General features: G+C 52.4%; 7 protein-coding genes across 10 annotated transcripts in view; 6 read left to right on the top strand and 1 right to left on the bottom strand.

Moving 5' to 3' along the window:
• EVX2 (even-skipped homeobox 2) overlaps window positions 1-7248 on the bottom strand; it is an 8785-nt gene extending 1537 nt beyond the window's left edge. Inside the window, exons 1-4 of one of the 2 annotated variants that reach the window (XM_088794006.1) lie at window positions 6127-7248; window positions 4311-5176; window positions 3120-3391; window positions 1-1833 (exon numbers count right to left, since the gene is read on the bottom strand). The exon at window positions 1-1833 is cut by the window's left edge and continues 1537 nt beyond it. In XM_088794006.1, the coding sequence (XP_088650132.1) occupies window positions 1114-1833; window positions 3120-3391; window positions 4311-4737 (1419 nt within the window). In that variant the 5' untranslated portion in view covers window positions 4738-5176; window positions 6127-7248 and the 3' untranslated portion in view covers window positions 1-1113. Of the gene's footprint in view, window positions 1834-3119; window positions 3392-4310; window positions 5349-6126 lie in introns of both variants that reach the window. The other variant, XM_019739284.3, reaches the window with a different exon arrangement.
• A 6210-nt stretch (window positions 7249-13458) lies between these two features.
• HOXD13 (homeobox D13) lies at window positions 13459-17391 on the top strand. Its single transcript, XM_019739282.3, has 2 exons — window positions 13459-14371; window positions 15125-17391. The coding sequence occupies exons 1-2, from the start codon at window positions 13594-13596 to the stop codon at window positions 15373-15375; spliced, it is 1029 nt and encodes a 342-aa protein (XP_019594841.1). The 5' UTR covers window positions 13459-13593; the 3' UTR covers window positions 15376-17391.
• Window positions 17392-18579: 1188 nt separating this feature from the next.
• On the top strand, window positions 18580-25326 carry HOXD12 (homeobox D12). Its single transcript, XM_019739283.3, has 2 exons — window positions 18580-21075; window positions 21222-25326. Exons 1-2 carry the CDS (start codon window positions 20502-20504, stop codon window positions 21458-21460), a joined length of 813 nt encoding a protein of 270 aa, XP_019594842.1. The 5' UTR covers window positions 18580-20501; the 3' UTR covers window positions 21461-25326.
• Window positions 25327-26154: 828 nt separating this feature from the next.
• On the top strand, window positions 26155-29821 carry HOXD11 (homeobox D11). Its single transcript, XM_088794117.1, has 2 exons — window positions 26155-28840; window positions 29586-29821. Exons 1-2 carry the CDS (start codon window positions 28060-28062, stop codon window positions 29819-29821), a joined length of 1017 nt encoding a protein of 338 aa, XP_088650243.1. The 5' UTR covers window positions 26155-28059.
• Window positions 29822-29903: 82 nt separating this feature from the next.
• HOXD9 (homeobox D9) lies at window positions 29904-45747 on the top strand. Of its 2 annotated transcripts, none has more exons than XM_088794116.1 (3): window positions 29904-30041; window positions 42614-44418; window positions 44766-45747. In XM_088794116.1, exons 2-3 carry the CDS (start codon window positions 43611-43613, stop codon window positions 45005-45007), a joined length of 1050 nt encoding a protein of 349 aa, XP_088650242.1. In that variant the 5' UTR covers window positions 29904-30041; window positions 42614-43610; the 3' UTR covers window positions 45008-45747. The 2 variants fall into 2 exon arrangements, with proteins under 2 accessions (XP_088650242.1, XP_088650241.1); XM_088794115.1 differs by lacking the exon at window positions 29904-30041 and adding an exon at window positions 40799-42517.
• HOXD10 (homeobox D10) lies at window positions 29924-40652 on the top strand. The gene is made up of 3 exons (XM_019739272.3): window positions 29924-30041; window positions 33189-38341; window positions 39684-40652. Exons 2-3 carry the CDS (start codon window positions 37387-37389, stop codon window positions 39959-39961), a joined length of 1233 nt encoding a protein of 410 aa, XP_019594831.1. The 5' UTR covers window positions 29924-30041; window positions 33189-37386; the 3' UTR covers window positions 39962-40652.
• Window positions 45748-50162: 4415 nt separating the features above from the next.
• HOXD8 (homeobox D8) lies at window positions 50163-53676 on the top strand. 2 transcript variants are annotated; one of them, XM_074338331.2, is made up of 2 exons: window positions 50163-51868; window positions 52230-53676. In XM_074338331.2, the coding sequence occupies exons 1-2, from the start codon at window positions 51286-51288 to the stop codon at window positions 52520-52522; spliced, it is 876 nt and encodes a 291-aa protein (XP_074194432.1). In that variant the 5' UTR covers window positions 50163-51285; the 3' UTR covers window positions 52523-53676. The 2 variants fall into 2 exon arrangements, with proteins under 2 accessions (XP_074194432.1, XP_019594830.2); XM_019739271.3 differs by having other exon boundaries at window positions 50173-51868; window positions 52227-53676.
• Window positions 53677-56159: the final 2483 nt, after the last annotated feature.

Genomic DNA, 56159 nt, shown 5'->3' on the forward strand with positions numbered 1-56159 from the left:
CATTTTACCAGAGGAATAGGAAAGCGAGGAGGGAAAGAAGTGAGGAGAAGAGAGTTCGAACCCAGAAAGTGTCTAAGGAAATGCTACAGGATAATAGCAGGTATCTAGAGATTCAAGTATTTCCCAGATGGAGTGGAACCCGGTAGTTGAAACACTGAACTGAAAACGCTTCCGCAAATACTCCAACGATCTGTTCATCTTGCCCTCCCCTTCCCTTCGTTTCCCTTTCCTTTCCTGGCCAGCTTGTGGCAACCTCATTAGCCATAACATTTTGCATAAAATATACAAGACGCCTCCATCCCAAACCAAAAATCGAGAACGGTGGTGGGCCAAGAGAGAGGAGGCGAGACGACTACGCAGTCCCACCTCCGCTTTGTCCTTCCCAGGGAAGGCGGCCACAGACCCACTGGCCTCGCTCCCGCACGCAGTAAACAATCTCAGAAACACACCCGCAGCTGCCCGCGCTCTCCATCCGCCCTCTTGGCCTTCTCCTCAGACCTCCATTCTTCCGCTCTCCTCGGACAGGGCCCCTAACAAGCTCAGGCTGAGAGAAAAATTGCCACCTCCCCTCACCCTCGTTTAAAGAAAAAAGGTGGAAGAAAAGGAGCAGCATCAGGAAGCTCAGGGGTGACTTTCCCTCCCGCACAAAGCACTAGCCCTTCTCTTTGTTGTGGATCTCGGTTGCTTCTGGCCACGTGGTTCAGACGAGTAACCCGGCCCTGAGGGCTTACAGCCAGGGCCCCAGACTCCAAAAGAGTGATTTGGGGGCGAGAGGGTTGTCTTCAGAGAGACTAAGAGCTCAGGACAGAGGCAGGAAGCAGGGCCTGGGCGGCGGGAAACATACTTAGAGAAAGGGAGGCGGGTGGGTAGCAAATACAAAAATAGAAATAATTTGGGGGGACGTCCGCCGGGCTTTCGCGACAGCTTTCTCCCGCCCCCCAATGCCGGCAGGTTCCCTTCGGCCTCTCGCGCCCGGGGCGCCCCCTGGCGGCAGCTTTAGCAGCGGGCAGCGCGCAGAGGGCACGTGGGCACACAAAGGGCGCGAGGGGCGCTCCGGGGACTCCCCGGCACACTCCGAACGGTGGGCACGGCCCCCTGGCGGTGGCGACGTAGTTATCTGGTGAGCGGCGCCTCGTCCCTCTGATCAGGCGGGCTCACGGCGGTCTTGCTAAGCACAGCGGCTGAGTAGGGCAGGAAGCCGCTCTCTGAGCGCGGCGCCGCGGCGCTACAGCCGAAGTCTGAGCCCCCGGCGGACCCCGCGCCGCCGCCACCACCCCCGCCGCCCCCACCGCCCCCGCGAGACCCCAGGGCGGCAGCGGCTGCTGCTGCGGCGGCTGCCGCAGATTGACTGCTGTGACAACTGAGGCACGAGCAGGGCGCGGAGCCGCCGCTGGGGGGCGCCCCGGCGGCCGCGGCGGAAGAGGCCGCAGCCGCCGCAGCTGCTGCAGCCGCGGCGGCCGAGGCCGCGCTGTTAAGCCCTGCGGCGGCCGCAGGCGTCTGGTAGAGGCCGGGGTGTCGGAAGCTGCACAGTAGCTCCGGCCGCGAGTAAGGGTGCGAGAGGGCGCGGAAGGTGTCCAGAGGACGGATGGAAGTGGCGAAGGGCGAAGAGGCCGCGGCCGCTGCTCCGGAGGCCGCAGCGGCCGCGGCCGCAGCAGTGACGCCCACGTGCGGGTAGTAGTGCAGGGGCACGTGCGAGTGGAAGGGGTAGGGCAGGCTTCCGGTGGCGGCCGCGTGCGTCATCATGTAGGTGTAGAAGCTGGGGTCTGCCGGGTGCGGCCACGACATGGCCAGGCGCTGCCGTTTGTCCTTCATGCGCCGGTTCTGGAACCACACCTGCGGGAAGAGCCGCGCGGGTGCCCGAGTTAGGAAGGGCCAAGAGGCCCTAGCCCGCGCCCCGAGCCTCCAGGTCCCTCCCGGACCTCTGGAAGACCTGGCCTACTCCCCTCTGAGCGGGCCCAACTCCCATTCCCCTCTGCTCTCCCAGCTGGCACAGTGTGGGCACACCCTTCTCATCGAAGAGAGACTTCTCCCTTGTGTCCGACTGCTGCGGCCGCTCGGGCTTGTGCTCCCTTACTTTTTGCAGCGTTTTTTCGTCCCAACCCCACCTTTCCCCTCCTTCCCGCCACCCACCGGTATCCGGCCTTGCTGAGTACCGGTTTCTCAATCCCAGGATTTGCACAGGGATTCTAGGCCGCCTTTGAAGAGAGGCTGCGGCGGCAGCTTTTATAAACGGTCACCGCGCTAGGTGTTGCTTCTCTGAGCTGCAAGGACCTGCTCCGAGGAACACGGGTCCGATTTTGATATCGAAGGGATGATTTTGTTGGAATCATTGGCCTCAAATGAGAGGCGGAAGTTACATCCTCTTAAATTGGGTAGGGGACATTTCTACTCCTCTCAACCCAGTATCTAATGAAGACATCATTCGTCACAACTCTAAATTAAAGAAAGCCTGAACAAACCGAAGGGAGACTTCCACACCCTTCCCCTATCCTATGTAGTTTCCTCTTTTCTTTTTCTAGAGTGTCGGATTCTCGGTAAAGTGTTCACCAAGTCGCCCAACGTCCCATCTCTCCCTCCCGGACGTATAATAAAATTAATTGCCTAAAAATATATAAATAAGGATAATTTCGCTGCGTCCCCCCCCCCCGAGGTTGCCCTTTACCCGTTGCCCGGGAGTAAAATGGTTAGGAAACTACTATCAGCCCAATCGATTTTAAAAATACAGTATCCTTTTCTTCGTGTTGTAACGATTTATGTGAAAATAAATCTCCAAGATCAAGAGCAAACGAAAAGTTTCACGTCTGGTTCGTACCAGAGGAACAAAGACGAGCTGGCTCTGCCGCCAAGGGGAAAATGGGGCCTTGGATATGGGTTAGGGGCACCTGGGCACAGGCTAGTGTTTGCTGCATTGGCTCCACCATTCCGGGACCTTCCCAGGTCAGCGAGGCCGGCCAACTCTTCGGATTTGGCAGCTGAGAAATAAATATGCCAATTCCTTCGGTGTCTCTCCCCTGCGGGTTTTCAGGCCCCAGCTAAATCTAGCCACCCAGAAAGGAGAAACAAAAATCAACCCAGACACCCCTAGGGAGGCTAGAACAGGCGCGCGCTGGAATCGATACCTTGATGGTGGTTTCGGGCAGGTTGAGCGCAGCCGCCAGCTCGCACCGGCGGGGCCGCGATACATAGTTCTCCCGGTAGAACTCCTTCTCCAGGCGCGCTATCTGTTCGCGGGTGAACGCGGTACGGTAGCGCCGCACCTGATCGGCGCCAGAGCCGGAGCCGCCCAGCGCCGCGCCCCCGCCGCCGCTGCCGCCGCCTCCATGCAGGCTGCCGAGGCCAGAGCCGGAAGCAGACGTCGTGGTGCCAGCGGCTGAACCGCTCTCCGCGTACCCTGGCAAACAAACGGCCGACAGCGCATGAGTCACTGTAGGGCCGAGATCCCCGCTCTGGAGCTGCGCGCGGATGGGGGAAGCCGGGCGAGGAAGACGAGGCATTGCCTGAATTGATGGGGTCTGTCATGCTTACAAATTGCTGCCGTTAATGAAATCAATAAAGTTTGGAGAGCACTTCATAAGCAAATAATAGAAACTCAATTAGGGTGGTTTTTAAAAAATAATAATTGTAAAATTTCAATTCTGGAGGAGAATTGACCAAGGGAAAATGCCTACATCTAGGCACAGTTTGGGAAGTGCTGGGTTTGCCATGGTCTGGAGCCCACAGAGCAGCTCGCTTTCTGTACGGCCTCTAACCTTTCTTTGACAGTCTTTTGGGTTTGTTTAAAATTTTAAGATTCGAAAGTCAGCAACTGCTCAAACCGGAACCACTAGGGAGTGGACTCTACTTTTCAACTTTCTCCCGCTGACCCAAGCAGGTCTCCCAAAGGCACCGGGAGAGGCTCCCTCCGACTTACTCAGAGTGACCCCTCCACTCGGCCTTGGGGGCTCAGAGGCAGCGGAGTTTAGAGCAGCTGCCTAGGGCACTCTTCCCCTAGCGCGACTCAGCGGCTGGCTAGAGGCCGGTCGGCTCGCACCGGCTTTTAGAGCTGCTCGCAGAAACATTTTCTCGGACTCAGAAGCGAGGGGCAGGCCGGCGGGCGGGCCTGGAGCCCCAGGCCTGCGCCTTTCTGGGAAACTCAAAGATCAGAGCTAGAGAGCACAGTCCCCCGCATGCTTCCTGCCCCTCCTGAGCCAGCTCCTTACAACTTGCTGGCGGAGGGTGGGAGAGGGGCAAAAGCACCAGGAACGGCCGGCAGCGGCCTCAGAGGAACAGGGAGGAGGGACTGGAGAGCGCGGCGCGGGCGGCTCCGTTACCTTTGCCATTGTTTTCCTTGAGCGGCGCGGCGCCGAGGCCGCCGGGGGAACGCAGCGCCGAGCAGCCCACCTCCACGTCGCTGCTCATGTCCGCCTCTGGGGCCGCCTCTGAATAATGACCCGGCTTTTTGCGTCCCTCCGCCGCAGAAGCGATTTCGGAGGAGACGGTGCTTTCGCTGCCCGAGTGCTGCAGGTTGAACAAAGTGTCTATTTCGAATTTGCCCTTGGCTGGGAGGTCTCCAAGAGCGCTGTGCAGGGGGGCGGACGGCAGGCGCGGGCTGAGGCGAGCCGGGTGCTGCGAATTTTCCAGGGCCTCGAGTACAGCATTGCCAGCCGAGTCGGACAAATTGGAGAACCTCTTGCCGGCGGTGGGGCTGTGCAGCCCTCTCTCCATCAGAATCATCTCTTTTCTTATTCTTTCCATCATCTCAGCTTTCTAAAAAATGTCACAGTGGCCAGGCTGTCCCGTCCTAATGATGGGCTGCGCCTAGGGCTAATTCTCATTCAGCCCCAGCGAGCGCCTCTAAATATTATTATCTCTTTTGGAGGGAGGCGGAAAAATTGTGGGATGCCAGAGCGAGGGAATGACTGGTCAAAATGACCCATACATCCTTCCGAGCCCGAGATGTCATTCATCAAAAAGTAGCACTCGCTCGTCATTAAGGTACGAATGACGCCGTTCGAATAATCATTTATTGTAACAGGTTTATAAGCAAATAAATACACGCTCCTGTCAGTGGGTAATGAAGGCGGCTTCGGAGCAGACAAATAGATCCAGGTAGGAGGCGAGAAGAGACAAGAAGTGAGGAGGAAGGCTCCGATCCTTTGCCCGCTCAGAGCCGGTTCTGCTCGCCCGGGGGTTTGGCCTCGGGGGTGAAATTGACAGTCTGATTAATAGAGCGCTCCGCGGCACATTTCCCCCTTCATTTAGGGGCATCATTACGCTCTCAGTTTGCTGGGTTGCCCCTTAGGTCCTAATCATACAGCGCCTTCCTCATTTTTCCTCGGACACAGATACGTGTTAAATAATAGATAATGCTTTGATTTTCCAGAGTAGATCGTCGGGAAGGTTTAAAAAAAAAAAAAAAAAAAAAAAACATTTACAAGCGGGAGGGGGGAGAGGGGGGACAAGGGGGAGGATGTAGGAAGAGTTGCGTAAGGAGAAGACCTTGCGCTCCTGTCTAGATTACTTATCTTTTGAATTTCAGAACCAAGCGTGTATTTTATTTAACAAATAGGACGCCGATTTCTCTCTCTCCCCCACTTCTTCGCCTCAGCCTGGCTGTTCCCACCTCGGGGGGAGGGGGGGAGAGAGAGAGAGAGAGAGAGAGAGAGAGAGAGAGATCTCGTAGACTTTTGAAAGCAGTTTACTACTACGTGGCTGGGGAGGTGTGTTAGGCCCGCGCCTCCAAACGGAAATCATTAGGTCCTCCCTGATTTTTTAACACCGTTTGCAGAGTAAGTTCTGAACTTGAAGTCCCGGGTTTTTTACTTTTATAATCTTGCTGATGGATAGCCTTCTCGCCTACGCATTTTCCCTGGGGGAAATGAACTCTGCTGGACGATTTCATAGCAGAATTCGACAGCTAACTTTAAACACAGACGCGATTTACAGCACCATATGGGCCGCCCCAAATCCACTTTGTACCTTGCCAGCTTTCCCCCTCCCTCATCGAATCAAATTCTTTGTGGTAAAGTTGCCGGATTTCGAGGTCAAACGGGGCAAAGAAGAGAGCCTCCTTCCCCTACCATCCCGCTGCGCTCCCTTCCCCACTCAGCTCTTCTCTCCCTCCCTTCGCCCACCTCAGCCCCTTACCTGTGTCCCCGGGTATTCCCCGCGCTGAGTCCAGACGCGGAGAGTCTCGGACCAGCCTTGCTGGTGCTGCTCACGGCCTGAGCTTGGCGGCTGAGCCTCTTGGCGATAACTTTGATGGTCATAATAACGCCGGTGGCAACCATTTTAACGAAGATCAATCTTTATTGAAGGCCGTTGCACGTTTCCTCCCGCGTTTGAGCCCCACCCTGCCCTGACCCCCCAATGTACTGTGCAGGTCCGCAGGCCAGCAGCCCAAGGGGAGAGATCCGCGGCTACCAGTGGGGACAAAAGAAGATTGGAAAACGGACACGGAGGGCGGCCTGCGAGCCTCCGAAGCGGCCGAGAGACCCTGGCAATCTGGACGCTGAGCGCGGGTCCTGCATCCCCGCCTCAGCAGCACCAACCCATACCCCAACCCAGGCCCCCCCTTTCCTCCCTGCCGCCACACCCAGCACATCGGGGTGTGTTAGGGGCAAACTCCAGATCTATTTGTCCATCTCTCTGTTGGCGCTTTCCTTTTAACCTTGGACCCGTTGGGGGCGCGTCAGGAATGTAAGGGGAGGCGAGGTGTGAAGTATATTTATATACATTTATATACATAGTCAATGCCAAAAGTTTCTCTCCTTTTCCCCTCGGCGCCAACTTATTTCAACAACGCGAGCTTTGCTTAGAAAATCAATTCCACCGCTGTAAGGTAATAAATGGAATTCTCCCCCAAGGTGAGAAATGAAAAGCTGGATAGGCACGCAGTGGCTGGGGAGGTGAGGAGCGGGAACGCGAAGAGGGCTTTGGGAACCAGGCGGAGGACTGGATACGATGTACACCTCCGCCTCTGCCCCACAGGCTACCCAACTCCGAGCACTACGAGCCCTTATCACGCCGGCTTTCCTGCCATTCACGAGGTCAGAGCTCAGCCTCGCTGTGGATGCCCCCACCTCTCCCTCCCTGCTCCAGAGCCCAGGAACCCAGCTCCACCACCCTTGGCAGGCCGCGCCCATCCGAGGAGAGTCGCTGTCCCAGGAACCTGGAAAGGGACCCCTCTCCCAGTTCCACCTGCTTTGGGGGCTGAATGGGATATCTCGGTCCAGGCTCGGGTCAGGGGGTGAGGGCTGGGGGTGGCCAGGCCCCGGCGGGGGGGTGGGTTTGGGCGGAGGCGCGACCTGGGCGGAAGTCGCGGATGCCTTTATTGCTGTCGTTTGGCGCCCCCGTCTGTTTTCCTCACGGTTTCGGCGGCTCTGAGCCGCCTTCAATCGCGAAAGCGGCCGCTGGACTCTGCGGTGCGGATGGCGACCCTTTCTTCCTTCATCCAGCCAGTGAGTCTCCCACTTCCTATCTTTCTCTGGGACCCCGCACCTCTGGTCCCAAAGCCTGCGCCAAACCGTACCTCATTCTGTTGAAAAGGGAAAACACTATTTCTCGGCGACACCTTCATTCATTAGTGGTTTTGAAAACTATTTTGCACCTTTTAAATAACAGTGATATTTTGTATTCTAGAATGTTTATTATGAGAAGTACCTTCGAGACCCTGTCGGGGAAACTACTCACAGTAGAAGGCACCTAATATTTTTCGCTACACTACATTTAGCAATGTTTCATGGGAGGCAGTGAAGAGTCCATTACAATATTAAATGCCCCTTAATTTATTTAGACTCCACACCTACTAGTAGTTGTAATATTGGTTAACTTACATATTTATTCTGAAATTACAGGTGCGTTTTACATATAGTATCAAGTCTAAAGCTCACAGCAACTCTAGAAATCAATTGTATTACCCCTTTCTCAGAGATGAGAAACCTTCCACACAGAGAGGTGGGAGGATTTGCTCCCGATTTAAACTTATCTCTGATAATATCCAAATTATAAAGTATTTAAAAGTTTGGGGCAACATTTTTGCTTGGTTTTATGATTTTACATATGTCTTCTTTTTAAGTTCAGGCCTACCTCAAAGACATTGAGCCTGTGCAGGGTAGTGAGATTAACACAGTTTTGTTGGTGTTTATTAATGAAATGCCCAAACCGTGCCCCTCTCCTAGAAAGTCGACGCTGAGACTGGGATCAGGCCTGTCAAATGTCCCCGTTTTTTAGACATAGCTTTTGGGTCATCAAGGCCTCTTACCCACTACGAAGGTACAGGACAATAAAACAGGTCAAGTGTCCACTCCATATGGTTTGACAGGAATTTTTAAGATACATGGGGGGCGGGTGAGAGTTAGGGAAGCATTTTCTCCAAATGGACTGAAAAGCACTTTTTGCTCAAAAAAGAGGAATCACATGAAAGAGGCCTAATTTTCTTGTTGTTGTTAGGCCTTCAGACTAAATATTTGTTTCTTGAGCAGCAGCGGGTCCTCCACTTTAGGCTTTCCACTGAAGGTAATAAAAATGTGTCCCGCTGCCAAAGGGGAGGGGCGCCGAGTCCACCGAGGACTGGCTCCCATTTTCCCGCAGAAGGCTCAGGAACAAGGGGGAACAAAACCTTGCGGGCCCGCTTTGGGACGCAAGCTCGCTGAATGACTGGGGCCTCTGAGTGTGGTGGCGCCGCTGGACAGCTAGAGCCTGGTTCTCTGACACCCAGGAACATTTTCTTTTGGCTAAGTGCGGTCCCCACCGTTTGGAAGTTTCGGTTTATAAGGGAAGACGCTGGTTTGGGGACTACAGGCCGGACTCTGTACTGGCAGCTTTTTGCTGCCATCCCTGGCAGGCCAGCCTGGAGCTCTCCTGTCTCTCCCGGGTCCTCTGGCTGCTTCTATTTCTCCTCTCCCTTCCCTCTACAATCCCGCGCCCCTTGAGGGACGGCTATGGATGGAGGGTCAGGGGTAATTTCTCCCTGAACTCTGGGGCAACCCAGACATGCCATACCGTTTGCCGGAAGCTCCTGCACCCTGAGACGCGACAGGAAAACTTGCAGGGACATCTAGTGCCAGGCCTGGGGAACTGCGCGCCGCCGATCCGGGAAGCAAAGCCTGACCACTTGTCCCTTCCCCTCCTTCCCTGCGCCCCTCTGATCCTCCACCCCCGCCCGCCCCTTAGTGGTTAGGCATTTCCCTAACCTTCATTCCTTTGCCCTGTAGGTAACCACACGTGGATTCTCCATAGAGACAGCGGGCTGTGGAGAGAGAGAGAGAGAGAGAGAGAGAGAGAGAGAGAGAGAGAGAGAGAGAGAGAGAGAGATCCCTTCATCCTAAAGGGCAGAGTGAGCACTTTCTGGACCTCAGTTAATAATGACATTGCTAGACAAGTGTATTCCCAGGGTAATCCCACACCTTGAGACGTTGGTCAAAACAGCAGAAAATTGCGTGTCCCAGCTTTTGTTTTGCGAAGAAAGCAACAAGTCTCGGGATCCCCAGGCTCTGGGTCCACCCTCCAGCGCCCCCATTTGCAGTGAGATTAGTGCTTCTCTGAGAAAGAAGACTTTCACTGTGTATAATTCCTGCCAGGACTGGAGGAGTTCTCTCCATCCCAAACAAGGGCCAGCTGCCCTGTGGGAAGCAAACCTAGTTTCACCAAATAATGCTTAAGGTATGGAGAGTGTTTTGTTGTTGTTGTTGTTGTTGTTGCAAACAAATTTACATTTAATAAAGCTTAGTTGCATTGTTAAATCCAAATGGAATAAATCTCAGACATAGAAAGTGCTCAACTCAGGATTCCACTGTTTGGCTTTTGCTTGAGACCACTTTATTCACCTTAGGTTTTTTCGTTTGTTTGTTTTTTTAAATCCTTTTGATATTTCCAGCCTGAGTGAAACTGAGTATTGTCTGCAGAGGAAAGATTAGTTCCAAAGTTGGCAGGACACAGACTTGGTTCAGAACACTGTCCAGCCAGATCCACTGAATTTAAGTCTTTACTTTGGAATTAAGACTATTTCTACACTGATTTTTTTTCGCTTCTTGCAAGATAATTAGGAGGGTGTACTGTACTTCTTGGTGTGGCCATCAAGAATGACACTTTCAAAGGAGTCCCCAGGACTCCACTCTGATAGGACCTGGCAATTGTTGTCCTAGCCCTAATGGTCACCGATTATGTGGTAATTGAGCTCACTGCTGTCTTGGCAAGCAGAGAAACTTGTGTTTTTCAATAAACCTAAATTGCAGCCTGCATCTGCCCATTCCCCAACCCATGATAGAGACGTGCTCCGAAAGATCATCTACAAGGAAGAAAAGAGAATGTGACATTCAGGGCATCACCGATTCCCAAAAAGGGCGTTTATGGAGGAAAAGGAAGGAGGGGAGCAAGTAATGGGAGAAGAGAGCAGAGTTGATTTGCCTCTCCTTCTGGCAGAGTGGGGCTTTGGACAAAGAAGGGCCATCCTGAGTTTCTCACCAAAATCAGAAAAGGTGGCAAAACTAGTTTCACAGAATAACATATCAGTGTTTGGAGACATTTATGCTTTCAAAAGATTTTCATTTAACAAAGACTATTTCTGTTGTTAAAGCCTCAACCTAACACACCCACACACACACAGGTATCAGTCTGTGCTCCTGGACAGTTTAAGAAAATTATTCCTAATAAGTTGAAACCTGAAATCATCTCGGACACAGGATACACAAGCTAAATGAAATGTTTCTGCAAATTCAGCCTCAAAATTCCTCCCCTAACTACCTCTCTTGTAAACTATGTGTCTTATTAGTTCATAAAAAGAGCAGCCCTGACTTTGCCTGGTACTCAACCACAGCTCTATAATCCAATAACAGCAGCTGCCCTGGGGTGCTGGGTTTAGGGGCCCTCATAAGGTCCAGTCAGAGCCTCTTTCCTAAGGGGTATCCCCTCCCCCAAGGCCAGGACCTGGAAGGCTATACTCAAAGGTTCCGGGCAGGATAGCAAGAGGCAATGCTCCTCCTTATTGTTCAAAGCCTCCCGGGTGTCTGAACACCACTGAGGTTGGGCAGACAAACCCCAAGTCCTATGAGAGAGTCCCACAGGGCAACTGGAAGCAAGACCACCACTGAGAAATGTCTTTCAAACAGAGCATTAATTCAGACTTTCCTCCCAGTCCTGCAGAACGTAATGTGTTGCATGGATAATTAAGTCAAAACGGCTGTCTGAAAACAGCAAAACTTGACAAGTTCCTCCTTCCTATCTTAATTTCATTTTTTTAAAGCATATAATTAGTCAGTCATTAAAAGGTATTTCTCAAGTAGAAAATCGCACAGAAGTCCCAGGGCACAAAATCACAGGGATATGTAGTTTTAAGAGACTGAACATTCGTTGGTTCCAATGATGCCTTAGAAATATTTCAACGAATTTTTTTTGAGGTCACAGAAAAGAATTTAGAAGTATCTTCATGTTTTCCCTCTCTGAGAAAAAGGGAGACAAAGGAAAAATAAGAGCATTTCAGAGAAGCAGCATCCCATGATTGGTTTGGCACTAAAAGTGTTAGGTAAAGAGAACCCAACCATACTCTTCTAAAAAGTCAGTAACTCTATCACCTGGCCCTGGCTGGCATTTTTTTTTTAATGCCGATGCAGCTTCCATTGCTAACTTTTGCCTTCTCTCAAGTAGCCAAAATTGTTCCCATCAGCAAATGTCTATTCTCTATGATTTTCTGCGAAGGCTTGGGCTCCTCCTGTCTCAAATTTGATCATGAACATGTCTAGGACTTCAAAAAGGTCAAACAAATTCTCCTGCTTTTTCCTTTCCAGCACCCCTCTCATAACTTTCCCTTTATTTGAGCCTTTTATGGTTACTGGGTTTTGCATGTCAACACTCCCGACACCAGCAGCCCACCCTGCAATGCCAGGCCAGGCCCAGGAGGGCCTCCCAGCTCTTTTTCTCTACCCCATCCAGATCCTGTCTTGGGCCCAGAAACAGTGTGGCTAGGTGACCAGCTGGCCTCACCAATCACAGGCACAGGAAAGGGATTTTCTTGGAGATAGGCCCGGCCTGGGGTGTTGATGCTACAGAAATGGGTTCACTCTGAGGGTTCCAGCACCCACCCCAGAACCCTCAGCTAATGGAAGGTAATGTCACTCCCAAAGTGGAGCCTCAGATTCACTGCAGGACTCACACCGGCTCCTCATTGATGGCTGAGATGGAGGATAGTAGACTGGGGCTCTGTGACTGAGGAATGGAACGGAGGGATGAAGAGGGGTCAGGGCTGGGATCCTGACACCCTGGCGGGGTTGTCGGGAGCCGGCTCTACCCTCTCTAAGTCAGACCCCGTTGCTCTGGGCTGCTCCTATCACATGTCCCAACTTTGCTTGGGAAAAAACAAAACAAAACAAAAACGCCCTCTTAATTTGTCCCTTTCAGTTCTCTGAAGTTGGCAGCTTGGAAAAGAAAGCGAAACAAAGGTCCCTGGGAAAGTGAAGTTTTCAATTAATTGGTGTGAATAACGGGCGGGGTGGGTAGTGGCTGCAAAATGCAAGAGGCCCGTCGGCTGCAGGCGAGGCGCAGAAGTTTTGCGGCGGGCAGCGGAATGGCTTTCACCCGGCGCCCCCAATTGGGTCTTTCTGCGCGCGCGGGGAGGCTGCGTCAGGCCTGGGGAGCCCAGCATGGGAGACGACTCCCGGCTGGCCTGAGTGTAAAGACGAATAGCGTGGACCAGGCATCGAGTCGTTTTTGCTGAGGAAGATCGTCAGGTTCTTGCGCCGAGGCCCGTTCTTTTCATCTACTTGACTTATTTGTAAGTCTCTGTGCCTGGCCCAAGGGCGCTTCTTGGGCATTTTCCCGGCGGACAACGTGTGTATGAGGGTCTGCTCCAATTGGTCTTAATTCGGAGGATCCCCTGGAATAACATGCGTGAAAGCCTTTGCCCCGTAGCAAAGACTGGAAAATTAGCTCCCTCGGGTTTGAGGTCTAGATCAGCTAATCGGAGAGATTAAGCAACAAAATCAAAAATCGGTCTGTTTTCACATCATTCTGACCATCTTTGTCGTTCGCCTCATTTAATTGTGCAGTTTGGGGAGCCAAGGAGAGGTGGCAAAAACAGCCTTGGCGGAGACAAGGCGCAGGCCTCCGCGCCCGCCTCAGTCACAAACAGGGCCTAGGATGGTTGGTCGCGCAATCAGCTCGTGGGGGTGGCTGCAGCGCAAACGCCAGGGTCCCCGGGAGGGCGGGAAGGGGCGGTGGGCTGCACAAGGGATTGGGGAGGGCTGGGGGCCGGGGTGGGTGGGTGGGTCCAGCGGGGCCGGGGCCAGGAGCCAGGCTCTCCCGCGCCCCCACCCCCACGTGTCCTCGCGCAGCCAATGGCACAGCCCCGAGAGGGAGTCCTCGGGGAGGGAGGCGGCCCCCCGACCGGCCCAGGCCCCCTCCCAACCTGAACTTCGTTTTTATAAACGTCCCGCGATGAGCTAACCTGTTGGAGGGCGGGCGGGCGGGCGGGAGGCGGGAGGCTCGCAGAGGGAGAGAGGGCGAGAGGAAGAGGGCGGGAGCGCGAGAACGAGAGAGAAAGGAGAAGAGGGAGGAGGCGCGCTGCGCCATGGTGTCCTGCGCGGGGCCAGGGCCAGGGCCAGGGCCGGGCCAGGCCGGGCCATGAGCCGCGCCGGGAGCTGGGACATGGACGGGCTTCGGGCGGACGGCGGGGCCGCCGGAGCGGCCCCAGCCTCCTCCTCCTCCTCCTCCTCTGTGGCGGCGGCGGCGCCGGGCCAGTGTCGCGGCTTCCTCTCGGCGCCAGTGTTCGCCGGGACACACTCCGGGCGTGCGGCGGCGGCGGCGGCGGCCGCGGCGGCGGCCGCGGCGGCAGCTGCTTCTGGCTTCGCGTACCCGGGGACTTCTGAGCGCGCGGGCTCCGCCTCGTCGTCGTCATCTTCGGCTGTGGTCTCAGCGCGCCCGGAAGCTCCCTCCGCCAAAGAGTGCCCTGCGCCGGGCGCGGCCGCTGCAGCGCCCCCGGGTGCCCCAGCTCTGGGATACGGCTACCACTTCGGCAACGGCTACTATAGCTGCCGCATGTCGCACGGCGTGGGCTTACAGCAAAATGCTCTTAAGTCCTCGCCGCACGCCTCGCTGGGAGGCTTTCCGGTGGAGAAGTACATGGACGTGTCGGGCCTGGCAAGCAGCAGCGTACCGGCCAACGAGGTGCCCGCGAGAGCCAAGGAAGTGTCCTTCTACCAAGGCTACACGAGCCCCTACCAGCACGTGCCAGGCTATATAGACATGGTGTCTACGTTCGGCTCCGGGGAGCCTCGGCACGAGGCATACATCTCCATGGAGGGCTACCAGTCCTGGACGCTGGCCAACGGGTGGAACAGCCAGGTGTACTGCGCCAAGGACCAGCCACAGGGCTCCCACTTTTGGAAATCATCCTTTCCAGGTAGGGACATTAGAAAGAAAGGGGAGGACAGGAGGGAGGGAAGGAAAGAAAAGAAAGGACTTGGAGTATACGCCCCTACTTGAGAGTGGGTGCCTGTCCTCCTTGCCCAACCAGGGTTAAATTAACTCAGTGCAACAGTCCCTCCAGTTAGTGTGAAATCTGTAACTTCCTCCTTTGATTTAAACTGCCCCTCTCACAACCCTTTTCTTCCCGTGTCCGGGCACAGGCCTGTTTTTCTCCTAAAGTTAAGGGTCTTTGGGTGCTTTTTGCTCACGCCTTGGCCCCTCCTCCCCAAAGAAGTGTCACAGAGTTGGGCCTTACTCTTCAAGCACTTGAATGCCCCAGGGTGACCCCTAAAGATCACAAGCTCTAAACACAGAAACGCAAGAAATCAAAGCTTGAACAAACAGTCTGGATTTTATTTTTAAAGTCTGTGTGTGTTTGTATGTGCGCAGCCGGTATTTGCAGAAATTGTCCTTATGAGCGTCCCCAGTACCAAGGCCGTAAAATCACAGACTTTTTAAGATGCGGGTTTGAGAAACCATGATGCTCCATCAAATAGGCCTTCACTTTGAAGTGTAAATAATCTTTCTTTAATAACGTGTAAATAATACGTCTGTGTAAATAATAATAAAATGTAAACAGCCTGGCTTTCTTTAGTCCCTGTAGCCCCTCCAAACGTACACACACAGTCTCCAGCTGGGTTTTCCAGATATTCTTGTCTAATTTTTCCCATGCTGTTTTTTATACCAGGGGATGTGGCTCTAAATCAGCCAGACATGTGTGTCTACCGTCGGGGGAGGAAGAAGAGGGTGCCCTACACCAAACTGCAGCTCAAAGAACTGGAGAACGAGTATGCCATTAACAAGTTCATTAACAAGGACAAGAGGCGGCGGATCTCGGCTGCCACGAACCTATCCGAAAGACAAGTGACCATTTGGTTTCAGAACCGAAGAGTGAAAGACAAGAAAATCGTCTCCAAGCTCAAAGATACTGTCTCCTGATGTGGGCCAGATTGGCTACAGAAAGTTTAAATGCTTTCCGTTGTCTCCAAAAGACCTTTGGAAAGACTTGAATATGTATTTAATTCCCCCCACCCCCCTGCCAGTGATGGCAAATTTTGTGAATTGTTTTTCTCTCTTCCCCTTATCTGGCTCTAAAACTTTGTGCTGCCCAACCTGACTTTGTAATTCTGTTTCTTACTTGTTTATTATTGATTTTGTTCTTTTCTAGGTTTATTTTTTTGACGTTTTTAATGTTCTGTTTCTCCCTCCAGGCCAGTATAAAGGACTTGAAGTATTTTTGAATATTCCTCCCCCCCAAATGAAATTTCAGAAGTGCCATTCTGATTTTAGGGTTTTATTTTTTTAAATCACTTTATATGCCTATTTTCAGCACTGATTATCTTCATAATCTATTAGGGCAGAACGATTTGCAGTCATTCATATCCTGTGATTCTGTAATTGAATCATTAGCTCTCAGCAGTCGCCCTGAGGCAAGTGGAAACAGTTCTGGGCAGGCAGTGCTCTAGGGTCACTGCGAATGTCTAGAAACAGGAGGCTGGAGGTACCGTGATGGCTTTAAAAGCAGCTACCTTATTAAATAGGGTTTGTTTCGATATTGGAACGAAGATCTTTCCGACTTCGGGTCTTTCACTTGCTGTTGTAGTTGTATGTGTTTAATACATCTTGTAGATTTGTGCTTTTATAATCTTTAATTTGAAAATAATGTGTCCCCATGGTTGCCTTAATTTCCCCAGCTCTAGATGCAAATATTTAAATGGCTGCAATTGTCAGAGGTATCCGTGGATGGTATAAATGCACCCTCCTTCCTTGGCCTCGGGTCTGGGTCTGTAGGACTAGAATAGAGGCCATTTCCTCAGTCCCTGAAAAAGGCTGAATCAATGTGGCCATTGGTGGGAACTTTTATCCAGAACCCAGTGAAGAACTTGACTGTCTGAACAAATGTATTGGGTCTCTCTCAGAGCTTTAAAACATCTAACAAACGTGAACATTATGGAGTTCTGAGGCCCAAGAAGAAAAAAACAATGTTTCTGAAAGTGGCGATAACTACTTTTAAAGTGCTGCATATTTATACAACTGAGAGATTATTTTTGTAAATGAAATGTCTGTGAGCTGGGATACATGGGCAGTGCTTCAGGCATTTAAATCACTTTTTACTCCTAGGGAGATGCAAATAAACAGAACTCTCATTTCTTCTGAGTCTTTATACATTTGTTTTCTGTTCCAAGCTTGTGTTGCCTCTAGAAACTGTTCTTATTTATTATAAAACCTTGTAATCTTGTAACTATGATGTTTTCTATAGATGAAGAAAACATCAGTTCTGGTCTCTGAAACCTTCAGGCTCTCCACTTCCATCATCACCCTTTTCCCGTGGCTTTAACATAAGTAGTGATATCTTTAAATGACGATATAATTTGTGGTGTCTAAAATGATTTTTTTTAACCAGACCACGTCAAAAACATGCCCAATAAAATTGAACTTCTCTTTCAATATTATGAATTTATTCAGACAGTTTTATTTTTTAAATCAGTATGTATGAGCATGGATATAACAAAACGTGCTCACTTGCAGGTTTTCTTCCTAGAAAGGCCGTTATAAATATCTACTCTAGGAAGGTCTTGAAATTAGACATACCCATATTTGGCAATCGAAAAAGAAACATTTCAGCTTATGCCTTATTGCCTTCTCAGGGCAGCCAGCACACAACAGATGAAGACCGAAGCCATGATTATACACCCTAAACCTATAGACGCAACTTTTAGGCACCACGAAATTTCTTTCAGAGGCCTTTTTGCCTCTCAGGGAAATGGCAGCTGAGTGATGCGGTGCCTCGTCGTTGTTAGCACCAAGGCACAATTTAGTGGTTGCTAACTTTTTGGTATGTAAGTTAAATACAGATGTTTAGAACCTCACACAATACATAAACTCTTCTGGCGGGAGGACTTCTTTATGGATCTGCCAGGAAAAAAAAAAAAACAACGCAGAGATCCCAGGTTCGGAGCCAGTTTCGTTTTCTCTGGCCGGACTTGATTTCTTTCCTATCTTGCAACTGATTGCGGGACGGCCAACTTCGTTTTGAGAGGGGGTGGGAGGGAGGGAGGGAGGGAGGGAGGGAGAGAGAGAGAGAGAGAGAGAGAGAGAGAGAGAGAGAGAGAGAAGAAAATGACCACGATTCAACGTGTGGAGAAGAAAGAACCCATGAAAATGGGGCCACACTGTCCTGGACCTTTCACTTCGGGAAGAATTACTAACATTTTCTCTGTTTTTTTTCACACGATGTGTTTTCATCCGAAACGGGCTTGTTTTCCTTTCTTCTCCACCGTCGTTTTCCCTTCTTTTTTGTAACTTCCAGACTCTAGGGCCGCACTCCATTTTCCGGGTCCTTTTCTCAGGTTTCCTATCGTGAATGGGGGGATTGCCCCGAGGTTTTCCTTTCATCTGTAGTTTGCCCGTCAGTTTCCCTTCGCCTAAGAGAAATCGGAGGTTTGCTGAAGATTAAAACTGCGTTCAAACACTCTCCAGTGGAATTTGAATTGAGAGCTAAATCACTAACAGATGAAGACTTTGTTATTTATATGCATTCCTTTTATATTCCGAATTGAGGAGGGAGACGAGGAGCCGGTCGTTGGCCTAAGCGCTGGAAGGGAGGCCTCCGAGAAACCTCGAGGTGAAGGGAGCTTCGGGGAGAAGCCGTTCTTCCGGGTGCACAATGAGAGGCCGCAAGGAAAGCGCCTCCGAAACCCGGCAGGTTTCGAGAGCCGCTGGTGAAGAATCAAGGCCCGCGCGTCTGCGAGTGATTCAAGAGGCAAAGGAGGCTTTGGAGCCTAGGTACACACCGCCACACAAAGGAGCGGCCGCGACGCTTCCCCGTGTCTGGCAGCCTGCCCAGTCCTTCTGGCTCTGCTGTCCCGGCCAGCCTTGCCGCCAGGATCTCGGGTTTTCCAAGACGCTTGGCCGCGCCTGGCAGCGGGCCGTGACCGCACCGGCTGGCGACTCCAGGCTGGCTGTGCCGCCCTTCACTGTTGATCTTGACCGTGCGGCTGCGCCTCGCCAGGCGTGGAGCTCGCTCGCCATCTCCTGGGCACTTGGCGGCATTGGCAGATCTCGCTATTTAGCTCCGCGGCCACATCCTCCTTTCACAATCTCCAGTTCACCAGTCGAGCCTCCTGCCCCCTCCTCCCTTGCCTCCCTCCCTCCCTGTCCCCAGCTCCCACCTCCAGTCATACAACTTTGCCTGCTGAGACCTCGGAAATCATAAACCCAGGAGATGAGGTGGGCGGCTGGGTATCATTCTCAGTCAAGAGAAATGAAGGGAGTCTAGTTGTTCTAGTCTTTTCTGTCTCACTTAGTTCCTTTATATCTTTAGTCCCGAGAGACAAACTACAGCTGTGCGGCTACCTAAGAGCCCGGAGTACACTTGGAAATACCGGAGAATTTGCTGTATATTGAGACGGGAGGAGAGGAGACGGCGGGGACCCCGGGAGCTAGAGCTTTTGGGTCTGGGGAGGCTGTAGCTCCTTAAAAACAGGGCAAGTTTCCAAAAATAAGAGCCTGGGTCCCCTAAGTTCCTAGGAACTGAGGCTGCAGCTTGTGTCTACCTCGCCTCCACCCATGAAAAGGACGGAGAGTGGATTGCGCCTCTATGCCTGAGCTTCTAAGGAAACTGACAGAGCCCTGAGAAGCCCCCGACTTGCCCACCTCCACTCCCTACCCCGCCCTAGAGCTGGAGGAAGAGGCCGTTGCGTTCCCCAGAGCCGCCCAATTGGTAGCCATAACTCACACAATAAAGTCGCAGCGCGGTGGTCAGCCTTGCCCTCCGGCGGCGCCTGTGTGGTCTCGGTGCCGGAGCTGGCGGTCTAACCAATTCCAGCTTGGCTCGGGATTGCAAAGAGGGCTGCAGGCTGGGGAGGGCTCCAGTCACGGGGTCGCTGGGGGTCTTAGGACCGGAGGCAAGAGAGGAGGACCCTTAGTCCTCTGGCCAGACTAGACCAGAGGGCCTGCGGCGGGGGCTGCCACATTGCTCCCGGCGACTGAGCACTGCCCCGCCCACCTCCCTGTTCTCCAGACCCCGGAATCTGCCAGCCGCCCGCGCCCCTGGAGGCGCTGAGCAGAGGAATGCTGATAGCGGTCTCCTTCGGTGTACCCCGCTGTTCCCGACCGGAGGCTCTGGCTCTTCTCTCCTTCCACACCAGGACGGGAGAGCTCGTCCTGCTCTGCCCGTCACAGAATGGATAAACACCTTGGAGTTCTGGTTTGCAGTATGTAGTCGCCAAGTGACTCCTAGCGATAAAAGGAATATAGCCTTTGGCCATGATTGGTCCATCAAACTGCCGGGTCCCGGGCTTCCCTGGACCTGGATGGCGACTTCCGCAGGAGCAGAGGACTTGGCCATGAAGAAGCCCACCAGGAGTGGTGTGAAGCTTCGTTCCTGTGCGCCAAACTTGGGTAGAGTTTGTGATGCGCTTCTCAATCAGTAAGCCTCTTGGACTAGGTGTGCCTGCAGCCTGGGACCCAGGGCTCAGGCAGCGCGTGGTTCTTCGCTGCCAGATCACGCGTGAAGAGTCCTCTCCAGAGAGACAGGACGGGAAGGGACGGGGTAGGAATAGCATTGCTCAGGTCTAGGGGCAGAGCTGGTGGCCTTATCAGACCACGAGATGTCCGGACAAGCGAAGAGTCACTCGATACTGGAAAAGGCCTCAGCTGCAACTTAAAGCAGGTAGAAGTAAGCTTGGCCCAGGTAGCCAGCGGAAAACGGGAGTGCAAAGCCAATCAAGACCAAGAAGGGTCCCAAGGGACACTGGGGTAAAGGCACCCTATGCTTGATGGCCTCAGCTCCTGCCGCTGGCCCCGGAAATTCGCAGAGGCTTCACCTTCGCTCAACATGCCTTGGCTGTGCCTGGCAGCCTTGTCCGTCGCCATCGAATATTTCGGGTGTTATCATAATACGCTGAAGGGGGGGAAAACGGGTCGGGGGATGTAGGCGGTGCTGAAATGGCCGGCTTTGAAGAACCTGCAGGCAAAGTTTCGTCCAATCGTCTGAGCCTGTCCTCTTATTCCCGGTTGTAACTAAATACTGCTGCGAGCGCAGCCGAAGCCCTTTGTTGGAGATGTGTGAGCGCAGTCTCTACAGAGCGGGCTATGTGGGCTCGCTCCTGAATCTGCAGTCGCCTGACTCCTTCTACTTCTCCAACCTGCGGCCGAATGGAGGCCAGTTGGCCGCGCTTCCCCCTATCTCATACCCGCGCGGCGCACTTCCCTGGGCTACCACGCCCGCCTCCTGCGCCCCAGCGCAGCCTGCGGGTGCCACCACCTTCGGCAGCTTCTCGCAGACCTACCTGGCTGGCTCCGGGCCTCTTGGCCTGCAGCCCCTGGGCGCCAAGGACCGACCTGAAGAGCAGGCCAAGTTTTATACACCCGACGCGGCCGCTGGGCCTGAGGAGCGTGGCCGCGCGCGGCCGCCCTTTGCCCCCGAATCTAGCCTGGCCCCTGGGGCTGCTGGTCTCAAAGTGGCCAAGTACGACTACGCGGGTGTGGGCCGTGCCGCGCCAGGCTCTACGGCCTTGCTCGAGGGGACCCCCTGCGCCGCCGGCTTCAAGGATGACGCCAAGGGCCCGCTCAACTTGAACATGACAGTGCAGGCAGCGGGCGTCGCTTCTTGCCTGCGACCTTCGCTGCCCGACGGTAAACGGTGGCCATGCTCCCCGGGCCAGTCTGGGCCGGAATGGGAGGTGGGGTGCAGGGGAGAGTGTGTAGGGGGAGGGAGCCTCCGGGGGCGGACAGGCAACAGGGAGCGGGCTGGGCTGACTTGGGTTGGGGCTGTGTTGCAGGCCTGCCGTGGGGGGCGGCCCCAGGGAGGGCTCGCAAGAAGCGGAAACCCTACACCAAGCAGCAGATTGCGGAGCTGGAGAACGAATTCCTCCTTAACGAATTCATCAACCGGCAGAAGCGCAAGGAATTGTCCAACAGGCTGAACCTCAGCGACCAGCAGGTCAAAATCTGGTTCCAGAACCGGCGTATGAAGAAGAAGCGTGTGGTGCTGCGGGAGCAGGCGCTGGCTCTATACTAGCCCCGGGCCTGGCCGTGGCCACGCCTGCCTTTTTGAGCCGAAGCCTGACGTGGAGGAAGAGCTGGGACTGGGGTTTTTCCTTCCGCTCCTCTTTCGCTGGTCCTAGGTACCCTCCCTCTCATTCTGCATGCAGCCCCAGAAGCCAGCAGGAGATTTGGAGACCTGGACAGTTTGGCCTCCACGTTTTCCCCTTTCCCGGAGGAGCTTGGGAAGTTGCAGCACAATCTTGGCCCTGAGGCTTCCCATGTGGGGCCGTGGGGTGACCTGTCTTAGCTATTGGCTGAGGCATTTACACCCGCGGCTCATTCTAGCTCCCTTTTACTTGGATTTCTGCTTTCACCTGGTTAGTCTCCTTTTCCCTTTCTCCCTAACCTTGTCTGCTTTAAGCAGGCATCTAGCTAGAGCTCAGAGTGGAATTGGATTAAGGAAGACCCCCCAGGGCAGAGTGGAAAGGGCTGCGGGCACAATTGTGTGTCTTTGCAGCCAAAGCCCCTTGTGGCAAAGCTAGAATCTCAATTCTGGATGAAGGAAAGGGCGCCGCCAACACCCGCCTCCTTTCTGCTCTGGCTGCTTCAGGAGGACAAAAGCTGCCCTAGACCTTCAGACTTTGGGAGGGCGGGACAGGGTGGCTGGACAAACTCGGAGACACCTCGGAGTTCAGGCTGGACTGGCCCTTGCAGCTGGGCAGAATGGACTGGATACTTCTTTCTCATGGACGGCACAAGGAAAGCTGGGGCTGCAAGGCAAACTGCAATCCCCAGCCAAGACTGGTAAAATTCCCCTACTTCTCTCACCTCCTCACATATGCCTAGGCCAGAGCCCTGCACTCTGTAATTGGACCCCCAGAGCTGAACTCTGGTGAGGAGCTGCTAGTCTGCTTTGAGTCTGGGCTGCACTAAAAGGAGGGGAAAATGTCCAGGGGCAGGAGAAGAGAGTGAGCAAGGAGAGAGGGAGTGTGTCCTACATTCTGACTGTAAATATGGCTTTCCTGTTGAGGTGGGTAAAGGTGTCGATATGTGTCTTTCTTTCTTGAATTACAGTAATGGGCCACCACAGGGCGAGGTGAAAGCTCCTCCACTAGTCAGGGGGCGAGGAAGGAGGCCCCTCAGATCCTCAGCCCTTCATCACTGCTCTTGAGGAAGTAGAGGGGAAGTTCCCCTCTTCGCCACCTGTCAACTCCACTAGGGCCCAGCCATTCTGCCATTTCTGAGGCCATCTCTGGCCTGCCCCAGCGGAGCTTGTGAGGCCCTGCGCCCTGCTAGGCTTGCTTTGTGGGTTTCCTGAATTCCAGATGGAGTTGTTCTAGGTGTGCTGGACTGTCCTACGTTAACCTCAGTGAACCTGAGGGCCCGCCTAAACTCCTACCATCCCTGCTTCTTTTTTCCCTCCTTTTGAGAAGTAGCGCCCCCAACTCCTAGCAAGATGCACGACAGCCAAAGAGTTGAAGATTCCTTCCCAAAGTCCAATGATTTGTTTTCAGTGGAGGACCAAGCACTAGATCTAGAGTGGGCACCTCACAGGGAGCCCTGAGTCTCAACCCACCTGACCTCAGTTATGTTTAGATTAATTACATTTTCTCTGCTATCTAATAGTTGTCATGCATGTTTTGTTTTGAGTTTGTTATAAAAAAAAAAACAATAGCTTGTATATATCAGACACATAGAAATGTTTTGAGTGGAAATAAATATCCAGGTCCCACCCAAGCTGTCAAGGGATTGATGTTGATTTCTCAAAATTTTTCAGATTCCCTCCTAATGGTTTTCAGGCCACGAAATTCTTCTTTTTTTTTTTTTTTCCTTTCCTGGTTGCGATTTTGCTGTGGGCATTGACTTGACTATTCATTAAATGAGAAAATGGCTCCCAAGTCAGTACGGAAATGGTATATAAAAGCCTAGGAACAAAATGTGTATGAAATATCCAAAGAGGGGAATCATGGACAGATTTGAGTGTGTCTCACACACTAAGCAAACCGTCATCTTGTTGCAGGCTGAGGCTTCTGTGTTTTGTCTAAATTCTCAAACTCGGAAGCTTGCTGTTATCAAGAGGCTGCCAAGATATGAGGTTCCTCAGATTTCAATACAAAAAAATATCTCCCTGCCATGTTTTTGTCAAGCTTCTCTCTAAAAGGCTATGCCCTGTGGAAAACCTCCATACAGGCACCTCTGCCTGGAGCCCAGCAGATTTCCTTGGTAAATGTGGCCTCTGCACCCCCTAGGCCTTCAGAGCCTCTAGCTCAGGCGCAGAATGCTCGAGCCTGCTCAATATTCACGATCCTCTTGCAAACCCCAGCTCCAGGTAGCTGGGAGATGGAAAATAGAGAATTGTTAAATTTTAGCAAGTAGGACAATTAACAAAATCGCCAAATCTCTAATACTGAGTATTCAAATGGTTCCAACTCCCTTCCCTGAAGCGAATTTGATGTGTACTTTAAAAATATATTTTAAACAGCTCCTTAAAAAAAACTACAACGGGGAGTGTGTGTGTGTGTGTGTGTGTGTGTGTGTGTGTGTGTGTGTGTGTGTAGGAACCAAGAGGTTTCAGAAGCCCTCTCTTTAGAAATGTATCCCCACCTTCTGGGGCTCAGGGAGGCAGTGGCACTCGGAGCTGGTTCTCAACACATCTGAACAAAGGCAGAGGCCATACTCAGACCTCAAGTTGGGAGGATTGGGTAAAGGACCAGGAAACCAGACTTAGACCCAGGCCCTAAGACAACACATGGAAGCCGTTTCTTTCAAATATATACCATTAAATCATCGTGTTATTTCTCTTTAGCCTGGGATGCGGGGTGGGAGGAGATATTCTTGGAGACCGTTCCTCAAAGAGATTGAAACTATTCTAAGTGTAAAATCTTGTCTGTGGATTGGGGATTTGGCAATGTTTTTTAAGTCTATTCTTTTTACTGATCCACGCAAATACAAAGGCGGCGGTGTCCTCTCTCCCTTCCTAGCAGAGGTTCCAGCAGGGATTTGGAACCACGACGAAATTCATAAGAAACAAACACTGGAGAAAAAAATGATGCTGAAATCTGAGTGCTCAACATTCTCTCGCACAAAGACAAATTCGTCCTCGGAAATGCTGTAGTCCTTGCAGGCCTCTTGACCAAGAAAAAATGTTTTTAAACGAGAAAAAAAAAAACGGCTTCGTCTGGCATTCAATCGGCTGCGAGCTCAGAGGGCCTACGGGGGACGCTTTTAAGGCCTGGGGGCTCTCCCCAAGGAAGGCAGGCTGGGGAGGCTTCCGGGAGGCTGGCGGGTGGAGAAGAAATCCAGAACCTTTGTAAATATTCATGTGTGTGTGGGGGGGTGCCCCTTCACCCCGCCTCCGACAGCTGCATCCACCACCAACCTTACTGAGCGTTTTTTTTTGGGGGGGGGGGGAGGCACGGCCCCTGTCCGATCGTCCTTGGACAAAGGTGATCTCCCCACATTTGTTCTCCAGTCCGTAAGGAGCCCGTTCCGAAGGCTCTGCAGAAAGGGACTGGCTCTTGGTGTTTTCCCCGCGTTTGTCCTCTTCTTTCGTTTCCTAAAAGAGCATAAATAATTAAAGTTTGGCAGGGAGGAAAAGCTTTCTTGCAGAACTGTAGTGGCAATAAATGAAATGACTCAGAATCCCTTCCCCAGTCAGCTTTTACGAGAGCTGCCAGACAGTGTCTGTGCACGTTCTCCAGATACCAGGGGCGGCCTGACAAAGTTAAGGTCAAGTTAGTGTCTTATCTTGGGTGGCTCAAAATTACCGCATCGCGTCTCGGCGCTGCGCGGAAAGCTACCACTCGCGGAGCTGCTGGCTGTGCCGGGAGGGTCCGGTGCGTTCCCTGCGCTTCGAATGGGGCCGCGCAGGCAAGGACAAGGCCACAGCGCCGAGGTCTTCACGGTAGGTTCTCGAGCGGGACGTGCGGGTCGGGAGTCTGGTTTTCCTTGGGTTTCGGTGACGATCGACGAGGGAGCTGGAGCCAAAGGGTGAGGCGGGCCGAGCCCAGAACGAAAGCTCTGGCGTGGGTGTGGGGGCCGGGGGCCGTGCAAATGTGCGGAGAGGGGCCAGCCAGCCGGTTCCTCTATGCACCCGCGCGCCGCTGCGGTTGGCGCACCCTCCCCCGCCAAAGCGCGGCTCCAGCCGGAGCCGCCGTCGCCATGTCGTTGAACTTGAATGGTTCGTCCTCCCCACTTCCCTCTAAGGCGGTCAGCAGGCTCTCCTTTAGGGGTAGTGGGCTGCCTGCGCCCCACCCGGTGCAAAGAGAGGTGCAAGAATTTTGCATACCCCCAGACAATAAAGACCCGGCTGGGGGGCCCGCCGCCGCTGCGCTGGGTCCTGAGCCACTGCAGGGCCAGCGTGCAGTGTCCGGGGAGCCATTTTAGGAGAGAGATCAGGGGTGTCGACTGCGAGCCCGGAAGGGAGAGGCTTGGGCCGGGGATGGAGATAGGGAGGCAGATAACTGTGCTGGCGGCCTGGGCTGAGGAGAAGGGGCGGGGGGCGGGGGGCGGAGGGTGGGCGGGCGAGCTGGAATCTGGATGAGGGTGCCAGCAGCGAGAAGGGTGCACACAAGGATGGGCAGTTCTGGGAGGGCGGGGAGGCTCCTTGCCCTCCTGTCGCCACCGACCTGTTTGCGCAGTATTCTGAGGGAAGCAGAGGTAGGAGGGAGGCGGAGGAGGGTGAGTGGGAGGGAGAATGGGAGGGAGGAGAAAAAGAGGAAGGGGGAGAATTCGGCCAGAAAATAGATATGAGCTCCGATCACCCGCCTTTCCTCTGTCGACATGGTGGGCAGATCTCGCCGCACCCGCACTGCGGCGACCGGGTCCTGGGAGGGAACCAGCTTCACAGCCTGCGCCGCCTGCCCTGGGCTTAAGGGCTAAGGCCCAAGACCCAGTGTTCCTGATTACTTGGGCAGAGGAATCCTGGGGAGAGGGGCAACTTCCTGCCCTGGATGCTGTGATTTGGATTTGGGGAGCTTCTTTCTGAGAGACTTGTTTTACCTTTGGAAAGCCTTGGGTTTCCCTGAATCCGGAGCCCAGGCCTTGCCTGGACCCCCAGGCTAGGAAAGAGGGACGCAGCAGCCACCGAGGAGAGTGAGGCCTGGGGCGAGTGGATGGGGCGGGGGTCCTCAGGGCTAAGTGGTACAGAGTTGGTTTGAGCAAGGAGGCAGGAGCTGATGAGACCCCCCTCCCCAGAGCCAAAGGACCTGGGTAGGGGGTGGCGCAGTGACCCTGACGGCCCGAGAGTACGGCAGGGGACTAGGGGAGATGCGGCGGATGCGTAGGCCTTGGCGGGGCTCCGACGCAGGGAAGGGGCTGAATGTGAGGCGGGCTGGTTCCAGTCCAGGCCAGAAAGCAGAGAGGGTGAGGAGGACAGAGGCGCCGGTGGTTTATGTCTGATTTTTGAGGGGGGGGGGCGGGGGACAGAAGCTGGGCACCCTGAGAACAGAACTCCAGATCCTTTTGTTCATCAGACCTCCCAGCTTCTAGAGGGTCCCAGGGTATCTTGGACGGCTGCATTCCCTTTTTGCTTTAGCACTGGGAGAGAAAAAAAGCAGAGAGGCGACAAGGAGGGAGATAGAGACTGTGACACACAGCTAAGGGAAAGGAGGAGAGAGTATCAGGGGACAGAGAGACGGAAGAAAGGAGACAGGAAACTAAGAGGAAGGAAGAAGCAAAGAGGAAACAAGAGGGGGGAGTGAGAGAAAAGAGTACAGGAGAGAAAGAAGTGAGAAGACTGCAGGGAGACGAAGGAAGGTGAAAGACAGGAACAGAGAGAGAGGAGGACGACAGGGCCGAGTGGGAACCAAGGCCCAGGCCCGGGTGAGCTGTTGGTAGGATTTTGGCGTGGGTTTCTTGAGGCTGGCACTCGAGCTCCTGGGGTCAGGAGTGAAGAGAGCCAAGTTACTCCGCGGTTAACGCGCCTGGCAGAGAACTATGTAAATCAGGGCTCTTTGCGCCCCCAGAGCGGCGCAATCACGCCCCTTGAACAAGAAGCAACAAGCTCCTGGCGGGCTTGCTGCAGAGGGTGGCGGCGTCGCGGGGGAGGGAGCGGCTGCAGGAAGGGGTGTGGGGAATGGGAACCTCACACCCTCACACCTAGTCCCTTGTGCCCAGGGCTGGGGCTCCCCCTCCGCTCTCCACTCCTTTCCCTTCCCCCTTCCTCCCCCTTCTTCCCCCTCCCTCCTCCTCCCCGCCGGCCTGGGTCCGCGTACTTAAAGCGGCGCGGGCGGGCGGGCGCGGGCGGGCGGCCCAGCCGGGCGGTGGCAGATGCACCCAGCAGTGGCAGCCGCCGGCGGCGCACAGGTGACCGGCCTGCAGAGCAGTCTGGTCAGTGGGCGCACAGGGAGAGCTGGCTGGAGAGGAGGCCGAGCCGCCCCCAGCGCGCGCGTCTCGGCGCCAGAAGCCGTCCCGGGGTGTGTTGGCGAGCGTTGATATAGATATAAGGACATTTCTCTCCATGGCGTCACGTGACATAATTACCACCAGAATCAATCAAGATGAATTGCACGTCAGCGCCCGGTGGGGATTTTTGCTTAGTTGATCCTGGCCCAAGCCTCTTGTGCAATCGATGGCTCAGGTTGGCGGCGCGGGGAGCGGCCAGGGGCTCGCAGGCGCGCACGCCCCGGAGCCATGAACGACTTTGACGAGTGCGGCCCGAGCGCAGCCAGCATGTACCTGCCCGGCTGCGCCTACTATGTGGCCCCGTCGGACTTCGCGAGCAAGCCGTCGTTCCTGTCGCAACCGTCGTCCTGCCAGATGACTTTCCCCTACTCTTCCAACCTGGCGCCGCACGTCCAGCCCGTGCGTGAAGTGGCCTTCCGCGATTACGGCCTGGAGCGCGCCAAGTGGCCGTACCGTGGTGGTGGAGGCGGCGGAGCTGGGGGCGGTGGCGGCGGGGGCGGCCCGGGCGGGGGCGGCGGCGGCAACGCAGGGGGCTACGCTCCCTACTACGCGGCGGCGGCAGCGGCAGCGGCGGCGGCAGCGGCGGCCGAGGAGGCAGCCATGCAGCGCGAGCTGCTCCCGCCCGCGGGCCGCCGGCCGGACGTGCTCTTCAAGGCGCCGGAGCCGGTGTGCGCCGCGCCGGGGCCGCCGCACGGCCCCGCGGGCGCCGCCTCCAACTTCTACAGCGCCGTGGGCCGCAACGGCATCCTGCCGCAGGGCTTCGACCAGTTCTACGAGGCCGCGCCCGGGCCCCCGTTCGCCGGGCCGCAGCCCCCTCCGCCGCCCGCGCCGCTGCAGCCCGAGGGCGCTGTCGATAAGGGCGACCCCAAGACGGGGACCAGTGGCGGCGGGGGCAGTCCGTGCACCAAGGCGACCCCCGGCTCGGAGCCGAAGGGGGCGGCAGAAGCCGGCGGTGCAGACCGCGAGGGGCTCCCGGGGGAGGCGGGGGCTGAGAAGAGCGGCGGCACAGGTAGGCACCGAGCGCGGGGTGGGCGGCTGGGCCCCGGGGCCGCGGGTGCGGGGGGGCGGCGGGGGCCTCCCTCTGCTTGCGCCGTTTTATGTGCTACTTTATAAGCGTTCGAAGGGGTTTATACATCCTATAAGATTTCCCCGGCCGTTGTAAAGCGTGTTTACGATAGGAAACCAATTTAGGTGGGCTTAAGGTAGACTTCGAAGAGGACATTAATCGCTGCAGAGAGCTTTCTCTCAGTTTGGGGTGTGTGTGTGCTAGAGACCATGGAGGGAGAGAGGGGAGATTTCAAGCCAACCTGTGAGTGTGGACACTCGAGCCTCCTGTTTTTAAGGGTGGGATGGGGAGGGGAGAGTTTGATCCGTGAACTGGACTTTATCCAAGCCTCTGGCTGACACGCGCTGCAGGCTGGAGTCGAGCAGATGCCCCGGTGTGCTCGTGTTTCTCTCCCTTCAGGTTCCAGCTCAGAGCCTGCCTCACGCTCTGCTCGGTGCCAGGCTGTGTGTGTGTGTGTGTGTGTGTGTGTGTGTGTGTGTGTGTCCGGGCGTGAACACACGTCCACGCCCGCACTCTCTCCTGTGCCCGCCCATATATCATCCCCCACTATGCAGGCAGGGCCTTTCAGCAGCGGCAGGGGACGTCCCCAAAGGGCCGAGGCCTGGCCCTCACGCGGGCCTGGGCGGGAGGGTGGGCGGGGGTTGGCAGGCAGCGGCCTCTCTCACCCCTTGGTCTGTTTGCCTTGCAGTGGCCCCCCAGCGGTCCCGGAAAAAGCGCTGTCCGTACACCAAGTACCAGATCCGCGAACTGGAACGCGAGTTTTTCTTTAACGTGTACATAAACAAAGAGAAAAGACTCCAACTCTCTCGGATGCTCAACCTCACTGACCGGCAAGTCAAAATTTGGTTCCAGAATCGCAGGATGAAGGAAAAGAAACTGAACAGAGACCGTCTGCAGTATTTCACTGGAAATCCCTTATTTTGAGAGCTCCAGGAAGCACCCCTCTCCCCTGAGCCCCACTCACTCACCCTCCTCCCCACCAGCCTGCCTTCGGCAGGCCCAATGTTCTTGGGTTTAATGACGCCTCTTCTCTGTGGAACTCCACCATTCCTTCCCACGGTCAACTCGGGACCTCCCAGCGACCACTGCAGCCTGCGGATGAGGCCGGGGACTTGGCCGAACGGATCCTAATAAGGGGAAAATGGTAAATGCAAACGTCCCTTTACAATTTTACCGCCAGTGTGCTGTTGTTCTCCCTCCCTCTCTCCAGGTCTGCGTGGGGACGCTGTGGGATCTGTAGAGAGTTAGGCCGGCGCTGCAAGGCACTTGTTTTTGTTCTGAGTTTAAGGGACCCTGCCCTTCCCACTTGGTGAACGCAGATTATTTAAAATCTGGGAAATGTACCTTTGGTTTGTCGTATCAAGGCATGAGTCACTGTCTTGTGTGTGAATAAATGGTTTCTAGTAAAATGGAGGTTACAGCTTCAATACACTGTATGAATTTTCCTCTTTGAATAAGTTTAGTGTCTGATTAGGACATTTTAGTGACCAAAATCTTCACCCCCATGCAACTGAAAATCAAGTGAAATGCTTTTTAATTCCATTAAAATAAGAATTGTTCCTTTCTACTTCACCTAGGCCACCCTGGTTTTAAAAATCATTTTAGGGGTGAATTTCTGAATTGAAGATGTGTCCCAGGTGCTGCCTTCTCCAAGCAATGAGGTCGGGGCAGCAGGAACCTATAAAACAACACTGCTCCCACCCCATTCTAGCAAACTTGGAATTTCTGAAAAAACAAAAACCATTTTTAAAAAAACTGGTTAGAAAATCTAAATTCACTCTTAACAAGGTATCAAGGATCCAATGTCCCTTAAAAGAAACCAAAATTAGAACCCTCCATTGAAAAAAATAGTTTGCTGAAAGGAAGTTATCAGTGGGGAGAGAGGGCTTGGGGTGCTTGCCGGTGTCACAGCCAGGGAAGATAAGCCCCATTCCTGGAATAGGGCCCGAGGCTGCAGACCCACTTCTCACCACATTTATCCCTTCAAGTTAAAGAATGTGGTGGGGGCTGCACTGCACTTTATGTTGCAGGGCCAGGCCAGGCTGTTTACAAAACCTTGAACTGTCTAGACAACACCATAAAAGCCAAAGTTCTAAACAGCTTAATTGGGTTATATTATACACCTTCTGGTGGGCCCAAAAGAGATTTCCGCAATGTGCAATAAACTGGAGGAGTGAGAGAAAGCTTCTTTCTCTGAAAAGAGTAAAGTGAATCTTATGACTCTTAACTTCGCATAAGCCCAAAGTAAAAAAAAAAAAAAAATCCATAAGATAGACGCATCGCATGCCTCTTCCAAAGAGGCAAGCATTTCTAAATGCAAAAAAAAATTTAATTGCCAAAGCTTTTTGGGGGGGAAGGAAAAACATAAGTGCATAAGTGTATGCCTTTGAACTTCCAAAATGTCAAGGTCATCACCTTTAACCTTTCTGAATAATTAGGCGCCTTAAGGTTCTTCTGTGATATTCATCCGCCACCCACTCTCACACACACATGCTCACACACATCCAGATCCCCACACACATTTATGACCACACAGAATTATATGGGGGCTCACCATAAATCTAAGCAAATTCCTAATTTCAGGATCAATAAGCTTAATTTCCCTTCAAACATTTGCGTAATTCAATAGCAATTGACTTCTTTTTCAAATACTGATTTGATTAAAATGTCTACCAGAATGTTTTTAATACAGCTAGAAAATGCTGGGGTGTTTTTTGGGGGGTCATAGATAGTCCCCTTTGCTCTAAAGAAGAACCTTGCTTTTAAAAAGCAGACATTTGAAAAGGAAGTTCTATTCAGACTTACACCTTCGTTATATTAAAAAAAATTGTCACACTGTCAAATAAATTATTGCGCTTTCTATGATATGAAACAAAAGAAAATATATTGTTCTCAAAAGCGTCGCACAACCTTTGGTGAAAGATGCAATAGACACAAAGCCTACAATTGAATAATTTCGTTCGGAAGGGGATTCCTTTGTTTGGAATTCTGGGTGTCCGTTACAATGTCAGTGCCCTAGTAGTATGATCATTCCAGGAGCTTAAAATGGTTTATTTCTTTCTCTCTCCATGTATCCTTTCTTTCTTTCTTCCTTTTTTTTTTTTTTTTTTTTTAACTGCGGCTAATTGTATCAAGCTTGTATGTCCACCACCTTAGGCAAGCGATACCATTTCCCGTTTGCATGACCTTGGACAGCCACACGGGGGCGTGCTCACGTTCCAGAAGCCGCGTTTGGCAGAGAGGCTGTGGTACCGAGTCTTTCCGTTACTGGATTCTAATAAGCAATCAGCCCGTTAGAAACAGGCGGCCGCTAAGGTGTTTGTTTGCTGTTGGTTTGTGCTAAGCAGCCATGAGGTGTGGGAAGTTGTATAAAGACAGAGATAAGGGAACCAGCCAGATTTCTGAAAAAAGCGATCTCCTAATCGTTGTCTCCTTAAAGATAAAGCTGTTGCAAAGAATACCTTGTTATAACTTGGTGGTATCGAGGAGAGATTTTTAAAAGGCAAATATGTGCACTTCGAAATAGTAATGCGACTGCGCGTTAATTCAATTAGGGGAAATCAATATTCTAACTGGTTTGAGTGCAGAGAGTGATATGAGGATAGGACCACCCCCTTCCAAAAACCGCGTCTGCTTTGCGCGCTCTCCGACCTCCTGGGACGATTAAAAGGCTTTTGTTTAAAACAGATCAGGGCGCCGGCAACTTAGCTGAGTGTGGTCCCAGAAAATAAGGGACGCGTCGGAACGGAGGGGGTCGTTCTGGGCGAGGAAGTCTCCCCTCCCCCCAGGGTCGTGCCTGGCGCCAGGGGCTACCGGTAGCGACTGGGAGGCGCAGGCAGGACTAGGAGTTGGGGAGCCCAGGGCCAGGCTAAGCTGATGCGGCGGCGGGAATCGGCAGACTGTCCCGGGATACGTTTATACTCCAAGGCGTCGTGGAATGGGGAATACATTTGAAGCAAACGGGCTTTGCATTTGACAGACTCCTGGACACCCTACCAAGTCGCCTGCTGGCCTTGAGCACGGAGTTCGATTTTGGGACCAGCTCTTGGAAGCAGTTTTCTTGCCGCGAGCCATTCTAGCCCGTGTCCCCTTTGCAAAGTTCCTGACATGGGGGTGGGCCTGTGTCACCATCAGAGGTCCAAAAGGGAGGTTCCAAAAGGGAGGGCTCCAGGACGTGAGCTTCCTAGGATGGGTGGCTGTCCCTTCCCCAAAGTTCATAGTGAAGCGCACCCAAGCCCCGGAATTAGTGCGGGCCTGGGTTGACTCCGCTGTCTCTGTCTCCTCCCTCCAGGCCCTGGATCAAAAGCCCTGGGTCCACCCCTGAGAGCTGGCATCTGCTTCAGCGGTGGCTGAGGCGCCATGAGCACCCCAGTGAGGCGCCAGCCAGAGGCGTGGGTGTTCCCTGTGGGAACCCCGGGCTCCAGCCTGTCAGACTGTGGGTCCAGCTTGGCTATTGTGAAGCTACATTTTCCGGGGCCTAACTCGGACCTCAGTCCACGTGGGGTGAGAACTCCCTTCCCCAAATATCGTTGTGTTCCTCTTTAGGTGGCTCCAGAGGGGGGCGCATGTGGCCTTGCAGGGGGCCTCTTGACTTTGACTGGCAGCCTCCCCGAGCAGAACGCAGTTCCTTTTCTCCCTGTGGCACCTAAGACGGACCTGAAAAAGGCCAGGGGATTGGACCAGGACTTTGGTTGGGGGAGGGGGGTAGGTCCAGGACAGAAGGGGTCAGGCTGAGCCCTTTTGATCTTCAGAGCTATGGGGCTTATACAGGGTGGCCATGTATCTTGAGTAGCCAAAGTCTCAGATCTTGAAGTGGAGGGGAAATGCGCTGAGTAGGAGTCTTTTGTGTCTACAATGGAAAGAGGCTCCCTGGCTGCTGGCCCTTTTGCGTGTCTCCATAGACCCCCTTTTCGCGTTGGTGGTAGCTTCCCCAGCCTCTCCATTTGCTCCCTTGATTTCTTGATTTCTTTTCACATTGGCTGGGAGGTGCACCGTGCAACCCGGAGGGGCCCCTGGGGGAAGCAACTTTTAAAATTTGTCTCCATCCACTCTGCCCCCAAAGAGTGGCACAACCCTGAGGCCAGGCTGCTCAGGGCCCAAATTCAGGGTGAACCTAGGAGCACCCAAGTCCATTCAGGCCCGGGGCTGCTGCAGTTCTTCCCGGTTACAGGAGAGCACAGATGCAAGCCACTCCTTGATTACAAATACTAATTTCTTGCTAAAGTGACCCTTTCATTTTTTTTGGGGGGGGGAGAACTTTGCTGGAGAGAAGAATGTTTGGTATAAACATGGATATTCATCTCCTTTATGGTGCAATATTGATTTATTATTAATGGTAACTGCTCCCACTGATCTAAGGATGATCGAGAACAGTGGCTATGCAGCTACATTAGATACTCGTAAGCAAAATAAGGTTGGCCTTGAAAGCCGCTGCCTTTTCATTCTATTTGCTTCATCTTAGCCTTAGGGTCTTGGGCAAACTTTCTATCCTCCCCTGCCATATCATTCTCTTGTATTAAAACTATTTTGCTTGATTTTTATGATAAAATCTCTCTGAACTAGTGGAAGTCTCTGGCGTAAAGGAGGTGATGTGAGGGCAGAAGTTTGAAAAAGAATAAATTAGATTTGTGATAATAGATTCAAAATTATATCTGATACACATTTTTTTTTGCGAGTGAAGAAGACCTATTTAAAAACAATTTCAATGGGGGGGGGGTGACTTTGAGCTCGAAGCCACCAGGAGCTGAAACAGAAAAGCCCTCACATTCAGAAGGCAGATTCTGCCTGTTCTGGCTCACCGAAGACCTACCCGGTCCATGAGGAATCGCTGTTTTTTAGCCTGCATGTTTTCTTCATGTATAAATAAAGATTATGAAAGGGCATTTGATGGGCATAAAATTCCCAATTAGATTGAACAGTCTTGCCTTTGGCGTGGTACAGGGAGAATTGGATAACCGAGTTCCTGGCAGCTGCCCTGGCCGAGGTGCACAGGGACGGTGCTGGAGCGCCAGGCTGGCGTCAGGGCGCCTGCCGAGGGCGCGGGTAGCGGGCACTTTGTCCAGCCCTGGGCACCGTTAGCTGTGGCTGGGATAATGATCTCTGCCTTGTGAGAAAGCAATTTTCGGGGTGCTGGTCAGTGGCTGTTAGCTTTGAACAGGATCTTAGCAGACTGGAGTTAAAAGTTGCTTTTTGTTTTGTTTTTGCCTTCCTCACTCCTCTCCCCCAAGCTTAAAAACAGACACCCCTGCCGAAAGGTAATGTAATGTTTAAACCTCAAACTTTGCCGGCCCTGCAGTCGCAGTCGGAGCAGTTAGAGACGCCAGGCTTTTAACCTGACAATGATGTTGTATTTGAACAGCTGCATAAAGGTTTAAAAGGTCTGTCTCATTGCCACCGCAGAGTTGTTTTTTTTTTTTTAAAGGGGTTATTGTTTGGGCGAGGGCACTGCGAGGGGACAGACGAAGCCGTCCCAAGGCCGAAAATAATTCCCAACCCCTGTTCCCACCAGGCCAGGGGAGATTCCTTTTGGGGTGAGGGGACAAAGAGTTTGTTGGAAAACGTTTTTGTGAAGGAGCAACGGGGCTACTAAGTCCTGCAGAATGCTGGGCACTTAATGAGCATCGGGCTCCAAAGAAATGTTCTGCTGAGGTGGAAACCCAATTTGCCCACAAGTTCAGTCTGTGGGCCTGAAATCCAAGGCCAACCCATGACAGGGAATGTGGGGAGAAGAAAACATGGATGCCTTCCCAGACAGAGAACTGGTTCATGATCAGAGTTGGGGTGGGGGGGATCCTTTTCCTCTCTCGGATGCAGAGAAGGGGATCCGGAAGCCACAGGACGACTCCAGCGCCCTGGCCCGGCCCCTCGACCGGGGCAAGCCTCTGGAAATCAAGGTTAAAGCTCCCCGCTGCTGCCTCGAGGCCCGAGCTTCCGAAAGGCTGCTCACCCGCCTGGAACCAGAGAACGAGGGAGGAAGTTGTTGGAGAAGTTTCTCATAAAACTCCGAGTTTCCATGGTGGTGATGGTGGTTGTTCTTTAATGAGCTCGACCACAACCCCAGACCAAATCCTCTTTATAGAACTTTCTCTCACCAAAGGAAACAGGGGACTAAGATTCTTCCCCCACCTCCTTTTTTTTCTCCCTCCCCTTACCCAAGCAAAACCATGTCAAATAATTTTAGGAATTGTCCAAAACTATAAAACTCAACTTCTGACAAAAGTATAGCTTTTAATATTTGACGATTTGTGTTAAAACAAAAATTGACCTCCTTAGTTAGTAGTGAAGGGGAAAATCAATAGTATAATTTTCAATAATTCATAAAGCGAACGCCATTATGCTAAATCTTAACTATTAATCTTATCCTTTACAAAGTCTCGATTGATTTGTTAATAAAATATCTTCCCGTGTGTGGCAACAGCGGGTATAACTCTTTAAAAACCTTCAAAAGCAAGAAAATTACCAAGTAGCCCAAGAATGTAGATGAGAATTTTATTGATCGCCCTGATTCTCCTTAATATGTATTAATAAATTCCACAACCTTTTGTACCTTGCACTTGTCAGAAACCAATGCTTTTACAAAATCCATAAAAGGAAAACATTTTTCTTTGCAGAAGAACCAAATGACACCTTTGCATCTCTCTCTCTCTCCTGCTTGGCCCTGTCAGTTTTCTAAAACTTCTAGAGTCTGAGGGCGAGAGTTTTCCTCTTTGAAAAAATTATTTTCTTTTTCTCTTCCTTCCTTCCTCTTTGCCCTCCATTTATCAGGGTTTGTGGGGAGGAGAACCTCAGTTTAGTTTTCCTGCTGGGAACCCAAGGGCCTCTTTCGCGGATTGCAAACTGCTCGACGAGTGGATTGTCTCCGGTCTGAAAGCTCCCAGCGGCCTGGCCCGCAGAGGTCGGGGTGTGGTTCCTCAGAAAGCCCAAGGCTCGGGTAACTCACCGGGGCGCGGAGGGGCCCGGAGGCCGGGCGGGCAGGCCGAAGGAGAGGACAGCGCCGGGGCCCAGCCGGTCCTCGAGGCTCTGGGGTCGGCCAGCTACTTGGCCTCTCGGCCCTCGAGGCCCTTCTTGCCTCTGCTCCCCAGGATACCTTAGCCGCCTCTTTGCGCGAGAGTTTTTCTGTGGACACCTGGGGTGGATGTCTCAGAGCCGAGGGAATCGACTCACCTTCCCAGGCTTCCCGGGACAAAATTAACCAGCCTGGGCCCCCACCCCCGCCCGGGTCCCGGTCCTCTCGGGCGCGTTCTGCCTGGGTGTATGCCGGGGGGAAACGCTTCTGTGCGCTGGCGCCACCGCACTCCGGCTTCCCTCCCCAAAAGTATCCTCCCGGAAGCCCCTCCGGCCTAGCCTTTCCTTCCGCCAGCGGGGCCCAAAGGCCGGAGTTGGGGACGCGAGTGGGGCAAGCGGGCCAAGCGAGCCCCGGGTAAGCTGGCGGGCGGCGGAGAGTGCTGGGTGGGTTGTCTCCAGCGCGCACTATCTCGGGCGCGTAGTAGATGTCGCTGTTGTCCGTGCTTACGCTGCCGGCCGGCCGGGCTCTGGAGCACGTGACCTGCGAGGAGGCTGCGGCTCAAGGCCATTTTCAAATCTCATTGGCTTGGTTGTCATGTGGTCGGCAGAGGCATCCACAATTACACGGGGAATGTTTTCCTAGAGATGTCAGCCTACAAAGGACACAATCTCTCTTCTTCAAATTCCTCCCCAAAATGTCCTTTCCCAACAGCTCTCCTGCTGCTAATACTTTTTTAGTAGATTCCTTGATCAGTGCCTGCAGGAGTGACAGTTTTTATTCGAGCAGCGCCAGCATGTACATGCCACCACCTAGCGCAGACATGGGGACCTATGGAATGCAAACCTGTGGACTGCTCCCGTCTCTGGCCAAAAGAGAAGTGAACCACCAAAATATGGGTATGAATGTGCATCCTTATATACCTCAAGTAGACAGTTGGACAGACCCGAACAGATCTTGTCGAATAGAGCAACCTGTTACACAGCAAGTCCCCACTTGCTCCTTCACCACCAACATTAAGGAAGAATCCAATTGCTGCATGTATTCTGATAAGCGCAACAAACTCATTTCTGCCGAGGTCCCTTCGTACCAGAGGCTGGTCCCTGAGTCCTGTCCCGTTGAGAACCCCGAGGTTCCTGTCCCTGGATATTTTAGACTGAGTCAGACCTACGCCACCGGGAAAACCCAAGAGTACAATAACAGCCCCGAAGGCAGCTCCACAGTCATGCTCCAGCTCAACCCTCGCGGCGCGGCCAAGCCGCAGCTTTCGGCTGCCCAGCTGCAGATGGAAAAGAAGATGAACGAGCCTGCAAGCGGCCAGGAGCCCACCAAAGTCTCCCAGGTGGAGAGCCCCGAGGCCAAGGGTGGCCTTCCAGAAGAGAGGAGCTGCCTGGCTGAGGTCTCCGTGTCCAGTCCCGAAGTACAGGAGAAGGAAAGCAAAGGTCGGTATGAGCAAAGTTGTCACCCCAGCGGGGCGCGCAGCCCGGGAGCCCGGCAGAGGGGGAGCACCTGGGTGCCCAGCGCCGCCCGGGCAGCCCAGGTGGGGCCGACTCGCAGGTGCAGCTCCTCTCAGCTTTTAGAGAAGCAGTCTCAGTCCGGAGATGGTCTCCGCTTCTCCGCGGTTGCCCTGGCCCTCCTGGCTAGTCCTGGCCCTACGTGATGGCGCCCGAGCAGAGGAAGGGCTTGCCGGGTTTATTTTTCCTGAGCTAGATCTGAAATGCAACAAAGGAGTGCAAATGAAACCTGCGGCTCGTAAACACGGCCCCAGAATCTCCTTTCTCCCACTCAGATTTGCAGTCCCAGCTTTACCTTTCACCCAATGATGATTTTAAGGTGGTCCAAGGCACCGTGTTCGTGTTCAAGTGTATGCACCCCGCATCTTGCGAGCTTGGAGGCGGCAAGGGGAACCAGATGGCTTGGCTGTTTGGCGCTTGGGCCGGGGGAACAGAGCTCCCTGCCTCTGTGGGGCTAGGTAACCTTGGCTTTGTCTGGGGGAAAGTGCAGCAAGCTTTGTAATCCGTTTGCAAAGGGGGCAAAGGCGAAAGAGGGGAGAATGGAATCTGCATGGCCCACCTGACAGAGCTAGCCTTAGGGCTGGGCTAGGGCAAAGAGCCAGGGGCTCTGGTTTTTTGAGAAGGAACCTTGCCCGTGAGCCTCTCCGCCAGTGTCCAGAGGTAGGCCACATGAAGAAGCTATATTTCTAGGGGAATGCCTTTGTGTGAGGGCAAGAAGGCAGAAGAATTCAGGAAAATCTGGGGAATGTAACAATGCCCAGGCAGGACTGAGGGAGTGTACTCAGTTCCTTGGTTATATATTGAAACAGAATGGACACCTATGGGGCTCCCCCAACTGACTCGGAGAAGTGGGGAAAACGTGGCTGACTTGGGGACCTGAGGGAGCAATGGGGTTGGTAGGCTTGTCTAGGCTGTGGCTTGCTTTCTTCCACTCCAGCCTTGTCATAAGCTGACCACTTAGAATGTTGCTGGGGAGATCCTGAAAGTTTACTGTTGTACTAATGTTTTGTGCAGGTCAGAAACTTGAGAGAGAGAACCCTGACACAGAGGGCGAGAGTATCCGCCCATCGTGTCATTTGGGGCATTTAAACTAATCTGGCATCAATTACAAATCCCTTCCAGGGCCCACCTCATGTGAGTAATGTTTAATACCAGTATTTCCCAAAGCAGCCTGGCTGCCAGCGGGGTCATGGCCAAGGGTACATTTGAACAGACTGAGAGAAAAAAAAAATTCTTGATTTTTTTCTTCTTCTCCCTTTAATTTTGTTAGAGGAAATCAAGTCTGATACTCCAACCAGCAATTGGCTCACTGCAAAGAGTGGCAGAAAGAAGAGGTGCCCTTACACTAAGCACCAAACGCTGGAATTAGAAAAAGAGTTCTTGTTCAATATGTACCTCACCCGCGAGCGCCGCCTAGAGATCAGTAAGAGCGTTAATCTCACCGACAGGCAGGTCAAGATTTGGTTTCAAAACCGCCGAATGAAACTCAAGAAGATGAGCCGAGAGAACCGGATCCGAGAACTGACCGCCAACCTCACCTTCTCTTAGGTCCGAGGCCCGTGGAAGGCCAGGATCAAAGAGGGGGCACTGAGTTCCAGGGCCGAGTGCTGGAGGACTCGGAAGGCGGAAACAAAACCTTCATTGCTCTTTGTTTTGTTTTGTTTTGTTTTCCTGCTAGAATGTGACTTTGGGGTCATTCTGTTCGTGCTGCAAGTGATCTGTAATCCCTATGAGTATATATATATGTATATATATATATTAAAAAACTAGCACGTGTAATTTATTATTATTTTTCATCGTAATGCAGGGTAACTATTACTGCACATTTTCATTTGAGTCTTAACTTATTGGAACTGTAGAGCATCCATCAATCCATTCATCCATCCAGCAATGTGACTTTTTCATGTTTTTCCTAACACAAAAGGTCTCTGTGTGTGATTAGTCCATGAGCTCATGGCGTTTTGAATATCAGTACTTAAAAGTACTTAAATTACATATATATTTAAAAAAGATTAAGAAAACCCACAAGTTTTGGGGGGAGGGGGCCTAAAAAGCACATTACAATGTATCTTTTTGCAAATGAATTTAGCAATTGTCCTTGGTGAGATGGAATATTGACGATTTATGCCTTGTAGCCTTTCCTTGTGGTGCATCTGTGGTTTGATAGCGTGCAACAGCAACCTGTCTTTTCTGTGCATGTTCTGGTCGCATGTATAATGCAATAAACTCTGGAAATGAGTTCGCTCCTTCTGCTTTCTGAAATGGAAATGTAGTGGAAATGAAAACTTTTGGTGAGATTCTCTTCCTGTCAAACTGCTTGTTTGGGGCAGTTGAGGGGAGGCATAGAGAGCAGGGGAAGGGATGTGGAAGAGAGAAGCTGGAGCAGGCCTAGGGTCCTGAAATTTGGCAGTGGTGGGGGGAGTGATACCCAGCCTGGGTGTGCTGTTTCCATAGTTGGGAGGAAAGAGAGTCCTCTTTTCCCTACCCCCCAACGATTGAATTGAATTCTCAATGGGTGTAAATTTCTCTCTAGCCCGAGCCTGGTGAGTAAGTAAGCCTGTGCCCAAGCTGCTTTTTCCTCAGAGCTCCCTCTCTTTGGTTTCAGTTGTGTTCTTTTTAATGCTTTCAGTAGGGTCTTGGCAATTTCTGGCTGGCGTGAAATCCTCAGGGGCTGGGTTGAAACCAGTCTTGACCACCTGGAAACTGCATGGCCTCCATTGCAGGAGCAAGGACAAGCTCCGTTTAGCATTGCATCGGATTCAGTTCTGCCCCCCATTCCCTCATGCTCACCCTCATCCCAAGCACAAGACAGCCAGGCCACAGCAAAGCAGAGGATGGATGAGTTTTGCCATCCCGCTTTGCCCTAATTTCCTTATGGAAAAATTTTATGCTCAGTCATTACCTATTAGTGGCACACATGAAATTGTTTTTAAGGAAAAGAAGATTTTCCCCAGTAAATCCTTCCTCTGTTTAATTACAAAATGCTGGTTGGAGCCACTGTATCTGGGAGGCAAGAAAATGTATAAAGGGTGACCGAAAGACAATTTGCACATAAACATGACTTCCTATGAAGTCCAATGTTTCAGCTGCCACCATGGCTTGGAAAACTCCAGCTTTCACCAGTATATATATTGCAGGATCCTCAGCCCAAGAGATTGCAGACTTATCTAGTCTTGCCAGGGAGAAGGGAGGAGAAGCCCTGGGGAGAATTGCTGACAGAGAATTCGTTACCCCTGGTTGTGCTGCAGTTTCAAAGAGTCTCCAACAGCTTCAAGCAGCTTCACAAAAAACGTTGTTCTTCATTTCTAAAAACAATATATTTATGGGCTCTAAGCCTTACAGCCCTCATCCAGGGAGTCTGGCAGACTCCGTATTTATTCAGAGTTTTAAATTTCCTCCTCAAAACCAAGAACCTGCCCCAGTTCCAAGACAGAACCCTTTAGAGGATCCATTTCCTAAGGGTGGAAGAGAGCCTGCTCGGAAGGAATGCCAGGTTGGGAACACTGGAATCCATTTGTCCAGATCTCCACTGGTTGGGCAGGAGAAGGTGGGCAATTTTGACTTCTCGGTCTCCTCCGCTATGTGGGGAGCTCCATTAGTTGTTGACAGGGGTCCATGTCTCCGAGGAAAACCCGCGCTACAGCCAAAGGCAGCAACACTGGAACAAAATTAGAAAGCCATTGGCAAAGACAATCAGGCCAGAAGTAGCCATTTCCCCCCTTCTTTTTGGGCTCGAGGTGGGCTGGGAGCCCTCCAAGGGTGCGCTGAGCAACTTGTAGAGCGAGGACTATATCCTCCGCTGCCGGCTCCCGGCTGCTTTTGTCTCGGCTCCCAGCCGAGTTTCCGAGGCTTTGTACCATGGATTTGGGAGTGACAATGGGCATTTGCCTCAGATTCAAGGCTGCCTAGCCTTACCTCAGGAGGCAAAAGAGAGAGAGAGAGAAAGACAGAGAAAGAAGAAAAGAGAAAGAAAAGAAAAGAAGAAAAGAAAAGATTTCGGAAGTGAGTGGCCCAAGGACCAGGCCATTTTTAAGACATCTCAGGCATCGGCTTGGAGGCCTCTAAGTGGGAACCAGGCAAAGCGGCCCTGCCCCGGGAGATGAGGTTCCTGCTGGCCACTTGGAGGGAGGGTCTGGGCGGCGGGCGGGCGCGGGCCTGCGCTACCATTTGGGTTCTGCCCTATGGTATATTCTCTTCCAGGGCCTTTCTAGCAGCCCCGGAGAAGACAAGGCACGCTGGCCGCCGCAGTCCGCACGGTGCCGACTCGCCAGCCTGCCGGCCGCTTCGAGGGCAGACAGAAGCTCCGTCTGTGGCCGCCGCTGCGCCCAGCCCGCGCGCGGGTCAAGTCCTCTCCAGCTCACCCGTCGGGCCGCGGCGTGTGCTCAGCCTCACGTCGGGGGTGTGTGTGGCTGCGCGGGCGTGTGTGAGTGTCGTAGGGGGAGGGGACCCTCCAAGCTGCTCCATCCGTCCGTTTTATTAGGGACACATTAATCTATAATCAAATACACCTCATAAAATTTTTATTGAAAGGCATAATATCATTACAGAGGTCTTCCACCTGTTTTAAACAACACGACAAGCTGTGAGAGAGCGTGTGTGTGGGGGGGTATGTGTAAGGAGGGGGTGGGTTTGAGTAGGGAGAGAGGCACAGGGAGAAGAACTCCCCTCGGGCGCCAGGGGGCCGCCTCTGAAGGCCGGGCTGCTAGGGGCCGCACCAGGCCTGCGCGACCCCGGCTGCTCCCGGCTGTGCCCAAACTCTCGGTGAGCCCAGGACGCGCAGTCGGTAGCTGGGAGCCCAGGCGCTGGGGAGGCAGAGCCGGGACCGAACTGCAAGACCAAGGGCGGCAAAAGGAAGCGAACAAATAGTCCCCAGCGCCTCCTCCGGCCGCAGTCAGGCGTGTGGTCCCAGTAGCTGCCGAGCTGGCCGAGCCAGGCTGTGCCAAGTCCGGTGCACTGGCCGGGACCCGCGGGCTTTAATTGCATGGCTTATGTTGATGATGATTTTTTTTTTTTTAATCACAGCAGCCCCCAGTTTAGCGGACTGATTTACTCTTGGTATTGGTAAATATGATCACGTGGGCCGCGCGACCAATGGTGGAGGCTGCAGCCTGCGAACTAGTCGGCGGCTCGGGCGCCGGCGGGGAGCGGCGCGGCGGCGGGCAGTGTAACCTTGGGTGGGAGCGCACGGTGCTTCAAAATGTCCTCCAGTGGCACCCTCAGCAACTACTACGTGGACTCGCTCATAGGACATGAGGGCGACGAGGTGTTCGCCGCGCGCTTCGGACCTCCTGGGCCCGGCGCGCAGGGCAGGCCCGCAGGTGTGGCCGACAGCCCGGCCGCCGCCGCCGCGGAGTTTGCCTCGTGTAGTTTTGCCCCCAAATCGGCCGTGTTCTCTGCCTCGTGGTCCGCGGTGCCCTCCCAGCCCCCGGCGGCGGCGGCGATGAGCGGCCTCTACCACCCATACGTGCCCCCGCCGCCCCTGGCCGCCGCAGCCTCTGAGCCCAGCCGCTACATGCGCTCCTGGATGGAACCGCTGCCCGGCTTCCCGGGCGGCGCGGGCGGCGGCGGCGGCGGCGGCAGTGGAGGCGGCGGTGGCCAGGGCCCTGGCCCCAGCCCTGGCTCCAGCGGCCCACCCAACAGGCGCCACTACGGGATTAAGCCTGAAACCGGAGCGGCCCCGACCCCCGCCGCCGCCGCCACCGCCGCCACCTCCACCTCCTCCTCCACTTCCTCGTCTTCCTCCTCCAAACAGACTGAGTGCTCTGCGGCCCGAGAGTCCCAGGGGAGCGGCGGCCCCGAGTTCTCGTGCAACTCGTTCCTACGGGACAAGGCGGCAGCGGCAACTGGGGGAACCCGGCCTGGGGCAGGGATCGGGGCTGGGGCTGGGGCCGGGACAGGCGGCTCGTCGGAGCCCTCGGCTTGCAGCGACCACCCGAGCCCCGGCTGCCCGCTGAAGGAGGAGGAGAAGCAGCATCCGCAGCCACCACAGCAGCAACTTGACCCAAGTAAGTGCAAAAGAAATTGCCCCCTGATTTATTGCTGAAACCTGTAAGGCTCGAATGTGCAAAACTGATAGTTTTACTAACCTATAAAAACGTCTAGACGCCTACCTTAGCCTAGGCGAGCAACACACATCCATAAAAAAGCTTCCCATAACCACCTACCCTGGGTGCGCGGTTTGTACGGTAAACAGAGCGCGGGCATTAAGGTTTTTTTATGATAATTCCCCCAAGTTGTGAAAAGCGACCATCCTTGGTGAAATTAATTTAACGACCTCTCTCCCCCACCCTGTCGTCTCTCCCTGCCTCCCCTCCGCCCCTCGCTCCCCTTCTCCAAACCCCCCTCTTCATAGACAACCCCGCAGCAAACTGGATCCACGCTCGCTCCACCCGGAAAAAGCGCTGTCCCTACACCAAGTACCAGACGCTGGAGCTGGAGAAGGAATTCCTCTTCAACATGTACCTCACCCGGGACCGGCGCTACGAGGTGGCAAGAATTCTGAATCTCACAGAGAGACAAGTCAAAATCTGGTTCCAGAATCGTAGGATGAAAATGAAAAAGATGAGCAAGGAGAAATGTCCCAAAGGAGACTGACCCGGCACGGCGCCGGCGGGACCGCTCTGTTTTGCAAAGGCAGTGGGTTTTTTTCTTTGTGGGTGCTTGATTTCCAGAAACTCTCCGCGATACGGACATTACACACACACACACACACACACACACACACACACACACACACACCTTTTAGGTAGAAGTGACTGTGTGGTTGGTCTCTGTGAGGTATTTGGGGGACTCTATATGTGCTCGCTTATGTGTTGGAGAAACCAAGTGGCTTTGGGGTTTTGCCCTGTCCCGTGCCCTCCCTTTCCTGCCCCATTGGTTCCTTAGGAAATGCTGTATTTTGTGAGTGCACGCTGGCTCGAGCAGCCCTCTCCTTTGTAAATGTCTTCCATGTTTCTGAAAAGTGCTGTAGTTTAGTCCTCAGCGCTGCTCAAGCAGGGCCACGCGCGCCCCACTTCCGAGAATGAAGGCAGAGCGACGGCAGTGCGGAGACTCGCCGAGGCCCGGCCGGGTAGCCCACCGGTTATGAAAGCCCCCTTTCCTCAGGAAGCCCGCGGCCCTCGACTGAGACCTGGAAGGAGAGAGAAAGAGGAGCCCAGGGCCTCTGGAGTGGCGGGGTGGGGATTATTCAGTGCACTGGAGGAGCCGCTGCCCTCGGGAGGGCTCGCCTCGCGTGGGGCCGCGGGTGTAGGCCCGCCGGGTTCCTGCCTGAGGACCAGTTGTAAATGTTACCGCTTCCTACCAATAAATGCTGATCTGATCAAATGGAGCCCAGACGCTGGCCCGTAACGCTGTGTGCCTGCTTTCTCTGTCTTTCTGCAAAATATCACCCTCAGGAACTTCTTTCCCGTCTCTGCGAGTGAGACATTGCTAAAAAGCCGGGTCCTTCCACCTGAGAGATGTTTCTGATTTGCCTCCGAGTTTCCCTTTGTGTGGACAAACCCAGCTTAGAGCACAGACCATGGCGGGGTGTGTGTGGGGAGGGAAGCGGGGGTGGCGGTCCGGTCTCTCCCTCAGCTTGCTTCCAGCACCTTAGCGAACTCTGTGCCCTGGAACCAGTGTCAGCCTTGCAGCAGTGCACAGAGGAGCCGAAAGGCCCGAGAAAGCAGGCAGCCTCTTGCTGGGGCGCTGGCATACCATACCCCACGTCTCTCTCTGATCATGTAGTCACAGCCATCGACCCCCTCTCCAAACAAGGGAAAGGCCAACTCTGCACTCTGGAGCAACTCCTGAAGCACGGCGGGTCTGTCTGGCTCCCGGAAGGCTGAGCCGGTCAGGCTGTGAGCTTCCGCCCCTCCCCACAGGAGCCCCAGTGTGACCTTAGCAGATCAAAATGGTCAAGGCTCTCCTCCGCAGTTACCTTCACCCCACCGCCCCCTCTCCCTCACCCAGTTTCTGTGCTCGTTTAGCCCCCAGCTTGGCCCTCTGAGGGCCTCATTCAGAGGCTAAAATGAAGGTCATTGTAAGTGAGGGTTCGGGCCCAGCACAGCTTTTGCAGGCCGGAGAGGCGGCGGCGCCGGGCGGCCTGAGCTGGGCGGAAGGCAAGGGCGAAGACAGAGTTTTGGGGGTTCCTGATGAAAGAGGGGACTTGAAGGAAAAGCAGAGGGGGGCGGCGAGGGAAAGCCAAGGCCCAGATCCGGCAGAAGGTGCTGCGTACCCCCACCCCTGCGGCCAACCCGATACCTAGGGCTCTTTGAAAACAGGAAGAGCCAAGGTGTCATAAAGCCATCGAGCCGGCGAGACGTCTGGAGGTAATGAGTTTACGACAGGCCCGGCGCTTCGCTTTGAAATCATCTCATTTTGATGTTTGTGTTTGTAGGAGGAAAGGAAAAATGCAGACAAAACTAGGTCTTAAAATCTGGACAATAAAATATAAACAAGACTGCGTTGGACCAAGAAGGCAGGGGCTTGGGAACGCCCGGTGAGGTGTGAGCACTTAGGAAATTAAAACGGGGTTGGGTAGGAAGGAGGAGATGATGTATTTCTGATTTTTAAAATGGTCTGGGTATTAGAATTAGCCTTCGGTGGGTGCCTCTTCATAATATTTGACTATGGCCGTGGTCTAGCTTGTTCTTTTTGTTTTTAAATCGGCCTCTTATTTGGGGGTGGGTGAGTTAGTGATCTTGGGTCATTTACTTAGGTCGAGGGTCTCCCAGCCTCATGGTCGGCTGGAAAAGATGAAGTTACTTAAATGCCTTTTTACAAAAAAAAAATCTGGCCTTCCACTCCAAACTCAATAGCAAACATATTATTGGAAATTATATCTATTTGCTTATAGAAAATATAATAGTTACTGCTGAGTTGGAGGAAAGTGTTTTTGAAAATGAGAAAAATGATGAACCTCACAGGAAACACCTAAGCTGATTAAAGTCTTTGCTTTAAAAAAAAATTAAAGTAGAATGCTTAGTCACTTTATTTCATTCTTTGACTTTTGATGTAAACTTAAAATCTCCTTTATTGTGCATAGACATTCCAATGAACACAGCCCAGGGGGCCTTTCCAGACAACCACTGAGATCTAGCAAAAAGCTCTTAATTTGGTCTGTATAACCCCCATCCCATTGCCCAGAGAAATGGGCCTGAAGAATTAAAATTACAAAGTTAAAATAGCAAATATTCATGTTCAACGCTAAGTGACAGTTTTAAAAGAAAAAATTCACAAAATTTATATTTTATTTTTTGAAGTGCCTGGCTCCTCTGGGGGAAAAAAATCCTGTTGCAGTTGATATTTAGAAAATTGTGATTTTTGTTAAATCTAGTCCAACCTATAGTTGTGGATGATTACAGAATGGGGACCTACTGTGTCTGGCAAAAGAAGGGCTGGAAACTTTTGAAAAAGACACTACTAGAAGCTCTTGGGAGCACAAATATCCTTGGCATTCAGGAGCCCCTATTTGCTGCTCTTCACTTGTTGACAATCACAGGGATGAAGCATTATTAGTGTCAGCGATCCAAGCCCCAGTCAAACTGAAGAACAAGATTGGAATTATTAATAGTTTGAGTCGAATTAAAGGTAAGCTAAACTCGGTCGGCTCCAGGTGGCATTTGGCCACCAGAGAGCGCCGTTGCTCCACTTTGTGATCTCGTAAAGCAAGAGTTGGGGGTGTAGGAAGGTTTTGATTAAAAATATTTATAATCTTATTTTAAATTCCAAATTAGGATAAATTTAACAAATAAAGAAGCAATGTGCACTATTAAATTCTGTAGCCATGTTTGTTAGGTATAAAATTTTGGCTTAGTCAGGATTTCAGAAAATTTGGACTATGGCACAGCTGAAACTATAAAACGTTATGGTAAGTTAATGCGTTCTATCAAAACAGAAGCTTGTAAAAGCATAGATCTTTATTTGCGAAGTTAATCGCTCTCTTTTCCCATTCAGATTATAAATAAAATGCTTGAAAGAAAAACTAAGTGTTTTGTCCCAAGAGGAAACGTTGTGTTGTAATAATGTTTTCTTAATTAGGCCAGAATGTGTAGAAATGAATTTTGTTGTATTTGTATTTCTTTTTCATCCTCCAGGAACCACACAGATCTAGATGGTGCCTTGCATTATTGAGATCTGGGTTCACTCTCCCTTTTCTCCATTCCATTTCAAAACCCACTCTTTTATCGAGTGTTTAAACACACCACACACACACACACACACACACACACACACACACACACACACACACACACACACACACACACACACACCAAACAGTGAAATAAAAAAGGCACGATACAAAGTTACTTCGAAACCTTTGCTGAAAATAATATTCTTTTAATTGGGTATTTGCAAGACCGGAATACAAATCATTAACTGTCAGAATCCGGTTCATTCGCCATAGGATTTAAAGGAAGTTTCACCTGGGGATAACTGGCAGAAACACACACACACCCTACCCACCCCCACGCGCAAAACACAAGTCTCCTGCACTCCACTAATTTAAAAACTAAATAAACCATGACTTTATCATCTGGAGATGTATTAGCAATCCGTTTACTTTAACCATTTCCAGCCCTTCCCTGTAAAAACAATTGAAAGAGTCTTAGACGTTATTATCTTGTTATGCCTTTCCATATCGACCTTATTTTTTTCATTTGCAAAATATGATATTTAGCTCTCCTGGACTTATCTCAAGATCACACTCTCAGGCTGGGGCAACCCACAAGGAGTGGGGTTAGTTGAAATCACTCGCCTGCTGCTCCTTTGGGGGCCGTCTGGGATTTTCAGACATTTGCATTTGGCGTGAACAGCCGGCGGTAGTGTGTGTCATCGTTAGCAGGAGCGTCCTGGATGGGCTCAGGGCGTGTTTTCGAGGTTGGTTCCCAAGGCCCGTGGGCCTGGCGTCCTCACAATGGATTATCCCCAAGGGAAAGGGGCTCGGTCACCCAAAGAGCACAGGAAAATGGTCAAGTAGGTGAGGGAAAACTCAACAGAGACCTATTACATTTATTGGACATTAAAACGGGAGTAGAGAGGGGGGAAATATGTGGGGGACACAAGGCGGTTGGTGGTGTAACGCAAAGCGGCTTTAGAGCGAGCTTCAAAAATCAGGAATATTTTCCGATTCACACTCGACTCGACTGGCCCACATGCCTCAGGACAGTTCTCTTTCTCATCGCTCACAAGCTAGGATGAACCTTCTCTTTTCTTTTGGAAAAATTATTAATAGTAACTTTTAAAGCTCAGCCCCGCGCCCGCTCTTGGTAGTAATTACACAGGCTTGGCTGATGAACTAGAATGGTTAACAGGAGATGGGTGCTGCCTGCAACTGCCTGGAACCGGCGGGATCCGAACGCCGGCCCCGGAGGCTCAATGGGGGGACTCACGGGCGTCGGTCCCCCGTGCTCCGCCCGGGGTCACTGCCTGCTTTGGTCCGCTCCACACCGGGGCTGAAACCCGGGAGCCGCGCGTCCTGCCCAAGGAAATACCACGCACCCCAACGTGAGTCCTCCTTCCCTCCTTGGAACATTTCTGTCCGCTTTTCTACTTACTCCCTCAGCAATGCTAATGCCTCCCTCCCCACATTCTTCAGCCTCCCCCCTGCGCTTGGTGCTGACGTCTATCAAGGCTGAAATGATGGAAACTATATTCATGGGCATGATTTCCATTAAATATCAATTAACCTGGGAGCCTCAGCCAGGCATGCAGTGCGTCAAGGGTAAGTGTACATCTCATTTCCACAAGGCCCGCTCGGCTGGACAGGGCTTAGATTCGCTTTGATAATGACAGGTTCTGGGGTCACCCTTGTGGCTTTTAATCAAACCACTTGGATAGGATCTAACTTAAAAAGTACGGTCCGTTCCGTCTACACTGCTTGCCCATGTTTCCTAGGCTGCGCCCGCGCGTCCAGAAGTGCAAAAGCCACAGCCAACTTCTGCGGGGCTGCTCTAGGGGCCGGAGGAGGGAGTCATTTGCTCTGCACCCTCCTGGGAGTGGCCTTCCTGCCTCCCACCACCACCCCCCAAGTGTAAGGCACCGCTGCGCCCCCACTCCGCCGGCCGCTGCCCACATTCGCTGGGCCCCGGGGGCACGGCGAACCCTTGGCAGTGCGGCTTTATGGGCCCCCTTTAAGGCCGGCGGAGGCATCTCCCTGCCAGTGTGAGGCGTCCCATCAGGAGCAGCGCTATCGCCTCGGATCCCTCCGCGCGGTTATCTCACCCCCATCTGGCTCCCTCTCCGCGCAGTGGCGTGGTGCGAAAATGCCTCGCCGGGGCGCACCGGGTCGGCAGCCCCGGCGGCGGCGGCGGCGGCGAGAGCAGTGGGAGGGGGCCGCGGGGGGGGGCGAGGTGAGAGGTGGCGGGCAGAGGGTGATTTTTTTTTTCTTTTCCCTTCAGAGCGGGGGTTTGTAAACCGAAGCCAAAGAGTGTCCCCGTGGGCCGGGCGCACTTTTTTTTCTTGTCCCGGTGCGTACAGGGCCGCCTGGTGCCTGAGAGGAAACTGGAGGCAGCAGGGCAGGTCACCCGGGGCGTCGGCGATTAAATTGCGGCCGAGCCGGCGCGCGCAGGGAGAGGCCGGGAGGGCGGTGAACGTGGGGGCTGGGTGAAGCCCCGCGACCCGCGAGAGGGACGGCGCGAGGCCGAGGCGGCAGGCGCGAAAGCCGGGCATGAGCGCCCAGTAGCCGAGCGTCCGCGGGTGCCGAGCCTCAGAGGCCACGCGCGGGCGGGCGGGCGGCAGCAGCAACGTAACCCGGCTGCCCCAGCAGCGTGAGCAGCCGCCCCAGAGGCCCCCGCGGCAGTGCAGCCGCGCTGCGGCGCGCTCCCTGCCTGCTCCGCTCCGCCCGCCCGCCCGGGGCCGCCCTCCCTCGGTCCCCGGCCGCCGCCGCCCCGATGAGCTCGTACTTCGTGAACCCGCTGTACTCCAAGTACAAGGCGGCGGCTGCGGCGGCCGCGGCCGCGGCGGGCGAGGCCATCAATCCCACTTACTACGACTGTCACTTCGCGCCTGAGGTCGGCGGCCGCCACGCCGCCGCCGCCGCCCTGCAGCTCTATGGCAACAGCGCCGCCGGCTTCCCGCACGCACCCCCGCAGGCGCACGCGCACCCGCACCCGTCGCCACCGCCCGCCGGGCCGGGTTGCGGTGGTGGGGGCGTCCCGGGCCCGGGCCAAGACTACTTCCACCCCGGCGGGGGCAGCCCGGCCGCAGCTTACCAGGCCGTCCCCCCTCCTCCTCCGCATCCTCCGCCTCCGCCGCCGCCTCCCCCCTGCGGCGGGATTGCCTGTCACGGGGAGCCCGCGAAGTTTTACGGATACGATAACTTACAGAGACAGCCGATTTTTACGACCCAGCAAGAGGCCGAGCTGGTACAATATCCTGACTGTAAATCGTCCAGTGGTAATATTGGCGAGGACCCAGACCACTTAAATCAGAGCTCGTCTCCTTCTCAAATGTTTCCCTGGATGAGACCACAAGGTTGGGATGCAGTTTTTTTTTTTTTTTAAGCGGGGAGAAGGGGAGAACTCTTTCATTTCACGTTCTAGCTTTAAAACTTCCCTTTCCTCTCCCTCTTCTACTTGTGTACCTACAGTGGCTCTTATTCATAAAGTAATACAGACTTTTACCCCCTTAAAGGAGAAACCAAGATGATGCGGACCGAATAATTGTGAAGACCTTTTCTCTCTCTCTCTTGCCTGCATATTCTGTATATATCAACTGAAGAGAGTTGTGCATATTCCATCCCTTAAACCCATTCCAGAAACCTCCAACAACCTGCAGAGGCACGATTACACGTTTAAAACGTTTATTTTCCTCTTTTGTTTGTTTTAATCAGCAGCTCCTGGTAGACGAAGAGGACGACAAACCTACAGTCGTTTCCAAACCCTGGAGCTGGAAAAGGAATTCCTTTTTAACCCTTATCTGACCAGAAAGAGAAGAATCGAGGTTTCCCACGCCCTAGCCCTCACCGAGAGACAGGTAAAGATCTGGTTCCAGAACAGGAGAATGAAATGGAAAAAGGAGAACAACAAAGACAAATTCCCGGTTTCCCGACAAGAGGTGAAGGATGGGGAAACTAAAAAGGAAGCCCAAGAGCTGGAGGAAGACAGAGCTGAAGGCCCAACGAATTAAATTCGACCTTTAAAATTCTACCATTGACTATTAAAGCTAATGATCAACATATGCTGGTGGACATCACCTATTTTCTTTGTTGGAAAGACTTTACGTGTATTTCAAGCTACCTTCATGTCACTGCTCTTGAGGTTTCTGCGCTTTGAGAGGGATTTGGGTGTTTAAAAAAGTTTCTAGTGTGGTATAGAAGCAGCACTTGAGCTGTCCTATATAAGGGTAATTTGATCCTACCTTGTAGCGATATTTTTATAATGGTAGTTTTTAATGTTTGGGCTGGTGATTTGCCTCAACAACATAAACTTCCTAATGATTAGCACTAAATAATTGAATATAAAATGCTTTATTAATCAAACAAGTGCACTTGAACATTTTGAATCTTTTCTTTATGGTGAGTAAATTAAAAGAAGTCTATTAATTTTTTTAAAAAATTATGCCTGCAGAATATTTACTTTGATTAAAATGTATTATTTATGTTTTTTCCTTCTGCTTTTGTAATAACGGTTCGGGTGCCTTTTGTTTACTCCTAAAAGGTTTCTTTATTTTGTAAATGTAGTATCTCTGGGAAAAGTCTGGGCCAAATATTTGAAAAGCACATGTTAGCTGAAGAGTGTAGTGTGTAGTCCCGGCTCTGCAGCTTCCTTAAACTTGGGGAAAATGTTGGGCCAGTGACAAAAGTTTCAGGGCAATGTCAAAGTTGACATTTAATGATTTTTCTATAATCTATACAAATTATGACAATGTAATCATCTAGAGTGAATGAATACTTGAAAAGCCAATTATAACATTTTCACTCATTAACTTTTCACTCTGGCAAGTCGCTTTGTGGAATGCCTCTGCTTTCTCAACTTGCTTTCGTTTTGGTGTTCCCTGAATGCTAGGTGTCTATACTGTGGCCACCGCTGTGATTCCGTTTTGTTTTGTTTTTTGAGTAGGTGCCATATTTATTTGTATTCCCTTCGCTTTGTTTGCACGCCCATTTTGAGCCAACTTGCAGTGTGTGTCTCAGATGTCGGTTGGTACGTCCTCTGTTGTTCTCCAGGATGGTTTCACCTATTTGAAACAAGCCCTGAGAGCAAATGCAGAAAAATCCAAGTGTAAACAACCGCTCCAGAACTTAGCTAGCTCCTTAATAAAGAAATGAATCTTTTTCTAGAGCTAGTGTCTTTGAGCGCCGCAAATAACTCTTTTCCTGAGTCAGGAACAATTGCCTGGGCTCACATGAAGGCAATGTCCCGCTAAAGCTTCTATTTGATAAAAAAAGAGGTGGGGGGTTACATACACCCACACTATAAAAATACATAAATAAATGTAGGGGAGGGGGCGCTTTCTTTCATTCCAGAGAGGACTGGCTAGGCTAGCCTAGCTTTATTTTGCTCTAAGTAACCCTGCTAAGATACTGTGAAAGCTTTGAACTTCACAAAGGACTCGAGTTGTAGGCCCAGTGAGGGACAACCCGGAGCCAGGTTACACCACAGCTTATTCCGCTGAGCCCACACTGATGCTGGGGTTTGGGATCTGTTATTAACAAGATATCCATTTTCCATTCGAGGCTGCTCCTGCAGCTGCCATTTTATGAGAGAAAAGGAGGGGGAAGAGGGGCAGGAGCGAACACGAGAAATTCAAGTAAACTGACATTTCTCCCTGCAAAAGGGAAAGCACCTTTATCAGGTAGACATTGAAGAGCTCTCTGCTTTTTCTAGATGCATTTATTTTTAAAGAGGTACATTTTAATTTCCAGAGTGGCATTTATTGCAGAGGTAAGAAAATGGAATCCTAGAAAATGAAATTAGGCCTAGATCACCCCCTCAGGCATTGGCGGGCTGTTTGCATGCCACTTTAAGGCCCAGGGAAATGTTGGCATTGATTAGGCCAGTGGCAAAGCACCATCTGACTTTCTATCCATGGAGGAGGCTGTGGCTGCGGCATTGGCTGACCTGAGCCAGGAAAGACAATTTTAAGTCAAGGGTGGCTCAGGGCTTAAGAAACATTTGCACGAGGGGAGACAGCTGCAAACGTGCATGCTGGATTTGGAAACGTTTCACTCTGTGTGCTGCCTGAGACTGCTGTTGGCTGACACACAGCAAGGATGCCAAGTACCTTAAAGGATGGCTAAGGAACAGCCTGGGGGTGGGGGGACAGTAAGCTGGCCAGAAACTGGTGCTGGCTAAATTCCCGCTGCCCTCCATTTATAGGATTCCTCTATTAGCAAAATTGGCTGCCTCAAGAATACTCCCCCAATATTACGTTTAGAGCCACTGATTTGGGCAGAACTCTACCAGATGGGGGACCTGGTGTGTGGATGGATGAAATAACGGAAGGAAGGGGAGGTAAAAATGTCCTTATTTCCTCTGTGTTCTGTGCTGCTCTGTAAGTGCTGTACCTCTGGCCCCATCATCGCCCTAACCACATGGTAAAATCGTAGCTTATGTATAGAAAAACTGTTGCAATTACTGGTATATTTGAGTATTTGTACATATACAAATTTGGTAATGTTTTTGGTATATATTTGGTGGATTTGTACATATACATAGATTGCACATGTGCAAAAAGTGTTGGTAATAAATGTAGATACATGTTTCCTTTGTAGATGTGGAAAGCATAGATTTATCTCCAAATACAGAGCTTGGGGAATTACACATCACACACACCACCTTTTTTTTCCTACAGTGGCTAGAAACCCATCATCCCGGTGTTTCATGCAGACAGATTCGCAGTGACGAGAGCAGAAGATGCCCTTCTAATTGGCTCAAATCTGTAAACATTCAAGGGTTGCGGCAACAAACGAGCAAATATTTTTGCTGCAGAAATTTGCATAAATTTTGAAAGAACCCTTTGCAAACCCAGGTGACTGCTTCTCTGCCTTGGGCTGCTTAGGGAGTCTTCTTAGAGAGGTCTGTAAACCATTTAGAGAAAAACAGAACCCTCTAATGTTAACACTGAATGAAAGAACCAAGCCTTCTAAGTGATTTAGTTTCTCTGTTTGCAAGGACCAGAAACACACAAAAGAGGGTGTAGGTTTCAATGGTTCCTAGAGAAAAGTCAGTTCAGGGACTGCCATTTTGTGAGGTTCCACAAAGCTCAGCACACCCCTTACTTCTGCACAGGGGGAAAAGTGCAAATGTCGCTGCCTTTTCAGTGCAAAGAGTCTTTTCCTAGCCTTTCTTCCCCAAGCTGAAAAGGAAGGCCATAAAGCTCTGCTTTTATTTGGGTAGAGGAAAATTGACAATTGAGATTATATCTCAGAAAATTTTAGAATTGAACAATCTCTGTTCTGTTCCACATGTATAATAGACCAGTGTAAAGTGTTCTAGTTTGGGAGGACCCAACAACCTGCCCCATTTTCTGTGTAATTAAAAACATTGTCTTATTATTCAATGCAGAAGGTGGTGTTATTTCACACCCAAACTTGTGTCCTTTACTTCCCCTGTTTGCTGAATCCTTGGGCATCTGGGGGTAGACAGGGGAAGAGAGAACATTTTCATGGACTCTGGCTGCTGCTATGGTTCCCTCCAGCAAAGTTAAAACCCACTGACTTTTTCCAGAAAGAATATGACTTTTGCTGACAGATGGCAACAGAAGTCCTTTAATCAGAAACATCCAAGGTCATCGAAACTTTTTCAAGGAATATAAATGGCCA

The sequence above is a fragment of the Rhinolophus sinicus genome, chromosome 17, assembly GCF_057876585.1.
Source record: "Rhinolophus sinicus isolate RSI-liver-muscle chromosome 17, RSI-T2T, whole genome shotgun sequence".
Lineage (NCBI taxonomy): Eukaryota > Metazoa > Chordata > Mammalia > Chiroptera > Rhinolophidae > Rhinolophus > Rhinolophus sinicus.

Coding starts and splice junctions, on each gene's coding strand:
- HOXD10 (XM_019739272.3), top strand. CDS start 37,387: ATGTCGCTGTTGTCCGTGCTTACGCTGCCGGCCGGCCGGGCTCTGGAG. Junction 38,342..39,683: donor ACAGGAGAAGGAAAGCAAAG/GTCGGTATGAGC, acceptor TAATTTTGTTAG/AGGAAATCAAGTCTGATACT.
- HOXD12 (XM_019739283.3), top strand. CDS start 20,502: ATGTGTGAGCGCAGTCTCTACAGAGCGGGCTATGTGGGCTCGCTCCTG. Junction 21,076..21,221: donor GCGACCTTCGCTGCCCGACG/GTAAACGGTGGC, acceptor GCTGTGTTGCAG/GCCTGCCGTGGGGGGCGGCC.
- HOXD9 (XM_088794116.1), top strand. CDS start 43,611: ATGTCCTCCAGTGGCACCCTCAGCAACTACTACGTGGACTCGCTCATA. Junction 44,419..44,765: donor ACAGCAGCAACTTGACCCAA/GTAAGTGCAAAA, acceptor CCCTCTTCATAG/ACAACCCCGCAGCAAACTGG.
- HOXD8 (XM_019739271.3), top strand. CDS start 51,286: ATGAGCTCGTACTTCGTGAACCCGCTGTACTCCAAGTACAAGGCGGCG. Junction 51,869..52,226: donor TCCCTGGATGAGACCACAAG/GTTGGGATGCAG, acceptor TGTTTTAATCAG/CAGCTCCTGGTAGACGAAGA.
- HOXD11 (XM_088794117.1), top strand. CDS start 28,060: ATGAACGACTTTGACGAGTGCGGCCCGAGCGCAGCCAGCATGTACCTG. Junction 28,841..29,585: donor TGAGAAGAGCGGCGGCACAG/GTAGGCACCGAG, acceptor TTTGCCTTGCAG/TGGCCCCCCAGCGGTCCCGG.
- HOXD13 (XM_019739282.3), top strand. CDS start 13,594: ATGAGCCGCGCCGGGAGCTGGGACATGGACGGGCTTCGGGCGGACGGC. Junction 14,372..15,124: donor TTGGAAATCATCCTTTCCAG/GTAGGGACATTA, acceptor TTTTTATACCAG/GGGATGTGGCTCTAAATCAG.